Source organism: Muscardinus avellanarius (assembly GCF_963383645.1).
Source record: "Muscardinus avellanarius genome assembly, chromosome: 10".
Classification (NCBI taxonomy): Eukaryota; Metazoa; Chordata; class Mammalia; order Rodentia; family Gliridae; genus Muscardinus; species Muscardinus avellanarius.
In genome coordinates this window covers 49,504,649-49,568,676 of record NC_137796.1, presented here as the reverse complement: position 1 = coordinate 49,568,676, position 64,028 = coordinate 49,504,649, and the positions used below count along the sequence as shown (strand labels likewise).

Sequence of the window (64,028 nt, the reverse complement as noted above, 5' to 3'; positions counted from 1 at the left end):
ATATCTCTCTCTCTCTCTCTCTCTCTCTCTCTCTCTCTCTCTCATCTTCTCTTCTCAAGGTGTATGTGTGTGGTACTGGGGATGGAATCCAGAGGCATTCTACCTCAGAGCTACACCCCAGACCAATTTTACTTTTTTTTTTTTTTTTGGTGTTACTGGGGGTGGAACCCAGAGGCTTTCTAACTCTGGGCTACACTCCCAGACCTATTCTTTATATTTTATTTGGAAACAGAGTCTCATAGGTTGCTGAGAGCCTCACTAAGTAGCTGAGGCTGGCTTCGAACCTGTGTGACCCTCCAGTCTCAGCCTCCCAAGTGCGGGGATTACAAGCGTGCGCCACCACGCCTGGCCCAATTTTACTTCTTATTTGGAAACAGGGTCTCACTAGGTTTCTGAAAGCCTCACTAAATTGCCGACGCTGTCCTCCATCCTCCTGTCTCAGCCTCCCAACTACTAGGATTACAAGTGTGTGCTACTATGCCTGGTTTCTGCCCCCCCCCCCTTTTTTTCTTTTCTTTTTTTTTTTTGTGTGTGTGTGTTACTAAAGATTGAACCTAAAAACACTCTACCTGTGAGCTACACTCCCTCCTAGTCCTATTTTATTTACTTACTTAGTGTGAATGTGGTGTGTGTGTGTGTGTGTGTGTGTGTGTGTGTGTGTGTGTGTTACTGGGGATTGAACCCAGTGTGAATGTGGTGTGTGTGTGTGTGTGTGTGTGTGTGTGTGTGTGTGTGTTACTGGGGATTGAACCCAGAGGCATTCTACCACCAAGTGCTATCCTCAGCCTGATTTTATTTCTTATTAGGATATAGGGTCTCACTAAGTTGCTGAGTTTGGCTTCAAACTTGCAATCCTCCTCCATTATCCTCCCAAGTAATGAGATTACAAACATGGGCCACCACATTCTACTCTTATTATTTATTATTATTATTATTATTATTATTATTATTATTATTATTATTCTAGGGATAGAACCCAGGGGACTTCTACCTCTGGGCTACACACCCAGACCTATTGTTTTTTTTAATTCTTTATTTTGAAGCAGGGTCTCTCTAAGTTGCCGAGTGCCTCACTAAGTAGCTGAGGCTGTCATCGAACCTCCTCTAGTCTCAGCCTCCCAAATGCTGGGATTACAAAGTGTGCCACCAAGCACAGCTCCTCTTTTATATTTTATTTGGAAACAGGGTCACACAAAATTGCTGAGAGTCTTATTGGGTTGCTGAGTCTGGCTTCGAACCTGTTTTGTCTCCCAAGTACTGGGATTCTAAGTGTGTACCCACCATACCCGGCTTATTATTATTGTGTGTGTGTGTGTGTGTGTGTGTGTGTGTGTGTGTGTATGTGTGTGTGTGTGGGGGGGGGCATTGTGATTGAACCCAGGGGCATTCTACCTCTGAGCTACACCCCCAGCTGTATTTTTTTTTTTTTGGTGGTACTGGGGGTGGAACCCAGGGGCTTTCAATCTCTGGGCTATACTCCCAGACCTATTCTATATTTTATTTGGAAACAGGGTCTCACTAAGTTTCTGAGAGCCTCACTAAGTAGCTGAGGCTGGCTTCGAAACTATGCGATCCTCTTGTCTCAGCCTCCCAAGCACGGGGATTACAAAAGGCCTCAGTCCTATTTTTAACTCTTTATTTTGAAACAGGGTCTAAGTTGCGGAGGGCCTCACTAAATAGCTGAGGTTGGCTGTGAACCTATCTCAGCCTCCCGAACACTCGGATTACAAGTGTATGCCATCACACCCGGTTATTATTTTTTAATTTTTTAATTTTTGGTGGTACTGGGGGTTAAATTCTGGGGCATTCATATAACCATAAAGTTATATTGCCATCCATATATATATATAATATATATATAATATATATTATAATATATATAATATATATTATATATATTGTGTGTGGGGGGGTACTGGGGATAGAACCCAGGGAAATTCTATCTCCAAGCTATACCTCCAGCCCTATTTATTATTCTTTCATTTGAAACAGGGTCTCACTGAGTTGCAAAGGGCCTCACTAAGTAGCTGAGGCTGTCTGTGAACTACAATCCTCCTGTCTCAGCCTCCCAAATGCTAGGATTACAAGAGTGTGCCACCATCCCTGGCTCCCAACCTATTTTTTATTCTTTACTTGGAAACAGGGTCTTACTAAGTTGCTGAGAGCCTCACTAAGTAGCTGAGGCTGGCTAGGAACCTGCACAATCCTCCTGTCTCAGCCTCCCAAGAACTAGGTTTACAAGCCCGGCGTGGTGGCGCACGCTTGTAATCTCAGCATTTGGGAGGCTGAGACTGGAGGATTGCAGTTCGTGGACAGCCTCAGCTACTTAGTGAGGCCCTCCGCAACTTAGTGAGACCCTGTTTCACAATAAAGAATAAAAAATAGGGGGTGGTGTAGCTCGGAAGTCAAATGCCTCTGGGTTCCATCCCCAGACCCACAGAAATAAATAAATAAATAAAAACAAAAAATAAATAAACTATGATTTCAAATGTGCGCCACAGTCCGCCTACCCCTATTTTATTTTTTATTTGCAACAAGAGTCTCACTAGGTTGATGAAAATTTCACTACTGGATAAGACTGTCTTCAAACATGTGATCCTCCTGTCTCAGCCTGCCAAGTACTGGGATCACAGGTGTGTACCACTAAAAATAGGACTGGGGGTGTAGCTTGGAGGTATAATGCTCCTGAGTTCCATATCCAGTACTGCGAAATAAATACATAAATAACCCGGGCGTGGTGGCGCACGCTTGTAATCCCAACATTTGGGAGGCTGAAACCGGAGGATCGCGGTTCGTGGACAGCCTCAGCTACTTAGTGAGGCCCTTTGCAACTCAGTGAGACCCTGTTTCAAAATAAAGAATAAAAATAGGGCAGGGGGTGTGGCTCGGAGGTCAAATATCCCTTGGTTCCATCCCCAGACCCGCAAAAAGAAAGAAAGAAAGAAAGAAATACATAAATATATAAATCAGGCAGGTGTGGTGGCGCAGGCCTATAATCTCAGTATTTAGGCTGACACAGGAGGAACACAAGTTTGAGGATAGCCTCAGCAAGTGCTGAAGCTCTCATCAATCTAGAAAGACCCTGTTTCAAGATAAAATAGGACTCAGGGCTGTACTGTGGAGGTAGATTGCCCCTGGGGTTCCATCTCCTGTATGTTTGTTTGTTTTTTCGTGGCACTGGGGGTGGAACCCAGGGGCAGTCTACCTCCAAGCTACATCCCCAGACCTATTTTTTATTCTTTAGTTTGAAACAGGGTCTCACTAAGTTGCTTTCTTTTATACTAGGGATTGAACCCAGGGTTTTAATGCATTTATTGACTGTATTTATGTATTTTTTTGGTGCTGGGCATTAAACCCAGAGGCATTCTACTTCCAAGCTACACCCCCGGCCCGATTTTATTCATTTGGAAACAGAATCTCAACAGGTTGTTGAAACCCTCGTTGCGAGACTGGCTTTGAAGCCGCGATCCTCGGGTCTCAGCCTTCCAAATCCGGGGATTACAGACGTCGGACAAATTCCCCCTTCTTGACCCTCCCACAATGTCGGCTCGACTTTCCGCCTAGGAACTTCCGGCCACTCTCAAGATGGCCGACCGGAAGTGCGCCCCCCGCGCCCGCCCCGGAAATCTCGCGTTAGCCGAAGTCAACGGCGTGTTCTCGCGAGAGAGCCCCGGGGTCGCCCAGCGTCGTGTGAACCGCAGCTGGTACCGGGCGGAGGTGGGAGCCGAGCGGTGAGCCGAGTGCGGGGGCCTGGGCCGGGGGCGGCTGCGGGGAGCGGATCCAAAGCTTGGGGCGTGCTAGCGGCTGGCTGGGGAGACTCCACTCGGGTTCTCGATGGCCGCAACGAGGCTGCCGGAAGTGCGCCGAGGGATTTTCTCCTCCTAGGGAGCTGGCGGGGAAACTGAGGCTCCAGGCGGAGCTCGGGATAGTGGGGTGCGCTGAGGCCAGGGTCTTGCCCTGCAGGAGCAGACGATGTCGGACAGCGAAGACAGCAACTTCTCGGAGGAGGAGGACAGCGAGCGCAGCAGTGACGGCGAGGAGGCCGAGGTGAGTGGCCGGGCGCGGCGGAGCCGTCCTCCGGGGGTAGGACGGCGCAGGGTGCGGGGCGCGGAGGGCGCGGAGCCGGCTGCGGCTGCCCGGGAGTGACAGCAGAGTCGGCGCCAGAGTCAGACAGACCGACAGGTTCATTTAGCAGATGATGTGTCCCAAAGGCCGGGCGCTGAGCCAGCCAGGCGTGGCCACATCATCTTCTAAATGACTGTCCCCGGTGGCCCCCGGCCTCCAGTACTTGGGACCTAGGGACCGGAGGACCGCAGATTCGAGGCCAGTTTCAGTCATTAATGAGGCTCCGAGCAATTCAGTGAGACGCTGTTTCAAAATAAGGGCTGAAGTCCGTGTAGCTTGGAGGTAGGATGTGCCTGAGTTCGATCCCCAGTATTGAAATAAATAAAAGATCTGGTGGGTGTATTTAGTAAGCACTCTTCATGAACTGTTTTTCTTTCAGATGATCTCAGTCATCCCAGAAATGTATCTGCAGTGCCTACTGTGTGCTAGGCACAATTCTTTGCCCTTGAGCCACATCAGTAAACGAAACAATTTAAAATGTAAATAAACATAACTGTATATTCGCCAGTGTAAATAAACTTAACTGGTAAATAACCCATATGCAGGTTGAAGTATCCCTAATCTGAAAAATCTGAACCTCAAAATATTCCAAAATCTGAATCTTTTTGGTACTAGGGATTGAACCCAGGGGCATTCTACCTCTGAGCTAAACTCCGAGCCCTATTTTATTTTTTATTTTGAACCAGGGTCTCACTAGGTTGCTGAGAGTCGCACTATGTTGCTGAAGCTCTTCTTTAACCTGTAATCTTCCTGTCTCAAATTCTCAATTACAGGAATTACAGGTGTGTGCCACCCATGTCTTGGCTCTGTGTGGTGTGTGTATGTGTTGCTAGGGATAGAACTCTGGGTCTCATGAACACTAGGTAGGTGTTCTATCACCTGGCTACATCTCCAGTCCTAACTCTGAAACTTTTTTCTTTTTTGGTACTGGGGGTTGAAGCTAGGGGCATTCATTCTACTGCCAAGCTACACCCCAGCTTCTTTCTTTCTTTCTTTCTTTCTTTCTTTCTTTCTTTCTTTCTTTCTCCTTTTCTTTGAAACAGAGTTTCACTAAGTTGCTGTGGCAGGCCTTGAACCTGATACCTGTCTCATCCTCTTAAGTACTGTGATTACAGCTGTGCACTACCACCCCCAGCTGGGAGGTAGACTGCCCCTGGGTTCCATCTCCAGTACTGCAGGGGGAAAAAAAAAGCCTGGGAGTGTAGCTCAGAGGAAGAATGTCTCGGGGTTCAATCCTCTCTAACACACACAAAAAAAAAACACAGAGCAGGACATGGTGGTGCAATCGTAGCATTCAGGAGGCTGAGATGGGAGGATCACGGTTCGCAGACAGCCTCAGCTACTTAGTGAGGCCCTCCACCACTCAGACCTGGTTTCAAAATAAAGAATAAAAAATAGGGCAGGGAGTGTAGATTGGAGGTCGAATGCCCCTGGGTTCCATCCTCAGACCCGCAAAAATAAATAAATAAATTAAATAAAAATAAAAAAAAGAATAAGCCAGGCGCATATGCATTGGGGAGGCTGAGAAACAAGGATCGCAGTTCGTGGACAGTCTCAGCTACTTAGTGAGGCCCTCCACAACTTAGTGAGACCCTGTTTCAAAATAAAGAATAAAAGATAGGGCAAGGGGTGTACTGTAGCTCAGAGGTTGAATGTCCCTGGGTTCCATCCCTAGACCCACACACAAAAAAAAGAATAAAGCCAGGCGTGGTGGTACACACTTGTTTTCTTTCTTTCTTTCTTTCTTTCTTTCTTTCTTTCTTTCTTTCTTTCTTTCTTTCTTTCATACTGGGGGTGGAACCCAGGGTCTTTTCTACCTCTTGGCTGTACTCCTAGACCTATTTTATACTTTATTTGGAAACTGTCTAAGTTGCTGGGAGCCTCACTCAGTAATTGAGGCTGTCTTTGAATCTGTGCCATCCTCCTGTCTTAGCCTCCCAAATGCTGGGATTACAAATTTGCACCACCACGCCAGGCTATATTCTTTAATGTAAAACAAGGTCTTACTGAGTAGCTGAGGCTGGCCATGAACCTCAATCCTCCTGCCTCAGCTTCCCAAATAATGGGATTATAAGCGTATGCCACCTCATCTGGTTTGTGCTTCTTGTCTTGGAGTGTGACAAGTGATTAATTTTGTTGCCACTGTGTCTGGAAACCTCTCTGAGATTTGGTAGCCTGTTTGTTTATCAAACCTTAGGTTTAAACCTGCAACATGTTAATCTTTTCTGCATGTTTCCAACTTTAGTATGTGTGTTCCAGAGCACCAGTATCTTTTTAGATTTAACATTGTTTTGCTTTTATTTGTCTGGTTACTTTTCTAGTTAAAGGAAACAAACTTAAGAGAAAAGAAACAACGTAATTATGAAACATTTCAAAACAGAAGTTTCCTTTTCTTTTTTTTTTTTTTGGAGTGCTGGGTGTTGAACCTTGCATATGCCCAGTGGATATTCTGCTACTGAGCCATATCCTCTTAAATTAATTAAAAAATTTTTAATAGAAAGCTGGGTGTAGTGGCACACGCTTACAATCCCAGCATTTGGAAGACTGAGCCCCGATGATCGCGGTTCACGTACAGCCTCAGCTACTTCGTGAGGCCCTCCGCAATTCAATGAGACCCTGTTTCAAAAGAAAGAATAAGCCGGGCGTGGTGGCGCACGCTTGAAATCCCAGTATTTGGGAGGCTGAGACAGGAGGATCACAGTTTGCGGACAGCCTCAGCTACTTAGTGAGGCCTTCTGCAACTCAGTGAGACCCGGTATTCAAAATAAAGAATTAAAAAAAAAAAAAGCAGGAGCTGTAGCTCGGAGGTCAAATGCCCCTGAGTTCCATCCCCAGACCCACCAAAAAAAAAAAAAAAAAAAAAAAAAAGAATAAGCCGGGCGTGGTGGTGCATGCTGGTAATCCAAGCACTTAGGAGGCTGAAACAGGAGGATCGCACAGGTTTGAAGCCAGCCTCAGCTAAGACTCTCAGCAATTTAATGTGACCCTGTTTCCAAATAAAGTATAAAATAGGTCTGGGAGTATAGCCTGGATGTAGAAAAGCCCTTGGGGTCCACCCCCAGTACCACACACACACACACACACACACACACACACACACACAGAAAGAATAAAAAATAGGGCTGGGAGTGTAGCTTGGTGGTAGAATGATGTCCTAGGTTCCATCTCTAGTATCACCAAAATATAAATAAATAAAAAATTGGAATGGATTTGAAGGAAATAATAGGTAAAAGGGCTGTAGTGACGTAAACATGGAAAACGTCATAAAGTTGATGAGTTGACGTTTGGGAAACGTCTTGGCATGGATCTGTTCATTTTGTGATGAGCATGGGAACAGGGATTAGTGGCTAGTAGACCCAGAGGAAGCTAGGGCGTGGACCTGGTTTGGGGGTCAGTGTGGGGTATAGCGGTGAGGAAAAGGATGGGTTGGGAGATGATGGTCACAGGCAGAAAGGACCAGGGTCAGGTGCATAGGGGAGCTGGAGGAGGCCAGCATAGGTCTGGGAGAAGGTCAGTGTGGACGTGTTTAGGGAAACATGGAGGAGGCTACTGGAATGTGGGAGGCATCTTTAGTTCTGGAAAAAAGTGGGGAACTAGAGGCAGGTAGCATCTGTGGATACGAGAACTGGGGCCATGGGAGGTAACAGCCCAGGGAGACAGTGCACGGAGGGAGAGGCGGATGCCCTCTGAGCTCTGGCGCTCAAGGCCACCTTCAGGGGCGAGCAGGGTAAGAGAGTCCAAGGAGGAAGCTGGGAGGGCAGGAGTGGGCAGGAGGCAAGGGCAGAGGGGTGCCCTCAGGGGGCGTGGCCTGAGGTAAGGGCCGCAGGAAGTCCACAGAATTAGCAATGGGGGTCGGCCAGTGAGCGTCGTGAGTGGTGTTCAGCAGAGATGAGAAAATGAGTCATTGTCAGAGAGCTGTCCTCCTCAGCTGGCTTGGGGGAATCGTGGGATAGACAGGTGAGGGCTGAGCGAGGGGTGCAGGGAGGGAGGAGTCAGGGCCAGCTCCCAGGTGCTGGTAGGGTGGCTAGAGCAAGGCGGCAGTATCAGAGTTAAGAGGGTAACGAGAGTGGGGACCTGTGTAGCTGTGTGGACAGGGCTGAGTGTGCTGGCGTGGGCTAGGCAGATCTGAGGTCAGGTTTTTTTTGTTGTTGTTTTATTTATTTATTTATTTATTTTTTTTGTGGGTCTGGGATGGAACCCAGGGGCCAGGGGCATTCTACCTCTGAGCTATACCCCCTGCCCTATTTTTTATTCTTTATTTTGAAACCGGGTCTCACTGAGTTGCAGAGGGCCTCACTAAGTACCTGAGGCTGCCCACGAACCGCGGTCCTCCAGGTCTCAGCCTCCCGAATGCTGGGATTACAAGCGTGCACCACCACGCCCGGCCAGGTTTTGGGGAAGGGGGTAGCTTGATTTCTGGATTTGAGGGTAGTAGAACTTTAATGTTCCAGCCATACCTGACCCTCACAGGTAGAGGAAGAGAGGCGGAGTGCTGCAGGTAGCGAGAAAGAAGAAGAGCCTGAGGAAGAGGAGGAGGAGGAAGAGGAAGAGGAATATGATGAAGAAGAGGAAGAGGAAGATGACGATCGGCCCCCCAAGAAGCCCCGCCACGGTGGCTTCATTCTGGATGAAGCTGGTATGTCACAGGGCTAGCTGGGCACTGAGCAGACTTGCAGACTGCACGGGGCATAGGCAAAAGAACATCTTTCAACGCCATTTGAGATTACAAGCATACACTACCACACCTACCTCTCTCAGCCCCATTTTATTTTTATTTGGAAACAGGGTCTAAGTCGCTGACAGCCTCACTGGATTGCTGGGGCTGGCTATGACTGTGATCCTCCTTTCTCAGCCTCTCAAGTAACTGAGATTATAGGTGTGCACCTGAATCCATGGCTTAGTCCTTTTTTCTTTTCTTTTCTTTCTTACTTTATTTCTTTTTTTTTCTTCCTCTTTTTCCTGTTTTTTGGTTTGTGTGAAATACTGGTGATTGAACCCAGGAGTATTCTACTTCCAAGTTACACGCTCAGTCCCGTTTTATTTTTTTGTTTGAAAATGGTCTCTTTAGGTTGTTAAGAGTTTTGCTAAATTGGTCAGGCTGGCCTACCTCAACCTTCCAGGTACTGGAATTACAGGCATGCAGTACTGACCGGATATACACATATACACACACATAAATATATATATACACACGCGCACACACACACACATATATGTGTGTGTATATGTATATATGTATGTATATATTTCCCCCCATGGTACTGGAGATGGAACCCAGAGGCATTGTACCTCTGAGCCACACCCCAACCTAATTTTTTTTTTTTTTTAGTTATTTATTTATTCATTTATTTATTTATTTATTTTCATTTTGGTAGTACTGGGGGTGGAATCCAGGGGCTTTCTATCTCCAGGTTATACTCCAAGACATATATTTTATACTTTATTTGGAAACTGGGTATCACAAAGTTGCTGAGAGCCTCACTAAGTAGCTGAGGCTGGCTTTGAACCTGTGTGATCTTCCTGTCTCCACCTCTCAAGCACTGGGATTATATGCGTGCGCCACCACGCCCAGCGTAGTCTTTTTATTTTTTATTTTTATTTACTTATTTATTTTTTGTGGTACTGGGGGTGGAACCCAGGGGCTTTCTACCTCCGGGCTGTATTCCCAGACCTATTTTTTATTTTATTTGGAAACAGGGTCTCACTAAGTTGCTGAGAGCCTCACTAAGTAGCTGAGGCTGGCTTCAAACCTGTGCGATCCTCCCGTCTCAGCCTCCCAAGCGGAGGGATTACAAGAGTGCACCACCACACTCAGCTTCTCTTTTTATTATTATTATTATATTTACTTATTATTATTATTATTATTATTTTTTTTTTTGCGGGTCTGGAGATGGAACCCAGAGACATTTGACCTCTGAGCTACACACCCTGCCCAATTATTTCTTTTTTTTTTTTTTTTTTGGTGGTGGTACTGGGGGTGGAACCCAGAGGCTTTCTACCTCCGGGCTATACTCCCAGACCTTTTTTTTTTTTTGGTGGTACTGGGGTTCCTGGAAGCCCTTCTACCTTAGGGCTACACTCCCTGACCTATTTTATACTTTTTTATTTGGAAACAGGGTCTCTTAAGCCAGCAAGGCTGGCTTCGAACCTGTGTGATCCTCCTGTCTCCACCTCCTAAGCGCAGGGATTACAAGCGTGCGCCACCACGCCCGGCGACTCCCAGACCTTTTTTATATTTTATTTGGAAGCAGGGTCTCACTAAGTTGCTGAGAGCCTTACTGAGCAGCTGAGGCTAGCTTCAAACCCGTGCAATCCTCCTGTCTCAGCCTCCCGAATGCTGTGATTACAAGTGTGCACCACCATGCCCAGTTTATTCTTTATTTTGAAACAGGGTCTACTGAGTTGCGAGGGCCTCACTAAGTAGCTGAGGTTGTCCTCAAACCACGATCCTCTGGTTTCACCCTCCCAAATGCTGGGATTACAAGCGTGTGCCACCACACCCAGCTTCAATATTTATTTATTTATTTGTGACATACAGGATTGAACCCAAAGGTAGTCTACCTTTGAACTATACCCCTATTTTTTTTTTTTTTTTGTGGTGCTGGGGATTTTTTTTTTTTTTTTTTTTTTTTTTTTTAATGGTAATGGGGATGGAACCCTTCTACCTCTGGGCTACACTCCCAGACCTATTTTTTTATATTTTTATTTGGAAACGGGGTCTCTTAAGCCAGTGCGGCTGGCTTTGAACCTGTGCTATCCTCCTGTCTCTCCCTCCCAAGCGCGGGGATTACAAGCAAGCGCCACCACGCTGGGCTGGGGATTTTGGGTTTTTTTTCGGGTCTGGGGATGGAACCCAGGGGCTTTCGACTTCCAAGCTACACCCCCTGTGCTACTTTTTTTTTATTCTTTATTTTGAAACAGGGTCTTACCAAGTTGCGGAGGGCCTCACTAAGTAGCTGAGGCTGTCCGTTACCTCAATCCTCAGGTCTCAGCCTTCCAAATGCTGGGATTACAAGCTTCTGCCACCATACCTGGCTTGCTGGGGATTATTTTATTTTTTATTTTTTGTGGTACTAGGAATGGGACTCAGGGGCTTTCTACCTCCAGGCTATACTCCCAGACCTTTTTATGTTTTATTTGGAAACAGGGTCTGACTTAAGTTGCTGAGATTATCACTAAATAGGTGAGGCTGGCTTCAAACCTGTATGATCCTCCTGTCTTAGCCTCCCAAGTAGGAGATTACAAGCATCTTCCATCATGCCTGACTATTTATTTTTTGTGGTACTGGGGATTGAACCCAGGGGCATTCTTTTTTTTTTTTTTTTTTTTTTTTTTGGTGGTACTTAGGTTCCTGGAAGCCCTTCTACCTCTGGGCTACACTCCCAGACCTACTTTTTTATATTTTTATTTGGAAACAGGGTCTCTTAAGCCAGCGTGGCTGGCTTCGAACCTACGCGATTCTCCTGTGTCTGCCTCCCAGGCGGGGTGGGGGGGTTGGGGGGTGGGGGGTTACAGGTGTGCGCCACCATGCCCGGCCCCAGGGGCATTCTACCTTTGTTTTTTTGTTTGTTTGTTTGTTTGTTTTGTTTTTGGTGGTACTAGGGTAGAACCCAGAGGCTTTCTACCTCTGGGCTATACTCCCAGACCTTTTCTATATTTTATTTGGAAACAGGGTCTCACTAAGTTGCTGAGAGCCTCACTAAATTGGGTTGGGGGTGTAGCTCAAAGGTAGAATGCCACCCGGGCGTGGTGGCACACGCTTGTAATCCCCGTGCTTGGGAGGCGGAGACAGGAGGATCGCACAGGTTCGAAGCCAGCCATGCTGGCTTAAGAAACCCTGTTTCCAAATAAAAATATAAAAAATAGGTCTGGGAGTGTAGCCCAGAGGTAGAAGGGTTTCCAGGAACCCCGGGACCACCAAAAAAAAAAAAAAAAAAAAAAAAGTGATACATGAGCTAGGTGTGGGCCATGCCTCTAGTCCCAGTATTTGGGAGGCTGAGAGAGGAGGATTGCAGGTTCGAGGACAACCTCAGCAAGTAGTAGGACTCACCAACCTAGTGAGACCCTGTTTCCAAATAAGAAATAAAATCAGAGCCGGACGTGGTAGCTTACACTTGTAATCCCAGCATTTGGCAGGCTGAAACAGAAGAATCATGGTTTACAGACAGCCTCAGCTCAGTGAGACCCTGTTTCAAAACAAAGAATAAAAAATAGGGTGGGGCTTAGCTCAGAGGTAGAATGCCCCTGGGTTCCATCCCCAGTACTGCAAAAAAAAAAAACAAGGAGGGTAGATATGTAGGGTGAATGTTTTTGCGACACCTGACCCCGTTCTAATCAGCTCTGTGGTGGTTGTGGCTGAGGCCCTCGCCTGTCGGAACCTCAGTCGTCCTGGTCCATAGAGTGGGGATTTCTTTCTTTCTTTTTTTCTTTTCTTTTTTCTTTCTTTTTTTTTTTTTCAGGTTTGGGGATGAAACCCAGGGGCATTTGATCTCTGAGCTACACCCCTGCCCTATTTTTTATTCTTTATTTTGAAACAGGGCCTCACTAAGTAGCTGAGGCTGTCTGCAAACCGCGATCCTCCTGTCTCAGCCTCCCAAGTGCTGGGATTACAAGTGTGCGCCACCACGCCCGGCTAGAGTGGGGGTTTCTAGGGCCCAGCTCTCAGAGGAAATACTTGGTTTCCTGGGAGTGGTTGTCATGAGGTTGCCTTTGCCCCAGCTTGTTTCCCTCACCACACGGCCTTCCTGTTTCAGATGTGGACGATGAGTATGAAGACGAGGACCAGTGGGAGGATGGCGCTGAGGACATCCTAGAGAAAGGTGTGTGTGGGTCCTGTTTCCCAAGACCTCTGGGGGGGTGTGCCCAAAGGGGTCTTCTGAGTTTAACCCCCAAACCCCCTTCACCTTGCTTCTTTATGTCCTTGCCAGAGAGACCAGCTCCCTACCCTTTTCCTTTTAGGCCCATGAGTGGGGGGGCGGGGACCATGGAGTGGTGGGTGTTGAGGAGAGAGGACTCTGGGACCCCAGGGCCCCAGTGGATTCCTTCTGTGGGTTTTGGGTGGGGGGTCCCAAGATACCCCCCACTTCCTGGGCCAGTGCCACCCTCCCTGTTATTTTCCGTTGTGTGCGCCTCATACATTTCGGCTTCTCCCCAATCACCTGGTGCCTGGCCTTTACTTTTGATTTTGAACCTTCTTGTGTCCCTCCCTTCCCTGTCCCCCTACCCATTGGTTGATTTTGCTGCTATAATTTGGCTCATACTTTGTCTGCCCTCGCCCACCACCACCACCACCACCACCACCACCACCACCACCACCTCCTCCTCTTGCTCCAAGTAGAAGAGATTGAAGGTAAGAACCTGGACAGTGTGATTCGTGCTCCTCCTCCCATAGCCTGACGTTGCCACCTTCCGGCAGCATCCTGCCCTCAGCCCTGACCCCTGGCTGGCTTTGGGTTTGGACTGGTGTAGGGTCTAGAGTCGGGGCCAGTTCTCCAGTAGTGGTTGAACCTGGGAAAGTGCGTTTGCATTTCTGTCTGTGATTGTGGATGGCAGAGATACAAGGGGTGGAATGGAGTGTGGGGTGTCCTTAGACAGTGGCTTTGAGTTGAGGACTGCTGGGTGCACCCCAGTAGCTGGGCCCTGTCCCTGGGTGTCCGTGATGAGATGCAGGATGTTGAGTAGGACAGAGTAGAGGTGAGGGTTAGAGGGTTTGTGGGTGAGACATCTTCCTGCCCCAGGGCCGACCTCCAGCCCCCTCAGTCCCAGTACTTCCTCCAGGCCCCTGCTTTCCATCCCCTCACCCCACCTGCCAATTTGTTTCCAGCCTCCAACATTGACAATGTGGTTCTGGACGAAGACCGTTCTGGAGCCCGCCGCCTGCAAAACCTCTGGAGGTGAACGAGGAAGGGAATGTGGGCCGGCAGGCTCCCTCGGGAAGTCTGGGGGCAGGTCAGCCCACCCTCCCCTTCTCATCCTTGGATTCATGTTTGCTTTCCCCCTTTCATGCCAGGGACCAGCGAGAAGAAGAACTGGGCGAGTATTACATGAAGAAATATGCCAAGTCATCTGTGGGAGAAACGTAAGGACCAGTGGGGAGCAGGCTGTCATGGCGGGCAGGGGCGGGGTCTGGGAGCTTCACACCTCCTCCTGACTCCATCTCCCTTCAGGGTATATGGAGGATCTGATGAGCTCTCAGATGACATCACCCAGCAGCAGCTGCTCCCAGGAGTCAAGTAAGGGGGCTTGGATGGTCAGGACAGCCAAGGTGGGGATCTTGACTGAGGTGATGGTGCCCACTCGAGTTACTCATTGGAGCGCGTGCCGGGGGTGGGGGTCAGTTGGCGCTCTCTTCTGCTCATGGGGCGCATGGAGGGAGGGTGGCCATGGTGACTGGGAAGGTTTTTGGGGAAGGAAATACTTCCCCTGAAGGGCTTCTTCTCCCTCTGCTATCCAGGGATCCCAATCTGTGGACTGTCAAATGTAAGGTACATGCTCTGACCTCAGGGTTTTGGGGGGGCTACTCATGGGGAGACTGTTCGTCTGTCTGACCTGAGTGTCCTTGGCCTGTCTGTCTTTCTGTCCTGTTTCTGCCTCTCTCTCTTTGCTCTCTACCCTTCTCCCTCCCTTTCCCATTTTCTCCGCTGTCTTTCTTACTGTTCCTTCTCTGTTTCTCTTATTCCTCTTTCTCTCTGCTTTTATCTTTCTGGCCCACTGGTTGCCCCTGCCCCTTTCCTGTGTCCTGCCTTCCATCTTCTCAGCTTTTCCAAATCTCCCTGTCTTCCAGATTGGGGAGGAGCGAGCTACAGCTATCTCCTTGATGCGCAAGTTCATTGCCTACCAGTTCACAGACACAGTAAGTGGGACAGGCGGGCGGCTTGGGAGTGAGGGGTGGGCCAGGCTCGGCAGAAGGGCACTGGGTGCCCTTGTGGATGCAGAGCTGTCCGCTAGCTGTCCGCCAGCTCCACCAGCTAGACAAGACCACTGCCCTGATTAGAGGGCTCTTCTGTGCCTTCATAGAGCTATTGTCCTGGGCTCTGCAGTTTCTTTATTTTTGGTACTGAGAATTGAACCCAGAGGCATTCTACCTCTGAACTATATCTCTAGGTCTGTTTTATTTCTTATTTGGAAACAGGGTCTCGCTAGGTTGATGAGTCTTCTACTTGCTGAGGCTGTCCGTGAACCTGTGATCCTTCTGTACTAGTTTTATAGGCATGTGCCACCACACCCAGCTTGTGCTCTGCATTTCTGTCAAGGTTCCACAGCCCCCGTTGCCTTTCAGAAATCAGTCACCTAGCCTCCTGTGCCTTCCCTGTGTGGGACTGAGTTCTGCCTAGTCATCAGCTCCTTCATGCAGCTGTCAACCTCTGGCAGTTGAGGAAGGAGCCCTAGGAAAGGGTAGCTGGCTAAGTCCATGCGGAACAGTCCTGTCCACAGAATTCAGTGTGTCTGTCAGAGAGTCAGTGTCCGCACCTCCCTTCTCTGACCCTGTCCCTGCACTGGGCGATGCTCTGGTCCATTCCCACCTCTCGTGTTCACTCCAGCACACAAAACAAGAAGTGTCATAGTGTGCAAGGCAGCACATGCTGCTTGAGGAGCCTGGATCTTCTCTAGACTGCAGGGTTTGAGTCCGACCTCTGCCACTGCTCGTTGTGTGGCCGTGATTAAGCCTCTTCCCCTCTCTGGGCCCTTTTGCTTGCCTTTTAGCATCATTAGGATTAAATGACCGTGGCCATGTCTGGCTGTCAGCCAAGACTGATCTGCAGCTTGTGTTCAGTAGATACAGTGTTGTCTAAGGCATATTTGGCGATTTGGAACCAACCCTGTGAAGGCTGCCTTCCAAATCCATGGAACTGCTGACTGCTGGTGTAGCTTTCTCACATAGTAATGCTCCTGTTAGGCTCCATCTGTCGCTTTCACCTGCTGAAGCAGTCAGTGTTATGCAGTGGGACATGATTCGCAAATCTCACTTCTTTTGTTTGGTATTAGGAGTTGAGCCAGAGGCATTTTACCTCTGAGCTACACTCTCAGCTCCCACCCCCTTTTCTGATACTGGGGATTGAACCCAAGAGAGCTCTTCCACTGAGGTACTTCCTCGGCCCTTAATACTTATTTTTATCTGGAAACAGGGTCTTGCTAAGTTGCTGGAGTTTTGTTTTGTTTTGCGGTACTGGGGATGGAACCCAGGGGCATTCTACTTCAAGCTACACCCCCAGCCCTATTTTTTATTCTTCATTGGGAACAGGATCTCACTGAGTTGCAAAGGGCTCACGAAGTAGCTGAGGCTGCCTGCAAACTGCGATCCTCCTCTCTCAGCTTCCCAGATGCTGGGATTACGAGCATGTGCCACCACACCCAGCTGGAGTTTTATTCAATTGCTGAGGTTGGCCTTAAACTTGTAATCCTCCTGTCTCGGCCTCTAAATACTGATATTATAGGAGTGCACCACTGTAACCTGCTTTTTATTTTTTATTTTGAAAAAGGGCCTTGATAGATTGCTGAGCCTGACCTTGAATCTGTAATCCTCATGTCTCAGCCTCCCAATAAATTGTACCCTTTTAATCCCAGTACTTGGGAGGCTCAGACAGGAGGATCGCAGGTTCGGCCAGCCCCAGCAAGTAGTGAGCCTCTCATCAACCTACTGATGCCCTCTTTTTTTTTTTTTGGTGGTCCTGGGGGTGGAACCCAGAGGCTTTCTACCTCCGGGCTATATTCCCAGACCCATTTTATATTTTATTTGGAAACAGGGTCTCACTAAGTTGCTGAGAGCCTCACTAAGTAGCTGAGGCTGGCTTCAAACCTGCGCAATCCTCCTGTCTCAGCCTCCCAATCGCAGGGATTACAAGCGTGTGCCGCCACGCCCGGCTCTGAGGCCCTCTTACAATGTAAAAATACAATAGGGCTGGAGGTATAGCTTGGAGGTAGAATGCTCCTAGGTTCAAACTCCAGTATCACACAGACAAAAAAATTAAATAAACAATTTTTTTTTTTTTTTTTTTTTTTTTTTTTTTGCAGAACTAGGGATGGAACCCAGGGGCTTTTCTACCTCTGGGCTATACTCCCAGACCTTTTTTATACTTTATTTGGAAACAGGATCTCGCTAAGTTGCTGAGAGCCTCACTAAAAATAGCTGGGGCTGGTACAATCCTGTCTCAGCCTCCCAAGTGCTGTGTTACAAGCGTGCGCCACCACGCCCGGCTGTCTTTTAAGTTTTTGAAAAAGGATCTCACCGAGTTGCAAAGGGCCTCACTAAGTAGCTGAGGCTGTCTGCAAACCATGATCCTCCTGTCTCTGCCTCCTGAATGTTGGGATTACAAGTGTGTCCCACCATGCCCGACTCAGTAAACAATTTTAAAAAATAAAAAATACCTCTGCAGGGACTATTCTTGTATTTGTGTCATTGTGCCAACACGTTGCTGTGGGAGAGCTTCCCAGAAGAGAGCCTGCCAAGTGGCAGTCGCTATTGTCCCTAGCAGTTGTGCCTCACCATCTGCCTCCTTCCCGCTCCCCCTGCAGCCTCTGCAGATCAAGTCAGTAGTGGCGCCGGAGCACGTGAAAGGCTATATCTACGTGGAGGCCTATAAACAGACCCACGTGAAGCAGGCCATCGAGGGTGTGGGCAACCTGCGGCTTGGCTACTGGAACCAGCAGATGGTGCCCATCAAGGAGATGACGGACGTGCTCAAAGTGGTGAAGGAGGTGGCCAACCTGAAGCCAAAGTCCTGGGTCCGCCTCAAGCGAGGCATCTACAAGGATGACATCGCTCAGGTGCCGGAGGCGGGGCTGCCACGAGGGCCAGGGCTCCTCTGTCCCCCTCTCCTTTCCTCTTGTCGTTCCCATCTTTTGGAGTGCAGAGAGCAGGGCCCTTTTCAAATTACGGGAAGCAGAGCCTGAGTTTTTTCTGAGCCCACAGGAGGTAGATGGCCATCTCCCGTGTGAGTAAGAGCTGCAAGGCGAGTGATGAGTCATGCAGAGTGCTTGGGGGAGTGTGAGAGGCAGAAGGGGCAGCACGTGAGGTAGGACAGTCCCTGGCCAGAGCAGAGGAAGCGAGGGCAAGTGCACACATGAGCCCAGGGAGGTGACGAGGCCCTTCCGCCATTGTAGGCTTCGGCTTCACTCGAGTAAGACAGGAAGGTTCTAAGGGACACATCTGCCTTGGGTTTAATAGGATTATTGTGGAGGGTATTGAGACTGGACACTGTTCTCAGGCTGGAGTGATGTTGCCCCCAGGAGACATTTAAGCAGTGTCTGGAGACACTTTTGGTCGAGTCACCTGGAGAGGGTTCCATGATTCTAGCTAGCATCCTGTGGGTAGGGGCCAGGGATGCTGGTAACACACCACAGTGCACAGGACAGCCACCCACAATGAAGGGTGACCTGGCACACACAGTCAGGGCTGAGGGTGGGAAGCACTAGAATAGGCTGGAGGGGTCCCAGCAAGAGCAGCGAGCCCGTGAGGAGGCTTCTGCTACAGACCAGGTGGTAGCAGATGATAGGTGATAGGACTGGACTGAGACTGAGGCAGCAGCTGCAGGAAGACGGTGGGATCGTGTGTGTGTGTGTGTGTGTGTGTGTGTGTGTGTGTGTGTGTCTCGCTGGGGATTGAATTGAACCCAGGGTCATTCTACACTCACAGTCCTTTTTGTATTTTTTGTTTTGGCTGAGGGTCTCGCTAGTTGGCTGATTGTCTCGCTGCCTTGCTGGGGCTGTCCTTGAACCTGCAGCCCTCCTGTCTCAGCCTTCCAAGTACTGGGATTACAGATGTGTACCACCTCACCCAGCTTGAAGTTGGGATATTTGAAGGCAGTGCTGGTACGATTTGTTGACAGGTTGGGTATGATGTGTATAAGAAAGAAGACTGGCTGGGCATGGTGGCACATGCTTGTAATCCCCGCGCTTGGGAGGCTGAGACAGGAGGATCACACAGGTTCAAAGCCAGCCTCAGCTACTGAGTGAGGCTCTCAGCAACTTAGTGGGACCCTGTTTCCGAATAAAGTATAAAATAGGTCTGGGAGTATAGCCTGGAGGTAGAAAAGTCCCTGGGTTCCAGAATAATTAAGAGTGACTCTGGGGCCAGGCATGGTGGTACACATCTGTGGTCCCAGCAATCAACTCAGGAGGCTGAGGCAGGAAGATCATAAGTCTTAGGCCAGTTTGGGCAATTTAGTATTCTGAGACCCGGTCTCAGAATAAAAAGGACTGGGGATGTAGCACAGTGGTAGAGTGCTTCTCTGTTCAATTTGCAGTACTCCAAACAAACCAACAAAAAAAGAGTAAAAGGATTGCCTCCAGGTTGTCAGCCTGAGCAGAAGAGTGAGTAGGGATGGCTGGGAGAGAGGCAAGTTGTGGGAAAGTAGCGCTCAGCTGTGGTCATGCTGGGTTTAAGGAATCTGTCAGACATCCAGGTGGAGGTGTCAGGCTGGCAGTGGGTATTCGGTACCAGAGCTGGGGCGACAGGCCAGAGAGTTGGCTTCTGGGAGTTGTCATTAGTCTAGGCTATCCCCTTCCCTCTCCCCCTTCCTGGTAACCGCCCTTCCAGTGTCTGGGTTCAGGGAGGGAGGGCCAGACCCTGCTGACCTCCCGCCTGCCCTGTGTAGGTGGACTACGTGGAGCCCAGCCAGAACACCATCTCCCTAAAGATGATCCCACGCATCGACTACGACCGCATCAAGGCCCGCATGAGCTTGGTACCACAGGGGTGTGCTGCCTGGTGGGGGAAATTCAGCCTCTGTTGGTGGCCAGCCCTCCTCTCTCACCCTTCCCACCCATGGCCCTGTCTTCTGCAGAAAGAGTGGTTTGCCAAAAGGAAGAAGTTCAAGCGGCCTCCGCAGAGGCTTTTTGACGCAGAGAAGATCAGGTGAGAGTGTGAGTGTGCGCTTGGGGTGGGCTGGTGGGGTCCCTGGGGTGCTTGTAGGCTTTTCCACAGGGATGGTTTGTGAGTGGTTGGGTGGATGGTGTAGCCTCAGGCCCTGTGCTCTAGTTCTCTCTGCCACAGACCTTGATGGTAATGATGTAACAAGCTGGGCTTCCTCGGACTGTAGTGAATTGAATTAATATGCATGTGTGCCCAGAATAGCGCACGGCAGGTGTTGAGTGTGGTTGGTGGTGTCATGATGAAATGGCATTTGTGGATCAGCCTTCATTCTCTAAGCCTGATCTTGACCTACCTGCCTGCCTACCTGAGGTGGGCCATGGAGCCCATAGTTTTAGGATGATTCCCAGCCTCCCTAGTGGGGTGACAAACTGGAGCAGCCCGAGTGCCAGCACCGGCGCCTGGCTGGGGATGCAGCAGGGCAGTGATGAGATGTGAGAAGCATCAGGATGCTCTTCCCTCTGGTCCTGTCCTAGAACCAGCCGTATGTGAGTCAGCTAGGAAGGTTTCTTTCTCCTTTCTTTTCCTTGCCTTTTTTCTTCCCTCTTTCTATCTTTCTTTTTTCTTTCTTGTACTGGAAATTGAACCTAGGGGTATTTTACCTCTGAGCTACACCCCCAGCCCCCCCCCCCCTTTTTGGTGGTATGGGGTTCCTGGAAGCCCTTTTACCTCCGGGCTACACTCCCAGACCTATTTTTAATGTTTTTATTTGGAAACAATCTCTTAAGCCAGCGCAGCTGGCTTCGAACCTGCTTGATCCTCCTGTTTCCGCCTCCCAAATGTGGGGATTACAAGCATGTGCCACCATGCCCAGCTCCCACCCCCCTTTTTTTTTTTTTTTTTGGTACTGAGAATTGAACCCAGAGAATTTGTACTTCCAAGCTACACACCCCTACCCCAATTTTATTTCTTATTTTGAAACAAGTTCTCATTAGGTTGCTGAGAGGCTTGCTTAAGTGGCCAAGGCTGGTTTTGAACCTGTGATTCTTCTATCTCAGTCTCCCAAGTACTGGGATTACAAGTGTGTGTCAGCACGCCTGGCTCTTAATTTTAAATTATAATTTTTTTTTTTTTTTTTTTTGGTGGTACTGGGGTTCCTGGAAACCCTTCTATCTCCGGTTTACACTCCCTGACCTATTTTATACTTTTTATTTGGAAACAGGGTCTCTTAAGCCAGCAAGGCTGGCTTCGAACCTGCGTGATCCTCTGTCTCCGCCTCCCAAACACAAGGATTACAAGCGTGCGCCACCACGCCCAGCTTAATTTTAATTTTTGAAACAGGGTCTCCCTAAGTTGCTAAGGCACAAATCTCTGATCCTCATGTGTCACCAGAGATTATAGCTGTGCCCTACCATACTTGGCTTCTTTTTTTGTGTGTGTGGTACTCGGGGTGGAACTCAGGGGCTTTCTACCTCCGGGCTATACTCCCAGACCCATTTTATATTTAATTGGAAACAGGGTCTCACTAAGTTGCTGAGAGCCTCACTAAGTAGCTGAGCCTGGATTTGAACCTGCGTGATCCTCCTGTCTCAGCCTCCCAAGCACGGGGATTACAAGCGTGTGCCACCACGCCCGGCTAGCTTCTTTTTTTTCTTTTTTGATTTTTTGGATGCTGGTGATAGAATCCAGGGCCTTGGGCATGCTGTGGCATACCTTTCCACATGTGTCATTTGGATCCATTTACTCTGCCAATCTCCACTTGACCGGATCTGTCCTTACTGTGTGGCAAAGAGTAACCCCCTCCCAGCAGAAGACCGACAGGTTCCCCAGTCTGCCCATCAGAGCATGTTGCTCTCGCCCAGGCTTGCCCTGGCAGAAGACGGCACCTGACCTGCTCCTCATGTGTGTTTTCCTCTTGGAGAGTGGTCCTAATGTCCTGTTTTGGAAGCCCAGAACAGGAACTAGGTGCCTGTACCCCATGTGCAGGGCAGGGAACAGACCAAGCAGGCATTGTTAGTTAGGATGCAGTCCTGGAGTCCCACCTGTCTAGGTTTGCATCCTGACCCTCAGACCTGCAGCCTGACCATCTTGGGCACATGGTATGACCTCTACGTCATTGCCTTCACCTGGAGGGGAGGAGCACGGTTCCGATAGCACAGGCCCTGTGAGCAAGTGCTCCGGGAGGCTTGACTCGTTGGCTGTTGGCTCCGTTAAGCCCATGTTTCCTGAGCACCTGCTGTGTGCTGGGCTCTGAGGGTGAACGTGAGGAACGGGCAAGGATGGTGCACCCTTGCCCTCCTGGAGCCACGCGCCAGCCTAGGAGGCAGGACTAAGGGCATCTGGCAGATGGTGACGTGCACTCTGGTGCGCAAGGCAAAGGGGCCAGCATTGGGAAGTGGGGCATGGGTGCCCCTCCAGTGGGCTGTTGTTGGGAACTGAGAAGCCTCTCATGCCAGGAGGGTGAGTGCTGGGGGGCTGGGTTGGCCTTCTGCCGTCCCCTTCCTCTTTTGTCTGCAGAGGACAAGTCCAGCGTGAGTCTCCTGCTGACCTCCCTTGCAATTCTCTCCCCCACCAATCTCAGGTCCCTCGGGGGTGATGTTGCCTCTGATGGTGACTTCCTCATCTTTGAGGGGAACCGCTACAGCCGAAAGGGCTTTCTGTTCAAGAGCTTCGCCATGTCTGCTGTGGTAAGGGTCCCAGAGGCGAGGGATGCTTGTGGGGCTACCGGAGTTTTGTCTCCCTATGTGGTCCCGGGGCTGTGGGTAATTTGGGTCTGCCCCCAACAGTGGTGTCACCACTGAGCTGTGGCACTAACCTTGGTCCACTTTCTGCTCCCTCCTTACCCGGGGTCTCAGATCACAGAGGGTGTGAAGCCCACACTCTCTGAGCTCGAGATGTTTGAGGACCAGCCAGAGGGCATTGACCTGGAGGTGGTGACAGAGAGCACAGGTATCTGGTCCTTGCCAGTAGCCCGGGCCAGGGAGGAGGGTGCTGGGGGGCTGCTCGGCCAGCACTGCAGCTGTCCCCACAGGGAAGGAGCGGGAGCACAACTTCCAGCCGGGGGACAACGTGGAGGTGTGTGAGGGCGAGCTGATTAACCTGCAGGGCAAGGTCCTCAGCGTGGACGGCAACAAGATCACCATCATGCCCAAGCACGAGGACCTCAAGGTGGGTGCTGGGGCCGAGGGTGCAGGGTGTGTGGCTGTCCCAGTGGTGGTGTGCCCAGCTGTATCTCTGTCTTCAAGGAGGGTGTGTCTGGGCCTTTCGGTGTTTCCAGGCATGGACAGGGCATGGTTGGCGAGGCGATAACATGTGCCTCTCAGGGTCGGGTAGGGTGTGTGCAGGGCTTGCTCTTGACTTGGGAGAAGAGATGTCTAATTAGGTTTCTGGGGTGTGGGTTCTATCTGTCCCTAGGGGACTCCTGGCATGTGTGTAGCCTTGGTGACTGAGTTGTGGGTCTAAGGGTTCAGATTTCTTTGAATGTAATAGTCACATACAACATGTGTGTGGCTGTTTAAGAAGGAAAAAACAGCTGGGCGTGGTGGTACACACCTGTAATCTCAGTACTTGGGAGGCTGAGACAGGAGGAGCACGGGTTTGAGACCACATCCTCAAGCAGCTTAGTGAGGCTGTCAGCAACTTAGTGAGGCCTTGTTTCAAAATTTAAAAAATAGAGCTGGCGTGGTGGCGCACGCTTGTAATCCCAACATTCGGGAGGTTGAGACTGGAGGATCACGGTTCGTAGACAGCCTCAGCTACTTAGGCCCTCTGCAACTCAGTGAGACCCTGTTTCAAAATAAAGAATAAAAAATTGGGCAGGGGTGTAGCTTGGAGGTCAAATGCCTCTAGGTTCCATCCCCAGACCCGCAAAAATAAATAAATTAATTAATTAACTTAAAAAATAGAGTGGGGGGTGAGGTGAGGTGTAGCTCAGAGGTAGAATACCCCTGGGCTCAATCCTTAGTACCACAAAAATAAATAAATTAGTGCTGGGAGTATAGCTTAGAGATAGAGTGCTCTCTGGATTCAATCACCAGTACAGAAAAAATAAAAATAAAAAAGGGAAAGAAAGAAGAAAAAAATGCATTCCTGAGGTGGTTCTTGATGTGTGGCTGTGTCGTTAAAGGGCTGGCCTTGATGTGTCTGTCAGCAGGAGTGACTTGTGTTTCTTTGTGAGCACATATCTGGGTCTGTATTGGGTTGAGGGTCTGTGAAGCATGGAGCAGCCTGAGGGTGGGTGCCTGGTTTTCATTGCTTACAGGTGCATCTAAGTGTATCTGTTATTTTTTTATTATTATTTTATTTTATTTTATTTTTTTGCAGTACTGGGGATGGAACCCAGGGGCATTCTACCTCTGAGCTACACCCCCAGCCCTACTTATTATTTTTTTTAATTAATTAATTAATTATTATTTTTTTTTTTTTGATGGTACTGGGGGTAGAACCCAGGGGCTTTTCTACCTCCGGTCTACACTCCCAGACCTTTTTTCTATTTTATTTGGAAACAGGGTCTCACAAAGTTGCTGAGAGCCTCACTAAGTAGCTGAGGCTGGCTTCGAACCTGTGTGATCCTTTTGTTTCAGCCTCCCAAGCGCGGGGATTACAAGCGTGTGCCACCACGCCTGGCTTTTATTATTTATTTTGAAACCGGGTCTCACTGAGTTGCGGGGGGCCTCACTAAGTACCTGAGGCTGTCCGCGAACTGCCATCCTCCGGTCTCAGCCTCCCCAGTGCTGGGATTACAAGCGCGCGCCACCACGCCCGGCTGTCTCTCTTGAGAACACGAGTGGATTTGGAAGGCAGCAGGGGCCGGCAGGTTGGGTGGCCTCCCTCACCTGCTTGTCCTCTCACCCGATTCCCAGGACATGCTGGAGTTCCCAGCCCAGGAACTTCGGAAGTACTTCAAGATGGGCGATCACGTGAAGGTGATTGCTGGCAGATTTGAGGGCGACACAGGCCTCATCGTGCGGGTAGAGGAGAACTTTGTCATCCTCTTCTCCGACCTCACCATGCATGAGGTAGGAGTGTGGAAGGGGCACCTGTGCCCTGAGGAGGCCCGTGGGCCAGCCGCTTGGAGCCACCTCACCCTTCCGCCATGTCTTGGCAGCTGAAGGTGCTCCCCCGGGACTTGCAGCTGTGCTCAGAGACAGCCTCTGGTGTGGATGTGGGGGGCCAGCATGAATGGGGTGAGCTGGTGCACTTGGACCCCCGGACGGTCGGCGTCATCGTGCGACTCGAGCGGGAGACCTTCCAGGTGTGTGTTGCCCTCTGGACAGGGCTTATGTTTGGGGGCTTCCTCTCCCATGAGCCCTGGGAGGTGCCGGAGCCTGCTGGGTTGCAGAGCTGGCGCTCTCACTCGAAGCTGGCTGTGTGGGACTAGGCAAGTGGCAGGACATGTTTCTTCTCCATGCCTCAGGGAAGGTGGGGATGATAGTGGCATCTGCTTCCTTGACTGTGAGCGAATCCTGAGGTGAGATGTGTAGCGCAGCCCTTGGAGCTGTGAAGGAGAGGGCGTGGCCCTGTGCCCCTGCCCCGTGGCCACGTGAGTCCCAGAGCATTGTGTTTAGGACCCTGGACTCTGGAGCAGCATCTCAGCTCTACTGCTTCTGTGCCTGCCATGTGGCCCTGGCCCCTTCTGGGCCTCAGATTCTCCCACTGTGAGATGCCGGTCACAAGAAAAGCCATCTCAGAGGCAAGCTTGGAGTCTGTGGAGATATCTCCCATGTGAAGAATTTGGCACAGGCCTGTCACAGAGTCATGGGTAAACAGCAGTCACAGTCTTTGTGTTTGTGGTACTAGGGAGCCCCTTTTTATTTTTTGTGTTTGAAATAGGCTCTCACTAGGTTGCTGAGAGGCTTGCTGCGTTGTTGAGGCTGTGATCCTCCAACCTGTGATCCTCCTGTCCCAGCCTCCCAAGTATTCACGTTCTTATCCCTTCCTGCTGTCTTTTGACCCTGTTACTCTCTAAGGAGGTGAAGTTTCCTCCCAAAAGGTGTTTTGAAATGAGGGGGACGTTATTGACCAACACAGTGCCTAGTGAGCGCTGCTGCCTGTCTGCCCTGCAGCCAAGAAATCTAGATGTCTTGGTGTGGTGGTGCACACCTGTAATCCCAGTTCTTGGAAAGCTGAGATAGGAGAATCACAGGTTCAAGGCCAGCTTCAGCAACTTTCGCGAGACCCTCAGCAATTTAGTAAGACCCTATTTCAAAATAAAAGGGACGGACATACAACTTGGAAGTAGAATGCTCCTGGATTCAATTCTCAGTACCAAAGAAAGAGAAAGAAAGCTAGGTGTCCTGCAGAGCTTGGGGCAGCCGCCTATGAGGAAGTATTGTCTCATCGCAGGGGCAGCCTGGTTCCACTTTAGGTCCTTACCTTCCACTCACCCCTCCGCATCGCCCCCTCCTTCCGTAGGTGCTGAACATGCATGGGAAGGTGGTGACTGTCAGGCACCAGGCTGTGACCCAGAAAAAGGACAACCGCTTTGCTGTAGCCCTGGACTCAGAACAGAACAACATACATGTGAAAGACATCGTCAAGGTCATCGATGGCCCTCACTCTGTAAGCGCACAGCTCCTGCCCGCTGCTGAGTCTCAAGAGTGGACGCGGGGCAGGAATGGCTGGCAGTGACGCTTCTCTCCCCGCCTAGGACCGGGAAGGCGAGATTCGCCATCTCTACCGCAGCTACGCCTTCCTGCACTGCAAGAAGCTGGTGGAGAATGGAGGCATGTTTGTCTGTAAGACCCGCCACCTGGTGCTGGCTGGGGGCTTGAAGGTAAGGGGGCTTGGTGCCCCATCTGTCCAGCCTTCCCTGGCCCAGGACTGGCAGGACTGGGCTTGAGTGGAAGTGTGCCTCCAGGGAAACTGCGCCTGAGACGCAGTAAGGGCAGCCCTGAAGAGGAGTGGCTGGGCGGCTGCTTGAGGTAGAGGAGGAGACTTGTGAGCAGAGACTTGAATGACGGAATGACGGGATGCAGAGCCACGGCAAGAGGTTGGAAACAGCAAGCACAAAGGCCCCGAGGTGGGCTTGTAGGAAAGTTGTCCAGAACCAGGCATCAGAAAGAAAATCTACCCTGTCTGGGAACTGGGGCCAGGAAGTGATCTCAGGGCCCTACAGAGGAGATGATGAGTCCCCGTGGCTTGCAGTTTTGATCACTAGGGACTTACGATTCCTGGCTGGCCGTGTTTCAGTCCCGTCCCTTGGCCAGGGGGAACCTAGGCCGCTTGATCAGTGGCCCACAGTAGCAGAGGGGCGTCAGTTCCCTCACAGGGAAGTGGGACCATTGTCACCAGAAGGAGGGGTGCAGCTGGCCAGGCTCAGGCAGGACAGGAAATGTTCAGAGGCAGGCCAGATGGTGGGGGCCAGAGGCCTATAGTATACTCTTTACTCTTCTTCTAGCCCCGAGATGTGACCAACATCACCGTGGGTGGCTTTGCCCCTATGAGCCCCCGGATCAGCAGTCCCATGCACCCTAGTGCTGGAGGTGAGAGGGGTCAGAAGTCAGCGATGTGTGGGGTGGGGGTTGAATACCTGGAAGGGGGGCCTTGGTTCAGCTGCAGGGCCTCATGGCCCACAGGAGGGGAACCCCAGCCCCACCTTGACGTCCAGGAGTGGGGATGGGAAAGCCCAGTGGTCAGCAGATGGACAGAGGAACCAGCTTGGTGGGAGTTAAGTAGATGAAGAGGGGTTTGTGGATACCTTGGCTGTGGGCACAGCTGAGAGGGGTGGGCATGGTCCTGGGAGATCCATGACATTCTCCTCCTTCCTAGATCAGCATGGAGGCTTTGGTAGCCCAGGTGGCGGTGGAGGTGGCATGAGCAGGGGCCGAGGGCGGAGAGACAATGAGCTCATTGGCCAGACTGTGCGCATCTCCCAAGGACCCTACAAAGGTGAGCTGCAAGGCCCTGTGGAGGCCTGGGAAGGGGAGAGGGGAGGAGAGCTCCTGGCCTGACCTTCTGCCCCCCTGCCAGGCTACATTGGTGTGGTGAAGGATGCCACGGAGTCCACGGCCCGTGTGGAGCTGCACTCGACCTGCCAGACCATCTCTGTGGACCGCCAGCGGCTCACCACGGTGTATGGCTGGGCCAGGGCAGGGCTGGGATGGGGGTGTTGGGTGGCGAGGTGGTCCTGCCTACCCACTTGTTCACTGTGTCCACAGCGGCTCACAGCGTCCGGGTGGCATGACCTCGACCTACGGGCGGACACCCATGTATGGTTCCCAGACACCCATGTATGGCTCTGGCTCTCGCACGCCCATGTACGGCTCCCAGACACCTCTCCAGGATGGTGAGTGCTCCCGGGGATAGGGAGGGTGGAGTAAGGTGGAGGACGGAGGACAGGACAGAACAATGGGCACATTCATTTCCTCTTTCCAGGCAGCCGCACCCCGCATTATGGCTCACAGACACCCCTACATGATGGCAGCCGCACTCCAGCCCAGAGTGGGGCATGGGACCCCAACAACCCCAACACACCATCGCGGTGAGGGCTGGGTTCCGAGGCACGGGGTGTGTGGGGACAGAGGCCGTGGGATGCGCCCAAGCGGGACAAAGCAGGCTCTTCCCCACCCCAAGCACAGCCCTAAGCGTGGAGACAGGGGGCCCGGTGTGTGCCTCAGGCAGGAAGCCCATCCCTCACAGTCTCAGCTGCAGGATGGCCGCAATGTCAGGAACACCTCCTGCTGGGGCTCCCTCAACTTCAGAAATAATTGCCTCCGTTTGGGCAATTAGTGCTGGCAGGTAGTGCTGTTCTAGAAGTATTTGCGACATTGTTATCTTTTCTGTCCTCCACAGGGCTGAGGAAGAATACGAGTATGCTTTCGATGATGAGCCCACCCCATCCCCTCAGGCCTATGGGGGAACCCCGAACCCCCAAACACCTGGCTACCCAGACCCTTCATCCCCCCAGGTCAATCCACAGTATAACCCACAGACGCCAGGGACGCCAGCCATGTGAGTTCACTGGGACTACTTACTACCCATGCCCAAGCCCTGCTCCCTCTTACTGTTCCCTCTGCTCTCCCCCTGCCCCAAATGCCCCTTCTGGCTTTCGTACACAGGTACAACACAGATCAGTTCTCCCCGTATGCTGCTCCGTCCCCACAAGGCTCCTACCAGCCCAGCCCCAGCCCCCAGAGCTACCACCAGGTGGCACCAAGTCCGGCAGGCTACCAAAACACCCATTCTCCAGCCAGCTACCACCCCACACCCTCGCCCATGGCATATCAGGTACTGGTCAGCTTGCATGCCTTTGAGGGTGGCGGGCGAGAGTGGTTTCCACGCCTACAAGGATGGCCAGGTCAGGTGACTGTCCCAGTGACATTGTCCCCCTTTCCCTGCAGGCAAGCCCCAGCCCAAGTCCTGTTGGCTACAGTCCTATGACACCTGGAGCCCCCTCTCCTGGTGGCTACAACCCGCACACACCAGGCTCAGGCATTGAGCAGAACTCCAGCGACTGGGTAACCACTGACATCCAGGTGAAGGTGCGGGACACCTACCTGGATACACAGGTGGTGGGACAGACAGGCGTCATCCGTAGCGTCACGGTACGTGGGCCTAGGGCAGCCGGGCAGGTGTCCTTTCTTTTCCCACATCTCTGCGGGGTTTTCCACTGTCTAACCACATCATCTAGGATCCATCCACAGGTGTGGTGCAGACATAGAAAGGTTTAGGGTGTGACCCTATGGAGTGAGGATTTCTGCCTGCTGTGATTAGCCGGTAAACAGGAGCATAATTGCCTTCTGTTACGGTCCTTTCAACGATCAGCTCGTAACATACACTGTGCTCCTCTGTGTGCCGGGCTTGTGCTTGGCATCAGCTCCCTCTCCTTACTGAATTCAGGGCTTCTGCTTCCATGTCACCTTCGGATTGAGATTTCAGAAAGCCCTGAGTCTAGCCGGGCGTGGTGGCACACACTTGTAATCCTAGTACTTGGGAGGCTGAGACAGGAAGATTGCGGGTTTGCAGCCACCCTCAGCTATTTTGTGAGACCCTGTTTCAAATTAAAGAATAAAAAAATAGGTGTATCTCAGAGGTAGAGTGCTTAAATAAAAATAAGAAAGCCCTGAGTCTGTGTCCCTTGAAGTGGGGTGGGCCTTAGTCCTATGTTGGGAGCCAGATAGGCTGACCAGGCTGCTGCCCCCACCCCCAGGGCGGCATGTGCTCCGTGTACTTGAAGGACAGTGAGAAGGTGGTCAGCATCTCCAGTGAGCACCTGGAGCCCATCACCCCTACCAAGAACAACAAGGTAAGGCAGGGCACAGGGGGAGGGCAAAGGGTGTCAGCTGCTGACGGGGCCCTGACTTGGCGCCTGCCACCCTCAGGTCAAAGTGATCCTGGGTGAGGATCGGGAAGCCACAGGAGTCCTGCTGAGTATCGATGGTGAGGACGGCATTGTCCGCATTGACCTGGACGAGCAGCTCAAGATCCTCAACCTCCGCTTCCTGGGGAAGCTCCTGGAGGCATGAGGCAGGCAGGGGAGGTGGACTTTAGCAGATAACCTTGCAGATGAAGAGTGGCCCTCCTTCCTTCCCTGGCCCTTGGCCTGACATGGAATCCCAGGCCTGGAGCAACAGGGCTAGGCTGATCGTTATTGAGTTTCTTTATTTTCCTTTCTGGTTTTCCATCTTCTTCCTCCTTGATGCTCATAGGAATCAGAGTAAAGTCTGGGGAAGGGTCCCTCCTTCTTATGCCCCCTACCTCTAGCTTGCTTTTGTGTTACCTCTTTCAATAAAAAGCTGTTTGGTCAAAAGCCGTGTGCACGTGTTTTGGGAGTGTTCTTGTTTGTAAGTAGGGTTATCCACTTAATTCCTTGTGTGGTTTGGGGAAATTAACTGGTCCCACCAAAATCTGTTTTCCCGTCTAGAAAATGAGTGCCTACCCCAGAGGACTCTTAGGAAAGATGTGTGGGAAGAGATGATTGGAGCAGACCTGCTGTGTGACTGTGAGGCTACATCTTACTCAGGCATGCATTATACTGAAAGTCACAGTTGGTGTCCTTTAGAAAACCTAAATTCTGAGCTAGTGGGTTGGTGCATGTTTATAATCCCAGCATTTGGGATCTGAGTTCACGGCCGGCCTCAGCTAATTAGTGAGGCCTTCTGCAACTCAGTGAGATCCTGTTTCCATATAAAGAATTAAAAAATTGGTAGCCGGGCATGGTGGCGCACACTTGTAATCCCCGCGCTTGGGAGGCTGAGACAGGAGGATCATGCAGGTTCAAAGCCAGCCTCAGCTACTTAGGCTCTCAGCAACTTAGTGAGACCCTGTTTCCAAATAAAATATAAAATGGGTCTGGGAGTATAGCCCAGAAGTAGAAAGCCTCTGGGTTCCACCTCCAGTACCACCAAAAAAAAAAAAAAAAAAAAAAAATCGGGCTGGGGGTGTAGCTTGGAGATAAGAGTGCCCTTGGGTTCCATCCCTAGTATCGCAAAAAAAAAAAAAAAAAAAAAAAAAAACCTAAATTCCTCCTGTGGTGCAATATGCAGTGCTTGATGGTTCTGGAGTCTTGAGTCCTGAGAGTAGTGACACCAGGAGTAGTGACACCAGAGTTCTGTAGTTTGATAAATTGGGGATAGGAGTGTGAGCCTTTTTAAGAATGAGGTTTAGGCTGGGCGTGATGATGCATGGTTGTAATCCCAGCATTTGGGAGGCTGAGACAGGAGGATCACGGTTTGTGGACAGCCTCAGCCACTTAGGCCTTCTGCAACTTAGTGAGACCTTGTTTCAAAAGGCATGGTGGTGCATGCTTGTAATCCCAGCATTCGGGAGGCTGAGACAGGAGGATCACAGCTCGCAGACAGCCTCAGCTATTTATTTATTTATTTATTTATTTATTTATTTATTTGTGGTACTGGGGAGGGGTATTTACCTCCAATACACCCCCATCTCTCTCTCTCTATATATATATATATATATATATATATATATATATTTTTTTTTTTTTTTTTTTTTTTTTTTGCGGGTCTAGGGATTATTTATTTATTTGTGGTACTGGGGGTGGAACCCAGAGGCTTTCTACCTCCGGGCTATACTCCCAGGCCCATTTTATATTTTATTTGGAAACAGGGTCTCACTAAGTTGCTTAGAGCCTCACTAAGTAGCTGAGGCTGGCTTCGAACCTGCGCGATCCTCCTGTCTCAGCCTCCCAAGCGCAGGGATTACAAGGGTGCGCCACCATGCCCGGCTTTATTCTTTATTTTAAAACTGGGTCTCACTGAGTTGCAGAGGGCCTCACTAAGTAGCTGAGGCTGTCCGCGAACCGCGATCCTCCAGTTTCAGCCTCCCGAATGCTGGGATTACAAGCGTGCACCACCATACCCATCTTCAGCCCTATTTTTTATTCTTTATTTGGAAACCATTGTCAGTGAATTGCTGAGAGCCTCACTAAGTAGGCAAGACTGGCTTCGAACCTACACAATCCTCCTGTCTCACCTCCCAAGTACTGGGATTACAGGTGTGAGCTACCACACCCGGCTCAGCCTCAGCTATTTAGTGATTCCCTTTGCAACTCAGTGAGACCCTGTTTCCAAATAAAGAATAAAGCCGGGTGTGGTGGCGCACGCTTGTAATCCCTGTACTTAGGAGGCTGAGACGAGGATTGCACAGGTTCAAAGCCAGCCTCAGCTGCTTAGTGAGGCTCTCAACAACTTAGTGAGACCGACCCTGTTTCCAAATAAAATATAAAATAGGTCTGGGAGTATAGCCTGGAGGTAGCAAGCCCTGGGTTTCACCCCCAGTACTACCAAAAAAAAAAAAAAAAAGTAGGGCTGGAGGTGGAACGTGGAGGTAGAATACCCAGGGGTTCCATCCCCAGCACTGCAAAAGAAAGGATTTAGCTGGGTGTGGTGGGGTACACACCTGTTGGGAGGTTGACACTGGAGAATCGTAGATTCAAAACCAGTCTCAGCAACTTGGGCTTCCAGCAACTTAGCAAGACTTTCCAAATAAACTTAGGGGTCATAGCTTGGAGGTAGAATTCCTCTGGGTTCAAACCCCATACCCCCCCCCACACACACACGAATGAAGCTCTGAAGCTAGGTGTAACACCTATAATCCCAGTACTTGGGAGGCTGACACAGAAGCATCAAAGGTTAGAGACCAGTTTTTGCAATTTAGCAAGACTTCAGCAACCTAGTGATACCCTGTTTCAAAACAAAAAAAGATCCCAGCACTTGGGAGGCTGAGACAGGAGGATAGGTTTGAGGACAGCTTCAACAATTTAGCAAGCCCTTCATAACGTGGTGAAATCCTGTTTCAAAATAAAAATAGGGCAGGAGGGCATGTGGCTTGAAGGTAGAATGCCTAGGGTTAGGGTTATAGCTCCAAGGTAGAACAGCACCTGGATTCAATCTTCACTACTCTCCCCAACTGAAAAAAGAAAAGGAAAAGAAAAAACAAAAATGAGGCTTTGAGCCAGCTAGGTGAGGTGGCTTAAGCTTGTAATCCCAGTGACTTCTGAGGCAGGAAGATTGCAAGAGTGAAGCCAATCTGTGCAATTGAGGAAAACCTTGACCCAAAAAAGGCTGGGGATGTGGCTCAGTTCCTTGGTACTGCTAATAAATAAATAAATAAATAAATAAGGGATCTTTGTACCTTTGAACCTTTTTTCCTCATTTGATAGGAAAACCTATGTCCCCACCATTCAGTTTAGAAAACAGTATGTACCAAATAGTAACCATAACCCTGACTTCTGTGTGTACAACTGCGCTCAACTGACTTTTACTATATTAGTGGTTGGTTTTTTTTTTTTTTTTTTTTTTTTTTTGGTGGTACTGGGGGTGGAACCCAGAGGCTTTCTACCTCCGGGCTATACTCCCAGACCTTTTTTATATTTTATTTGGAAACAGGGTCTCACTAAGTTGCTGAGAGCCTCACTAAGTTGCTGAGGCTGGCTTCGAACCCGTGCGATCCTCCTGTTTCAGCCTCCCAAGCGCGGGGATTACAAGCGTGCGCCACCACGCCCAGCTATTAGTGGGTTTTGTGTGTCTGTGTGATACTGGGGGTGGAAACCAGGGGCTTTCTACCTCCAGGCTGCACTGCCAAATCTATTTTACATTTTATTTGGAAACAGTCTCACTAAGTTGCTGAGAGCCTAAGTAGCTGAGGCTGGCTTCGAACTTGTCCGATCCTCTTGTGTCCGCCTCTCAAGTGCTGGGATTACAAGCGTGTGCCACCAAACCCGACTATTAGTACTTTTTTTTTTTTTTTTTTCGGGTCTGGGGATGGAACCCAGAGGCATTCAACCTCCGAGCTCCACCCCCCGCCCTACTTTTTATTCTTTATTTTAAAACAAGATCTCACTGAGTTGCGGAGGACCTCACTAAGTAGCGGAGGCTGTCCGCGAACCGCGGTCCTCCGGTCTCAGCCTCCCGAATGCTGGGATGACAAGCGCGCGCCCCACGCCCGGCGGAGGGCTGGCCTTTTAGCGCGCTTTCCGAGCCAGTTTCCACTGCCGACTATCGGGAGGTGAAGGTAAGCCCACCCCGGAGGCGGGGAGGACCAGGCGCCTGACTGGACAAGTCTGACAACCCTTCGGTTTCCTCCCTCCCTCCGGCCCCGCTTGAGCCCTGAGCAGAGGCTGCGATCCCTGCTCCCGCCACGCCCGGTGGTCCAGGGCTGGGTCTGCGTCCCCTCCGCCCGAGGCGGCGCGTTCCAGCTGGCGCTCGCGGGTCACACCCGGAGTCCAGAGCGAGGCGGCCGCGGCCGCGCCGGGTCTTTTGGCTCTCCCCGGCTCCCGTCGCCGGCCCCGCCTCTGCGTCCCCATTGGCCGCGGCCCGGCCGAGCGCGCGCGAGTGGGCGGGGTCGGCGGCGTCACGCAAGATGGCGGCCTCGGCGGCGCTGCTCTCGCGGCTGCGGAGCGGGCTCGGACTGGGCGCGCGGGGCTTGTGCACGAGGCTGGCGACGCCGCCCCCCCGGGCCCCGGACCAGGTGAGCCGGAGCGGGCGGCGCTCGGAGCGCGGGGCCCCCTCCTGAGCTTTCGTGCGTGGTGCCGCCGCCCGGCCGTTCTGACACGCTGCACCTCAGGGTGCTGAATGCAACGCCCCCCGCGTTTGGGGTGCTTCCCCGCCTGCCGGGTGGACCGCGCCCGACCCCCTGGCTGATGCCGGGCCCAGGTGCATCCTTTGGCTCCCACCTCCCACCCACGTGGGCGCCGGGAGGTCACCTCGTTCCCGGTGTCGGCGGCCGCCCAGTGATACGATACTCAAGGGACGGCCCGGGACTGGGGTCCCAGCCTCGCTTTGGGGGTATTTTCACCACGGCAGGAGTGAAGTAGATGTCCAGATTTGGAGTCGGCCTTCTTCCTTGTTGATAGAAACACAGCCGTTCCGACCTCCAAGTCCATCACTTCCGTGCCCTGTTTCTCCAGACCCAGACAGTTCATTGTTCCTCCCTGCCCCATGCTACCTGGAACCTCTGGGATCCGAATTGTGTGGGTGTGGGTGGTGGGGGGTATTGATTGAACTCAGGAGCATTCTGCTCCCAGCCATATATATATGTATGTATGTATGTATATATGTATGTATGTATGTATATGTATATACATACACACACACATATATATACATATATATATATATATATTTTTTTTGAAACAGGTCTCAGTTGTGGAGGGCCTCACTAAGTTGCTGAGGCCTCCCTCGAACCTGTGATCCTTCTGTCTTATTCTCTTAAATACTGGGATTACAAGTGTGCGCCAGCACTATCACCATCCAGATGTCTTAATGCCCTGTGCTGCCCCATGTGTACCCTCTGCTTCAGGCACTTCAGTATTTAGCCATCCTGATCCCTTATTTCTCCTTGCCCTACTTTTATTTTGTGTGTGTGTGGTACTGGGGATGGAACCCAGGGGCATTTTACCTCCAAGATACATACCAGGCCTATTTTTTACTCATTATTATAATTATTATTGTTGTTGTTGTTGTTATTGGTGGTACTGGGGATGGAACCCAGGGGCCTTCTACTTCCGGGCTACACTCCCAGACCTATTTTATATTTTATTTGGAAACAGGGTCTCCTAAGCCAGTGAGGCTGGCTTCGAACCTGCATGATCCTCTTGTCTCTTCCTCCCAAGCACCGGGATTACAAGCTTGTGCCACCACACCCAGCTTTTACTCATTATTTTGAAACAGGGTTTCAATGAGTTGCAAAGCACCTCACTAAGTAGTAGGTGAGGCTGTCTGTGAACCTCCTGTCTCAGCCTCCTGAATGGTGGGATTACAAGCGTGTGCCACCATGCCTGGCTATTCTTGCCCTACTTTTCTGGGCTCCCCTTCAGTACTGGTGCCTCCAGGATCCTGGGCAACCAGGCATATTAATTTTTTAATCCCTGTGTTTACTGTCTGGCACAGTCTAGCTTTTTTTATTATTTTCTTTTGTTACTGGGGATAGAACTCAGCGGTGTTCTAGCTCGGAGCTACATGCCCAGCTCTTTTTAATTTTGAAACAGGGCCTTACTAAATTGCTAAAGCTGGTCCCAAACCTGTGATCCTCCTGCCTCAGCCTCTCAAGTATTTGGATTACAGACTTGTGCCACCACCTCTGACATGGTCTAGTTTTGACCTTCTGAGGAGACCAGTCTCTCAGCTGCCCCTCCAGAGACACACAACGCTGGGGGCTATGTGGGTGTCTGCTTCCCAGCTCTTGATCTTGATTCTACTTGGACCAGAGTAGAGGTCGGAGTATCCTGACCTTTTCTCTCTTCTCTCTTGGCTCACCTCCCCACTCTCCACTGCAGGCTGCAGAGATCAGGAGCCATGGGAGCGCTAAGGCCCAGGGGCCACAGCAGCAGTCAGGCTCAGAAGGTCCCAGCTACGCCAAAAAAGTTGCGCTCTGGCTTGCTGGTTTGCTTGGGGCCGGTGGGACCGTGAGCATCGTCTATATTTTCGGTGAGGGTCATGTCTCTGCTCCCAGTTTTGTCCTGCTGACCTCCCAGATTCCACTGTGGAACATACTCCTTTTCCCCAAGGGGCTTTACTCAGCTTCATTTCCTGGCCCTTGCCTCTGACGGGTCCCCAGGTGGGACATCAGCCTTTAACACTGGAGAAGTCTCTTTTCTCCTGCTTAAGGTTCTACTTAAGATTCTCCTCTGTAGTCAATTCCTGTACTAGTTTACAGGAAGGTACATGGGAGAGGAAAGTGGGAAGGATAGGCCTGGACCATCCTCCAAACTGTTTTCCCTCATCATCCCAAAGTCCAACCCTTTCCCTTGTCTTTTCATCCCATAGAGACCCAGGAATTCCTAACCCTGGCTCCCAGCCCCCTCCTCTCTTGCATTCAGGAGGCCACACCGCTAACCCTCAGTGCCTCCAACCCAGGAGTTCAAGCCCCTTGTCCTGCTCTGCCCTCAAGACCCAGGAGACTTGGCCCCCATTTCTCTCATTCACCCATGTCTCCCTTGCAGGAAACAACCCTGTGGATGAAAACGGTGCCAAGGTGAGGGGAAAGCCCAAGAGGCTTGCCAGGAGACCATCCCTGGGTGTAAGGGTGGCTTCCCTCTGGCCTGTTCAGGCTCATTTCTGGTCTCTAGTAAGCCCTCCCTCCCAAGGACCTTTGCCAGCTTTTCTCAGTGACCTGGGGAGTCTTTCTGGGTGTGATGGGGTCTGCCTCTGCCATCCCAAACCTTCTGTTTTTCTCTCCACCTCCCAGATTCCTGATGAGTTCGACAGTGGTGAGTAAATGATCTGTATCCTGGGGTCCCCTGGCCCTCCCACCTCTGCCGCAGCCCCTTCCCTTGACACTGGAGGGTGTGGGGGAGCCAGCAGCTGAGTGGCTGGGAGGAGGGGCATTACAAAGCCCCAACCCCCTTCCCGGCCCCTCAGCCCAGGAGCAGATGGTCAGGGACAGATGGGGGAAGGGAGCCTGGGTGGGGAGGGCTAGGGGAGACAGGGCAACTTATCCCCCAGACACATGGCTTCCTGTGCCTTGGATCTGAGCATCTGCAGCCCCTAACCCCCTCCTCTTTATGACAGCCCCTTTTTTTTTTTTTTTTTTTTTTTTTTTTACCCTAAAGCCCCTACCCTTCCGCCTTCTCATTTCCAAAACAATACCTCTTTCCTCCTCCTCCCTCTGGTTTACTAGCTTTTGATGGGGAACTTCTGACAAATTGGACAAGTAGAGAGTAGTTGTCAATTCTATCACACCTGGCCCTTCCCAGGAGAAAAGTAACATTGGTGGGTCCAGAAAGCCACCTGTTTGTGCTGGGGAAGTTTGCAGCAGGCATGATTATTTTATACTGGGCAGGTATGGTAAGTATGCTGTTCTTAACTAAGCAGATGTAAAATCATAGTGGCTTAAACACATCAATATACTGATTGATGTGTGTATGTGTGTGTGTGTGTGGGGGGGGGAGACTGGGGACTGAAACCAGGGGAATTCTACCTTCCGGCTACACCCCAGCCCTCTTTTTATTTTTATTTGGAAACAGGGTCTTGCTAGGTTGATGAGAGTCTCATTACCTGCTAAGTCTGTCATCCAACCTGTGATTCTCCTGTCTCATCCTCTCAAGTGCTGGGATTACAAGAGTACACCACCATCCCCTGCTTAATATACTGATTTAATTGGGGCAGGTTTAAAGTGTATGTGTTTACTACTTTAATTGGTTTTGATACTGTGTATTTTAAGAGGCAGACTTATAACAAACTGAAATGAAAATACTGTATAGAAGTAGGCACTCTTGTAATCTCAGCATTTGGGAGGCTGAGACAGGAGGATCATGGTTCACAGACAGCCTCAGCTACTTAGGCTTTTCCTCTTTATTTTTGAAACAGGGTCTCACTGAGTTGTGAAGGGCCTCCCGAATGCTGGGATTACAAGCGTACATACCATGCCTGGCTAAGTAGGCTGATTTATAGGTATTTTATTTTATACTTGGTATGGTGTGTGTAAATAAGTATTCTGGTTAAAACTGGGTCAAAGCCGGGCATGGTGGCGCAAGCTTGTAATTCCAGCGCTTGGGAGGCTGAGACAGGAGGAATGCACAGGTTTGAAGCCAGCCGCAGCTACTAAGTGAGGCTCTCAGCAACTTAATGGGACCCTGTTTCCAAATAAAATAAAATAGGTCTGGGAGTATAGCCCGGAGATAAAAAACCCCTGGGTTCCACCCCCAGTACCACACACACACACACACACACACACACACACACACACACACACAAAACTGGGCCAAAGGCAGACATGGTAGTACATGTCGGTAATCCCAGTATGTGGGAGGCTGAGACAGGAGGATTGCAGGTTCCAGGTCAGCCTCAATAACAGTGAGGCCATTAGCAACTTAATGAGACCCTATTTCCAAAAAAGAAATAGCCAGGTGTGGTGGAGCACACTTGTAATTCTAGTACTTGGGAGGCTGAGACAGGAGGATCATGCAGGCTCAAAGGCAGCCTAAGCTATTTAGTGAGGCTCTCAGGAACTTAGACCCTGTTTCCAAATAAAATATAAACAATAGGTCTGGAAGTGTAGCCCAGAGGTAGAAAGCCCCTGGGTTCCATCCCCAGTAACACACACACACACACACACACACACACACACACACACACACACACGATAGGGCTAGGATTGTATCTTGGAGGTTGAATGCCTGGGTTCAATCCCCAGTACAAAAAAAAAAAAAAAACTGGGCTGGGAGTGTAGCTTAGAGGGAAATGCCCTTAGTACCACAAAATCCCCAGTACCACAAAAAAGAAAAAAGGAGGGAGGGAGGGAGGGAAGGGAAGTTAAAAAAAAAATAGAAAAGGTAGGACGGGAGGTAATAAATAAATTCTGAGCAAGATAATAAATATGTTGTTTTTACCTGGTATATCATTGCCTTCTACATTTGGACCTAGAAATAGGCCTGCCTGGGAGGTGGGTATGTAGACTTGTTGGTATCTGGTAGGTCATAGCCCTTGGTTTGTCTGCGGTTGAACAGCGACTTACCTTGGAATTCCTTTGTGTCTGATGCTCTTCTAGATCCAATTCTGGTGCAGCAGTTGCGTAGGACTTACAAATATTTCAAAGATTATAGACAGGTAGGCAGGATTTGGACCCAGTCCCCGTCCCTCCATTCCCCAGCCTCCGCTCTTGCTCAGCACCCCATCCCGTCTCTTTCCCACAGATGATCATCGAGCCCACCAGCCCCTGTCTTCTTCCAGACCCTCTGCGGGAGCCATACTACCAGCCACCCTACACACTGGTCTTGGAGCTCACGGGTGTCCTCTTGCACCCTGAGTGGTCGGTGTGTCCCGGGGAAGGCAGTGGGTTGTGAGGCTGTGGGGGCTGGCCGCCTCTGCGGCGTGACTTTGGGAGGCGCGCCCTGCTCACAGTCTTGCCTTCTTCACTGCCCACCAAGAGCTGTCTTGGGTGTGCCTGGGCACCCAGGAAATGCACCGAAGGAGCCAGCTCTTACTCCATACCCTCATTCTTACCGTTTGCTCCTGAGCCCCCACAACCAGAGAGAGCCTGGTTCTGGGAAGCCCTCAGGTGGGTCTTGGGCCTCTGGGAGCCTCTTGGCACTGCTGTCCCATTGTCCTCCTTGTCTCCCCAGCTGGCCACTGGCTGGAGGTTTAAGAAGCGCCCAGGCATTGAGACCTTGTTCCAGCAGCTTGCCCCTTTGTATGAAATCGTCATTTTTACGTCAGAAACTGGCATGGTGAGGTTCCAGGCAGAGGAGGCACTGTCGGCGGGGCGGGAGACACCTGAAGAGCCAGACTGGGCTAACCTTTTCTTGCTCTCCGCCAGACTGCATTTCCGCTCATCGATAGCGTGGACCCCCACGGCTTCATCTCCTACCGCCTGTTCCGGGATGCCACAAGATACATGGATGGGCACCATGTAAAGGTGCCTTCTGGGGTCACGGCGGGCCTGTGGGATGTACTTTGGGATGCTGGCACTGCCTGAGAAAAAGAGGGCTCATCTCTAGTCCTACCTTCACTCTGCTTTTGCTTCTGCCCAGATCTGACTCTTCCTGGCAGGACATGAGCCTGTCTCCAGCTTGGTGGGGCCATTAGTCTCTTCTTCCTCCAGAATCTCTGGGAGAGGAGAAAAATGGGGTCTCCCTAAAGAAGACAGTTGGGGGTGAGGGGTAGGGACATGGTGTCTTGCCTCTCTGTGTCTGTAACTGGGTGTTTAGGGGACTGTAATTATAGTAGCTTCCTGGGTTTGGGCTTGGTCCGCTCCTGGCTCCAAGTATCCACATATCCAGGTGTCTGTTGGGTTTTTGTCTGGGTCTTGGCCGGGTATGGGTATCTGCTGGGCTGTGACTAAGGATCTGTGTGACTCCCCATGAGTTGCCGCTCCATCTGTACCCCTCTCTGGGCAAGAGGTTTCCTACACCTGCAGCATATCAGTCACTTGGGGTGGTAGATGAACCTGCTGGTACCCACTGCCTCTCCCGGAACCCCTGAGTCCACTGCTGGCGTAGGCGTCTGTGTGCCTAGCTCCCCGGCTCCCTTGGAAGACAGCCCACTGGGTCTCGGGAGCCACGCCCTGGTGATCCCAGTGTGCATGATGCTCTGTACATGTATGTCCCTGGTAGGGAGGGGAGGAGCACAGGCGGTAACCTGACTTCCACTTCCAGGACATTTCCTGTCTGAATCGGGACCCGGCTCGAGTAGTTGTCGTGGACTGCAAGAAGGAAGCCTTCCGTCTGCAGCCCTACAATGGGGTCGCCTTGCGGCCCTGGGATGGCAACTCTGATGACCGGGTCTTGTTGGACCTATCTGCCTTCCTTAAGAGTAAGGTTCATCTTTGACCTCCTGGCCTCTTACCCCAGAGCCCTTGACCCTCAGGGCTATGACAGCTGCTTGGTCCCGGCTTGCCTCGTGGGAATGGGCAGTCGAGGTACAGAAGGTCCTGAGCCTCTTAGAGTCTTCAGTAGCCTCCTGGAGCATCTGAGAGCTCCTCCGGAATATTTGGGGTCTACTGGAGTGTTCAGGGGCACATTGAGATGCCTTCTGGGGACTGCCGATCCCTGGATCTGACGTTTACCCTGTGGGTGGGCCCTGCCTTCCTCTGGCTCAGCAGCCACGCTGATGATAACTCTCTGTTGTGCCCGCAGCCATCGCACTGAACCAAGTGGAGGATGTCCGAACGGTGCTGGAGCACTATGCCCTGGAGGATGACCCGCTGCAGGCGTTCAAACAGCGGCAGAGCCAGCTTGAGCAGGTCAGGGCTCAGACCCTGCACTCGTGGGTCACTTCTGAGGCTTTTAAGGGACCCTAGAGCAGCCTGTCTTTGTGCCATCCTGGCTGGCTGTGTGGCCTTGAGCAAATGCTTCCCTCTGCCCCTGTCAAGCAGCCTGCTGCCTGGTGCTGTTGTAAGGACAAGGAGTTGCTTTTGCAGCTTGCACTCAGAGCAGGAAGCAGAAACAGCAAGTGTGTGAGGGGAGTTCTGGTGCACCTTGTACAGGTGGGCCAGGGTCTCAGTTGGATTCCTAGGGATAGGGCTGGAGCCCCTGAATGCCCAGAGGAGGAGTCCCTGGAAATTTGGACACCCCCCCCCCCCCCGCGCCATAATCCAGAAATGGGTCCTGGAACTCAGGACTGCGCTGGAGGCTCAGGGAGCAAGATGAGGTTTGGGGCCTAGTGTCTCCCCACCATCTGGTTTGGAGTCTAGGGCCCTGGGCATAAGGAAGGGGGTTAGGAGAGTTGAGGGCCTGGGAAGCTGCTTAGGGTCAGCTCTGGAAACCCTGAGGGCCTGGGGTTTGGGTCTGCTCTCTCCACCCTTGAGCTTGGGCTCTCGGCTCAGTGCTGGCGCTGGCCATTGTCTGGGCTGGGGCTCGGGGTCCTTCCTGTGGTGTAATGTTCTGTTGGTTTGAAGAGGCGAGTGGGATGGGCCGAGATCTAAAGGCTGGGTGGCCCCTGGGCTGTGGGCAGGGCCTGGCAGTCTAGAGGAAGCTCTGCTCATTCCAGTCTGACCCTCCTTTTCCTGCCCCCACCCCAGGAAGAACAGCAGCGCCTGGCTGAGCTCTCCAAGTCCAACAAGCAGAACCTCTTCTTCAGCTCTCTCACCAGCCGCCTGTGGCCTCGCTCCAAACAGCCCTAACCTGGGGCCTCCTCAAACTCTGCCTGGGTCCTGTGGCCCCAGTGCTCCCAGAACAAGGCTTCGGCAGCCACATCCAATAAAGTGCATCCCAGACGCCACAGCCTGTGTCCAGAGAGTCTCCAGATGGGCGTTGGGGCGAGGCTGGGACTGGGTCACTGTCCGTGTCTGGTCCACGCCGAGCACAGACCGAGTGCTCTGTTGGATCCCGGCTAGTTCTTAACCCTGGCCTGGACGTCTGAAAACCTGGGTCTCTGCTCAGATGTGTCTTCCCGTGTGCTGTGTGTTCTGCAGAAGGTGCATCTCCCTCTCCAAACTCCTTGTGTGTGGAGAAGAGGGTGGGAATTTTAGGCCGCCGTGGAAATGAATGGAGGTGGCCCGTGGGAGAAGCTGCTGCACGGCTCCAGCGGCTGGGGCCTGTGGGCAGTGGGTCTGAGCTGTGTGATCTGAGTGTTCAGTATAAGCTAGAAATGGGGATTTCATAGCTGGGCACAGTGGCACATGTGCCTGTAGTCTCGGTATTTGGGAGGCTGAGACGGGAGGATCTTAGGTTTGAGGACGGCTTCAGCAATGTAGCAAGACCTTGTTTCAAAATAAAAAGGGCCAGGGGGTGTAGCTCAAAAGTAGAATGCCCCTGGGTTCAATCCACAGAACCTCAAAAATAAAAAGGGCTGGGAGTATAGCCCAGAGGTAGAATGCTCTTGAGTGAAATCCCTGTACCAAGAAATAAAAAATAAAATACAAAAAAGGATGACTTTGTTTTTTTGGCTTTATTTTATTCCCAAATGGTGGGGATTACCGGTGTGTACGACCATACTCAGTGCTTTTTTTTTTTTTTTTTGTACTGAGGATTGAACCCTTCTACCACAGAGCTACACCTTTGGACTGATCAGATACACACACACACACACACACACACACACACACACACACACACACACACACACACACACACACACATGGAAACAGCATCTAGTAGCTTGGTGAGAGCCTCACTAAATTGCCTATCCTATCTCAGCTTCCCAAGTACTGGTATTACAGGCATGTGCTGCCATGCCAGGCTTGAGACTGTCCCTGAGTTACCTGACCTCAAACTTGTGATTCTCCTGCCTCAGACTCCCAAGTAGCTGGGATTACAGGCATGTGCCACCTTACTCTAAAGGCTAGCTGTTTTTAATGGTCTCTAAAGTTTTTTTTTTTTTTGATACCTCAGACCCAGCTACCCTCTCAAGTTGTCCAGGGCAAGACTTTACCTCTTCCCACAGCTGATTCTAATAGTTGTCTAAATTCTGGTCTACTCTAATGGGAAGCTCACTCTTCTGCCTAACCCCATACAAGGCCTAACTTACCTCCAAATAGTTTGGGGGTTTGGCTCTGCCCCTTGGGGAAGCGCAGAACTTGGATAGGGAATGTGGAAGGAATGTCAACCTTAGAAGCTCACATTGCATTTTGTAGCCACTGGAGTGCCGCAGGAGGGTCTATGCAGGGGGAGGACATGGTCAGGTTTATTCTTAGATCCTCTAATGCCAGGTGTATTGGATTTATTCTTAGATTTCCTAAAGCTGGGCATGGTGGCACACGCTTGTAATCCCCGCGCTTGGGAGGCAGACAGGAGGATCGCGCAGGTTTCGTCGAAGCCAGCCACGCACGCTGGCTTAGGAGACCCAGTTTCCAAATAAAAATGTAAAAATAGGTCTGGGAGTGTAGCCCGGAGGTAGAAGGGCTTCCAGGAACCCCAGTACCACCAAAAAAAAAGAAAGATTCCCTAAAGCCAGGCGTGTTGGTGCACACTTGTAATCCCAGTACGAGGGAGGCTGAGACAATCGAGGATTGCAGGTTCAAAGTCACCCTCAGCAATTTAGGCCATTTCAGGAAAAAACAAACAAACAAAAAAAAAAACAGCTGGGGGTGTAGCTTGGAGGTAGAATGCCCCTGGGTTTAATCTCTGGTGCCAACAAAAATTAAAAATAAGTATCTCCTAAGCTGGAGTGGTCAGGGTAGAAGGCAGGCAGAGGGGTGGGGCCAGCACACAGGAGTACCAGGGGTGGGGGCCTCAGAGGAGATGCCCAATCCCCCTGGAGGGGCTTCCCTGGAGGAGGGGCATGTGTGGATGGGAAGGGGGTGAAAAAGTCTAACAAATAGACTGAAAGGGAACCTGGGGTGTTCTGCACGAGCTGACCCCATAGCCTTCCCTTGTTTAGGACCTTTCTCTGACTCCAGTGTCTCCTGGATTCGAAGAAAACTACGCCCACATTCTTCTATTCATTGCAAAATTATAGTAGGCCTGGCTTCTGTCGGCCTCTAGAAGATAATATATTTTTTCTTTTTTTAACCTGTATGTTTTCTCTAAGATCATTGGCCTTTAAATATATATACGCGCGCGCGCGCGCGCGCGCGCGTGTGTGTGTGTGTGTGTGTGTGTGTGTAGATATAGAATCTATATATTTTTTAAACTGAAAAAGCTGAGTTTCCTCCGTGTAAAGGGCTTTTTTGCACAGAGCCGGGCATTGAGCGATTATGACCAGGGCCCATCTGCTCCTAGCCGCTTTATTTGCTGTGGTCCTGGAATACTAAGGGCTCCGGGGGCCGGTCTCCCGTTCGCGCTACTGAAGACCTATTTCCTTTCCATTTGGTCCTCACACCTTCCAGAGGCCAAACGGGCCGCCCAGCTGCCTCCGAGGGGCGGGGCGGGGCGTCCGCCCGGCAGATGGCGACATTTACATACAGCTGGGAGTTCCCTCGGCGGGGCTCCGAGCTCTGGCGTCTGGTGCGCCTGGGGTTTGAGATGGTGGCTTTGTTTTAGGGAAGGGAAGGGGAACACACACGGGAGGATTCATGCACGCACAGAGGTCCACACAAAGAACCCCGGATCTTCATCGTATTCACTCATAGCTACACCCATGGACCTCCCAAACCCAGTCTAAACACACACACACACACACACACACACACACACACACGGACACACACAGAGCCTTCAGTCATTCACAACTTTGCATAGTCCCTACCACACAAGCACAGCACACAGCCAGCTAGCGGCATCCACACAGATCAGTCTCAGCTTCATACTACTATCACAGTTGTCCAAGAGCTCACACACGGCCACACAACCGCAAGAACGGCGCACAACCATGGAGTCATGTACCCCTCTGTTCGCCCACTCAGGAGGGTGCTCACATGCACTGAATCTTAGAATTATTTACAAGCTTTTGCTTTGTGTGGTGGCACACGCCTATAATCCCAGTAATTGGGAGGCTGGAATAGGAGGGTCAGAGGTTGGAGGCCAGCCTCAGCAATTTAGCGGGACCCTCAGCAATTTAGTGAGACTCTCTTTCAACTTAGAAAATAAAAAGGGGGCTGAGGGTGTCACTAGGAGGTAGAACACCTCTGGGTTCAGTCCTGAATACCACTCTCCTCCAAACAATATTACCTCACAGCTGTTTGAATCTTCCACAAGTCCAGCAACACTTTGAACCACACAATCCCACCTAGACACACCCAATCGCCACCATGTAGACACTCCTTGCTCATACACACAACCTCACAGAACCTTAAAAATCACGTGCAAAGCCGGGCATGGTAGCGCACGCTTGTAATCCCCGTGCTTGGGAGGCTGAGACAGAGGGATGAAGGTTTGAGGACAGCCTCAGCTACTAAGTGAGGCCCTCTACAACTCAGTGAGACCCTGTTTCAAAATAAAGAATAAAAAAAAAATTCTGGCTTTTGCCTGGGATAGTGGTGCAGCTTGTAATCTCTGCGCTTGGGTGGCTGAGACAGGAGGGTCGCAGGGGTTCGAAGCCAGCCTCAGCTACTTAGTGAGGCTCTCAGCAACTTAGTGAGAGCCTGTTTCCAAATAAAAAAAAATATAAAAAGCCCCTGGGTTTCACCCCCAGTACCACCAAAAAAAAAAAAAAAAAAAATCGGGCTTGGGTGTAGCTTAGAGGTGGAATGTCCCTGGGTTCCATCCCCAGTACTACTACTACTACTACTACTACTACTACACACACACACACACACACACACACAATCTCATGCCCCCCAGCCACAGAGCAGGCCCACAGCGGCACACCGCGGGGGCATCACTGTGCAGCCCCAGCACTCCCACGTGCAGAAGCTGGGTGGCCCCCTCCCCTGGCCGGCGGCTGGCGCTGCGGGAGGGGCGGGGACGTTCCCGCGGATATAAAGCTCGGCGCAGCTGCGCCTCCCCAGACCCCGAAGGCCATGAGCCCCTTGCGGAGGCCTCGCGTCCTGCCCCAGACGGCGATCCTGACGCTCTTGCTGCTTCCCCAGGTCAGCACGGCGAGGGGTGCACCAGCGAGGGATACATGGGGCTGGGGTGCGACCTGGAGGCTGGGGACGGGGCGCGGGACAGACAGACAGACAGACGGCCCGCTCACCCCGTGTGCTTTCCCCAGGCGCGGCTGGCGGGCGTCTTCGAGGTGCAGATCCACTCTTTCGGGCCTGGGCCGGGTCCCGGGGCCCCGCGGTCCCCCTGCAGCGCGCAGGGCCCCTGCCGCCTCTTCTTCAGGGTCTGCCTGAGGCCGGGAGGCCCCGAGGCCGCCGAGGCCCCGTGCGCCCTGGGCGCGCTCAGTGCGCGCGGACCCGTCTACACCGAGCCGCCCGCGTCCGACCTGCCGCCGCCCGAGGGGCTCCTGCGCGTGCCGTTCCGGGACGCCTGGCCGGTGAGCGCGGGGCAGCCCAGCCGGGACCTAACCCCGCCCCCAATCTGCACTCCCTCCGTCCTCCAGCTCCCGAGACCTCACCCCAGGCTCACCCAGGGGCGAGGGTCCAGATCTGTAACGCGCAATCCAGACCTCTCCAGCATACCCACTGGGGCTCCAGAATTCTGACCTCACTTGCCTTCTGCAGACCTCAAAGGTTTTGACCCCAGCTCCGCATGCTGGGGACCCCAAGTTTTCAGAACTCCAAACCCACTCTCTGAAACCCTAAATTCACAGAAACCTACCTCTGCTCCTTTGGGATGCTGAGAAAATGGAGTCCTCGGTGCGCTGGTACGTTACTGAGGAATTGACCCACCGGCAGTCTGTCTCTGCATTATGCCTGGGAATTGAACCCAGGGGCATTCTGCCTCTGAGCTACACACCCAACCCTATTTTTATTTGGCAACAGGGTCTTGCTAAGTTACCAAGAGCCTCACTAAGTTGCTGAGGTTGAGCTGTGAACCTGTGAACCTCCTGTCTCAGCATCTCAAGTTCTAGGATCATAGGTGAGTGCCCCCATGCCTTGTGCTATTTTTATTCCGAAACAGGGCCTCGGGAGGCTGCTGCGGCTGGCGGCCAACCTGTCATCCTCCTGCCTCAGCCTCCCAAGTGATAGGGTTACGGACATGAGCCACCATGCCTAGCGTGTGGTCCTAAGTGTTATCCTCACATTTCTCTGTACTTAGGACCCTTCCACACACTATCTCTCATCTTTTCTGTCACCATGCCTTCTTTTTATTTTATTTACTTATTGCAGTACTGAGGTTGGAACCCAGGGGCATTCTACCTCCGAGCTACATCCCCCAGCCTAATTTCTTTTCCTTTTCTTCTTTCTTTCTTTCTTTCTTTCTTTCTTTCTTTCTTTCTTTCTTTCTTTCTTTCTCAATACTGGGGTGCAACCGAGGGGCACTGTACCTCTAAGCTCTACCCTAGCTCTATTTTTTAGTCATTTTTAAAATTTATTTATTTATTTATTTATTTATTTATTTATTGTGGTACTGGGGGTGGAACCCAGAGGCTTTCTACCTCCGGGTTATACTCCCAGACCTATTTCTGGAAACAGGGTCTCACTAAGTTGCTGAGAGCCTCACTAAGTACCTGAGGCTGGCTTCGAACCTGTGTGATCCTCCTGTCTCAGCCTCCCAAGTGCGGGGATTACAAGCGTGCGCCACCACGCCCGACTTAGTCATTTTATTTTTTTGAAACAGGGTCTCACTGAGTAGCGAAGGGCCTCGCTAAAGAGCTGAGGCTGTCCGCGAAACGTGATCCTCCAGCCTCTCCCTCCCGAATGCTGGGATCACAAGCCTGTGCCAGCATGCCTGGCTTATTCTTTTTCTTTTTTTGTAGCTCTGACCTCTGAGCTACACCCCCTTCCCTATTTTGTATTTTTATTTTGAAACAGTATCTCACTAAGTTGCAGAGGGCCTCACTAAGTAACCGAGGCTGTCCTCAAACCTGATGCTATGGTCTCAGCCTCCTGAATGCTGGGATTACAAGCATGAGCCACGACGCCTGGCTCCAGCTTTTTTTCTTTTTTCTTTTTTTCTTTTTTTTTTTTTTTGCGGGTCTGGGATGGAACCCAGGGGCATTTGACATCCGAGCTACATCCCCTGCCCTATTTTTTTAATTCTTTATTTTGAAACAGGGTCTCACTAAGTTGTGGAGGGCCTCACTAAGTAGCTGAGGCTGTCCGTGAACCGCGATCCTCTGGTCTCAGCCTCCCAAATGCTGGGGTTAGAAGTGTGAGTCACCACGCCCGGCTTTCCAGCTTATTCTTTATTTTGAAACAAGGTTCTACTGAGTTGCAAAGGGCCTCACTAAGTAGCTGAGGCTGTCCACTAACCCGGATTCTCCTGTTTCGGTCTCCCAAGTACTGAGATTACAAGTGTGTGCCACCATGCCTGGTATCCTCATTACTTCTTCTTCTTTTTTTTTTTTTTTTGGTGGTACTGGGGATGGAAACCAGAGGCCTTCTACCTCTGGCGATTATCCTCAGTACTTCTAATTGGAGCCTTTAATCATTACTCTTTTGCCTCCAAAATCCTATCTCCCATCTCCACAATCCCAAAAGTACAGAGGTCAACAGATCAGCGTTTAAACTCTAGAACCCGTCCTTTGTGGCCAGTGACTTTCCTTTTTCCAAACCCAGTCTCCTCAGCTAAATAGGTACTTCACAAGAGAACTCCTTCCCGGGGACTCAACGAGGTATCTTTTTTTTTTTTTTTTTTTTTTTTTTTTGCGGGTCTGGGGATGGAACCCACGGGCATTTTACCTCCGAGCTACACCCCCTGCCCTATTTTTTATTCTTTATTTTGAAACCGGGTCTCACTGAGTTGCAGAGGGCTCACTAAGTAGCTGAGGCTATCCGCGAACCTTGATCCTCCAGGTTTCAGCCTCCCGAATGCTGGGATTACAAGCGTGAGCCACCACGCCCGGCTTTCTTTTTTTTTTTTTTTTTTTTTTTATGGTACTGAGGGAGGAACATGGGGGCTTTCTACCTCTGGCCTACACTCCCAGACCTTTTAAAAAATATTTTAAGCCGGACGTGGCGGCACATGCTTGTAATCCGAGCATTCGGGAGGCTGAGACTGGAGGATTGCGGTTTGGGGACAGCCTCAGCTAATTAGTGAGGCCCTCCGCAACTTAGTTAGACCCTGTTTTAAAATAAAGAATAAAAAATAGGGCAGGGGATGTAGCCAGGAAGTCGAATGCCCCTCAAGTAGCTGAGGCTGGCTTTGAACCTGTGCGATCCTCCTGTCTCAGCCTCCCAAGTGCTGGGATTACAAGCGTGCGCCACCATGCCCGGTTTCAGCTAGGTATCTTGAATGAAGTGCTTACCACACAAGTGTTCAATAAGAAAGCCAGGGCGGCCATTCCTTCTCTGGGCTGGTTCTGGAAACTGTCCCTTGCCTGCTCAGTCCCCAGAACTGGCTGCCACTATCTCTGTCTGGTTTTTTGTTTGTTTTTGTTTTGGTTTGGTTTTGGTAGTACTGGGTATTGAACCCAGGGGCATTCTACCTCTGAGCTACACCCCAGCCCTATTTTATTCTTTTATTTGGAAACAGGGTCTCACTAAATTGTTGAGGGCCTCACTAAGTAGCTGAGGCTGGCCGTGAACCTGTGGTCCTCCTGTCTCAGCCTCCCGAGTCCTAGGATCACAGGTGTCCAGCGTGTCTGGCCTTCACTGAGCACCTTCTGCCCCTGGCCACTGTCTTATTCTTTTTTCTCCCCCTTCCCCACCAACCAGGGCATCTTTTCCCTCACCATCGAAACCTGGAGAGAGGAGCTGCCAGAGCAGGTGGAGGGTGAGTATCTTTGGTCTTGGGACTGTGTTGGGTTGGGGCCCAGCATGGGGTCCAGGACTGTGGCAGGAGGCTGGCTGGAGGTGGAGTGCTCCTGCTGACCTATGCTCTCCTCAGCTCCGGGGACATGGTGCCTTGTGTTAAGGGCTCTAGGGTTCCAAGCCTCGCAGGCATAGAAACGCCCTGGCTGAGCATCCTTCCTACTACAAAAATAAAAAGTCTAAATGCTCAAGAGACAGGTGTGGTGGTGCACACTTGTAATCCCAATTGGGGAGGCTGAGACTGGAGGATCGCAGTTCGTGGACAGCCTCAGCTACTTAGTGAAGCTCTCTGCAACTTAGTGAGACCCTGTTTCAAAATAAAGAATAAAAAATAGGGGGCCGGGCGTGGTGGCGCACGCTTGTAATCCCCGCGCCTGGGAGGTAGAGATAGGAGGATCGCGTAGGTTCGAAGCCAGCCGCGTACGCTGGCTTAAGAGACCTTGTTTCCAAATAAAAAAGTATAAAAGTAGGTCTGGGAGTGTAGCCCGGAGGTAGGAGGGTTTCCAGGAATCCCAGTACCAAAAAAAAAAAAAAAAAAAAAGGGCAGGGAGTGTTGCTTGGAGGTAGAATGCCCCAGGGTTCCATCCCCAGTACCACAAAAAAAAAAAAGAAAAGAAAAGAATAAAGAAAAGGGTTAGGGGTATAGTATAGCTTGAAGGTAGAATGCCTTTGAGTTCAATCCCCAGTACCACAAAAAAAAGTAAATAAAAATTAAAGTAAAGCCGGGCATGGTGGCGCACGCTTGTAATCCCAGCATTTGAGAGGCTGAGATTGGAGGATCATGGTTCACAGACAGCCTCAGCTACTTAGTGAGGTCCCTTGCAATTCAGTGAGACCCTGTTTCAAAATAAAAAAATAAAAAAGTAGGGCTGCAGGGGTGTAGCTCGGAGGTAGAATGCCCCTGAGTTCCATCCCAGTACCTTAAAAGAACAAAAAAAATTATATATATATATATATGAATTAAAATATCGGGCTATGGATTATGGATGTAGCTCAGGGGTAGAATATCCCTGGGTTCCATCCCCAGTACTGAAAAAAAAAATTAAAATGAAAAAATAAATCTGGGGCATGGTGGCACAAGCCTATAATTCTAGTACTTGGGCCGCTGAGACAGGAGGATCTCAGTTTCAAGGACAGCCTCCATATGTAGTGAGACTCTCATCAACCTAGTAAGACCCTATTTCAAAATAAAGATAGCGGGGTGTGGTGGCGCACGCTTGTGATCCCAGCATTCAGGAGGCTGAGACCGAATGATCACGGTTCGCGGACAGCCTCAGCTACTTAGTGAGGCCCCCTGCAACTCAGTGAGACCCGGTTTCAAAATAAATAATAAAAAATAGGGCAGGGGGTGTAGCTTGGAGGTCAAATGCCCCTGGGTTCCACTCCAGACCCGCAAAAAAAAAAAAAAAAAAAAAAAAAAAAAAAAAGCCGGGCGCACACTTGTAATCCCCGCGCTTGGGAGACAGAGACAGGAGGATCGTACAGGTTCAAAGCCAGCCTCGCTGGCTTAAGAGACCCTATTTCCAAATAAAAATATAAAAATAGGTCTGGGAGTGTAGCCCGGAGGTAGAAGGCTTTCCAGGAACCCCAGTACCACAAATACATACATACATACATACATACATACATACATATGGATGGTGTTGTTGCTTGGAGATAGAATGCTTCTGGTTCAATCCCCAGTACCACAGAGAGGAGCAAGAGAAAGAAAGAGAGAGAGCGAGCCGGGCGTGGTGGCGCACGCTTGTAATCCCTGTGCTTGGGAGGCAGAGACAGGAGGATCGCGCAGGTTTCGTCGAAGCCAGCCACGCGCGCTGGCTTAGGAGACCCTGTTTTCAAATAAAAATATAAAATAAATAGGTCTGGGAGTGTAGCCCGGAGGTAGAAGGGTTTCCAGGAACCCCAGTACTACAAAAAAAAAAAAAAAATTTTTTTTTGTTTTGCTATCCCAGAATTTGGGAGGCTGAGACTGGAGGGTCACGGTCTGCAGACAACCACAGCTACTTAACAAGTTCCTTTGTAACTTAGTGAGACCGTGTTTCAAAAAATAATAAAAAGGCCTGGCATGGTGGTGCACGCTTGTAATCCACGTGCTTGGGAGGCGGAGACAGGAGGATCACGCAGGTTCAAAGCCAGCCTCAATGGTTTAAGAGACCCTATTTCCAAATAAAAGATATAAAATAGATCTGGGAGTATAGCCCGGAGGTAGAAGGGTTCCATCCCCAGTACCACCCAAAAATAAATAAATAAATAAATAAATAAATAAATAAATAAATAAATAAAAAGACTAAGATTAAAAAATAGGGCTGGGGGCCTGGGCATGGTGGCACATGCTTTTAATTCCAGCACTTGGGAGGCTGAGACAGGAGGATCGCATAGGTTCGAAGCAGCCTCAGCTACTGAGTGAGGCTCTCAGCAACTTAGTGAGACCCTTTTCCAAATAAAGTATAAAATAGGTCTGGGAGGATAGCCAGGAGGTAGAAAAGCCTCTGGGTTCCACCCCTAATCCCACCAAAAAAAAAAAAAAAAAAAAATAGTGCTGGGGGTGTAGCTCAGAGGTGAATGCCTCTGGGTTCCATATATTTTTTTTATTTTGAAACAGGGTCTGAGTTGCAAAGGGCCTCATTAAGTAGTAGCTGAGGCTGTCCTCGAACTACGAACCTCCTGTCTCAGCCTCCCGAATGCTGGTAATCCTTCGTGGGCTGCCTCAGCTACTACTTAGTGAGGCCCTCTGCAATTCGGTGAGACCCTGTTTCAAACTAAAGACTAAAAACTAGGGCTGGGGGTGTAGCTCGGAGGTAGAATGCCTCTGGATTTCATCCCCAGTACTGAAAAAAATAAAAAAGAATTGAAATAAAATAAAAATAAAAATAAATAAGAGTGAGCCACCACTCCCAGCTTGGTACGGGGGCATTCTACCTCTGAGCTACACCTCCAGACCTTTTTTTCACTTCTTAGTTTGAAGCAGGGTTTCACTAATTTGTGTGTGTGGGGCTCACTAAGTAGCTGAGGCTGTTCTTGAACCTGTGATCCTCTTGTCTCAGCCTCCTAAATACTGGGATTACAGGTGTGAGCCACCACGTCCGTCTGTCTGTCTATCTATCTATCTATCTATCTATCTATCTATCTATCTATCTATCTATGGTATTGGGGATTGAAGCCAGAGGCATTCTCCTTTCAAGCTACACCCCAGTCCAATTATTTATTTGTTTGTTTATTTTCAGTACTGGGGATGGAACTCAGGGGCATTCTATCTCCGAGCTACACCCCCAGCCCTAGTTTTAATCTTTATTTTGAAACAGGATCTGGCAAGTTTGGTGAGAGTCTCACTACTTGCTAAGGCTGTCCTTGAACCCGCAATCTTCCTGTTTCAGCCTCCCAAATACTAAGATTACAGGTGTGTGCCACTGCAACCGGCTTCCTCACCATTTTGATACCAAAAGCTCTGGTGGCACAGTGTTGGAGTGTGACACTGTGCTCTGGGGAAACTGTCATTCTCCCCGTATCTTAAGGTCTCAGGCAATATGTAACTTATGGTCATTTTTTTTCTTTTCTTTTTTCTCTTCTCTTTTCTTTTGTTTTCTTTTTTGTGGTACTAGGGATGGAACCCAGAAGCATTCTACATCCGAGCTGCACCCCTAGCCCTAGTTTTTAGCCTTTACTTTGAAACAGGGTCTTACTAAGTTGCAAAGGGCCTCACTAAGTAGCTGACGCTGTTGGAGGACCGTGATCCTCCTGTCTCAGCCTCCCAAATGCTGGGATTAGAAGCGTGCGCCACCACGCCTGGCTGTTCGGCCCTTCCTTCCTTCCTTCCTTCCTTCCTTCCTTCCTTCCTTCCTTCCTTCCTCTTTCCTTCCTTCGTTTCTCTTTCTTTCTTTCTTTCTTTCTTTCTTTTTCTTTCTTTCTTTCTTTTCTTTCTCTCTGTGGCACTGGGGGTGGAACTCAGGGGCATTCTACCTCTGACCTACACCCCCAGCCCTACTCTCCTACTCTTTATTCTTTATTTTGAAACCAGGTCTCACTGAGTTGCAGAGGGCCTCACTAAGTAGCTGAGGCTGTCGGCAACCAGGATCCTTCCTGTCTCAGCCTCCCAAATGCCAGGATTACAAGCCTGCACCATCATGCCCGGCTTCACCACTATAATATACAAAGATCTGGGGGCAAATATGAGAATACTGAGGTTTCTCTAAGTGACTGTTAACATCAGATGGCCCTCTGCTACTAGCTGGGATGGCGACGTGGAAGGTGTTGGGTGCGGTGGGGGTTCACGGCCTTGCCAAGCAGGGACCCGCAGGCTGAGCCCGCCGCGCCCAGCCCCGCTCTCCTCCGCAGGGCCGGCCTGGAGCCTGCTGGCGCGCGTGGCGGGACGGCGCCGCCTGGCGGCCGGAGGCCCGTGGGCCCGGGACGTGCAGCGCGCCGGCGCCTGGGAGCTGCGCTTCTCCTACCGCGCGCGCTGCGAGCCGCCGGCCGTCGGGGCCGCGTGCGCGCGCCTGTGCCGAGCGCGCAGCGCCCCCTCGCGGTGCGGCCCGGGACTGCGCCCCTGCCAGCCGTCGGAGGACCAGTGCGAAGCTCCGCGTGAGTGTCCGTCGCATCCCGCCCGCCCGCCCCTCCGCGCTCTACTCCGAGCCCCCAGCCCTCCACCAGCTAGCTCCAGGGGCCTGGAGTCCCGGGCTCCTGCATGGCTATTCCCAGTCCTCAGACCCCTCGCCATCCACCTACCACCTTTGGGAAAACCGAGGACCTACCTTTCTTTCTTTTTTAATTTGTAGTACTGGGGATTGAACCCAAGGGCTACCTCTGGGCCATACCCCCAGTGCTATTTCATTTTTTTTAAATTTGGAAACAGGGTCTTACGAAGTTGCAGGGGGCTTCAGTACGTTTGCTGAGGCTGGTCTTGAACCTGTGATTTTCCTATCTCAACCTCCCAAGTACTGGGGTTACAGGCTTGTGCCACCACGCCTGGCTGACCCTAGACTTCTTTCCAGCCCTGCCTGCGTACTCCAGCCCCCTTTCCTCTTCCCAGAGCCCTTGTTGCCTCAAACAGAAACACTCCATCCATTTCCCATGTCAGTATCCCCATTTCTACCCACACCCCTTTCCTGAGGCTAGGACCCCAAATTGCTTCTAACTCTGGGGGCTTCTGAACTTCCACTCAGGAGCTTTAGGAATTTATCCCCATTACCCCTCCCCCTAATATCCCCCTTTTTATTCCAAGAGATCTTCCTTTATCCCTCCCTAATATTGCAGGCAAAATTACCATTGCTTTTTTAATTATTATTTTTTGCAGCATTCTACCTCTAAGCTACACCCCTAGCCCTATTTTTTTTTTTTTTTGAGGTACTGGGGATGGAACCCAGGTGTATTCTACCTCCAAGCTACACCCTTAGCCCAATTTTTTTATTCTTTAAAAAAAAATTTATTTTTGGTGGTACTGGGGGTGGAACCCAGAGGCTTTCTACCTCTGGGCCATACTCCCACACATATTTTGTACTTTATTTGGAAACAGGGTCCCACTAAGTTGCTGAAGCCTCAGTAAGTAGCTGAGGCTGGCTTCGAACCTGTGCGATCCTCTTGTCTCAGCCTCCCAAGTGCGGGGATTACAAGAGTGTCCCACCATGCCCAGCTTTTTTTTTTTTTTTATTCTTTATTTTGAAACAGGGTCTCATTGAGTTGCAAAGGGACTAAGTAGCTGAGGCTGTCCACGAAGCTAAATCTTTCTGTCTCAGCCTCTCAAATGCTGGCATTACAAGTGTGGGCCACTATACCCCGCCCCAACCCTATTTTTTATTCTTTATTTTGAAACAGATTTTCACTAAATTGTGGAGGGCCTCACTAAGTGTCTGAGGCTGGCCGAGAACTTGTGATCCTCCTGTCTCAGCCTCCCAAGTACTGGGATTACAGACATGTACCACAACACCCAACTTCCTATGGCTTTTTTCCCCCCAGTACTGGGGATTGAACCCAGAGGAATTCTACCTCCAAGCCACACCCCTCCCCCGCCTGAATTTATTTTTTATTTGTACACAGGGTCTCATTAGGTTGCCTCGAGCCTTGCCAAATTACCGAGGCTGGCTTTGAACCTTCAGTCCTCCTGCCTCAGCCTCCCACATAGTGGGATTACAAGAGTGGGCCACCATGCCCGCCCCATTGCTTTTTAAAGCTTGAGATCCTGCAAGCTGGGTGGGGTGGTGCACCCTGTTTCAAAATTAAAAATAGGGCTGGGGGTGTAGCTCAGAGGCAGAATACCCCAGGGTTCAATCCCCAGAGCCACATTAAAAAAAAACAAGTTTGAGATCTTAAACTTCCATCCTGGATTTATCAGACCCCTCCCAAATTTCAGAGCATTCTTGAGGACTCTAGGACTCCTGGCTCATCCGGGTCTCCCCAAATCTAAGACACTCCCAGCTTCTCTGGAGGTCAGGATCCCTCCCCAATCCCAGACCCCCTCCTTTTCTGTCCAGGATCAGTCCTGGATCTCTGACCCTCCCCTGCTGACTCAAGGCCAGCAGCCTGGCCTCAAGGCCTTGCTCTTTCATTTCCTAACGATGGCGATGGCCTGAGCTCCCCTTGCCTCTCTGGGCCTGAGTTTCCTTGTTTGCAGTCAGGGGAATGGGGTGGGGGCGATACCATCTAGTCCAGAGGGTTGTCTGTCATCACAGGATGAGACAAGGCGGTTCCTGAAAGCACCAGAAACCTGTTTGCGTCCCCCCATCTCTGGCCTTCTCTGACCCTGCTATTCTTCTCCCTGCCTCTGCGTCCCCCACAGCAGTGTGTCGAGCAGGCTGTAGCGCTGAGCATGGCTTCTGTGAGCAGCCGGGTGAATGCCGATGCCTGGAGGGCTGGACTGGGCCCCTCTGCACCATCCCTGTCTCCACCAGCAGCTGCCTCGGACCCAGGGGCACATCCTCTGCCACCGCCGGATGCCTCGTCCCTGGGCCCGGGCCCTGTGATGGGAACCCGTGTGCCAATGGGGGCAGCTGTAGTGTTAGTATCGCCTCCCTTCATCCTGCTTAGAACTGTGCTTTCGCCCTGGAGATGAGACACTCATCTGGGTGGGGGTGGGGGGGGGCGTCTGGGAGCAGCTAGCAAAGAGGGCTTCCTGGAGGTGTCAGCCTGCATCTGCACCTTGAACTAGAATTAGGTGACAGGGATGGACTAGCTCCAGAGGTGTGAGTGGCATGATGAGGAATCCCCTGCACCATGCGAGTTGAGGACTTGGGGTCCTGGGGCACTGACGTGAGGACATGGAGAAGGCTTCCTGGGCCGGGGCTTGTGCAGTGGGGCTTGGCTCAGGGGAGCCCAGGTGAGTGGCTTGGAGGGAGCAAGGTGCAGAATTGGCATGATCTAGCCGGGTGTAATCTCAGCATTCGGGGGGCTAAGACCGGAGGATCGCGGTTCGCGGACAGCCTCAGCTACTTAGTGAGGCCCTCTGCAACTTAGTGAGACCCTGTTTCAAATTAAAGAATTAAAAAAAGGGCAGGGGAGGGGGTGTAGCTCGGAGGTTGAATGTCCCTGGGTTTCTTCCTCAGACCCGCAAAAAAAAAAAAAAAAAAAAAAAAAAAAAGAATTGGAATAACCTCAGTGTGTCTACTGGGGCAGAGTGGAGCCCAGCATGAGCCACATGGACACTGCCACCACCGGAGAGTGACAGATACTCAGGGTTCGAGCAAGGGCCAGGGCCTGGGAATGGTGGGAATGGTGCAGGGCCCGCACACTGGGACACCATTCCCAGAAGCCTTTATGGCTGGGCATGGTGGTGCACACCTGTAATCCCAGTTCTTAGGAGGCTGAGACAGGAGGATCACAGGTTTGAAGATAGCCTGGGCAATTTAGTGAGACCCTGTTTCAAAATAAGGGGCTAGGTACGTAGCACAGAGGTAGAACACTTCTCAGTTCCATCCCCAGTATCACAGAAATAAAACAATGCTGGGTGTGGTGCGGTACACCATACCTGTAATCCCAGTACTTGGGAGGGGGAAGAGAGGAGGGTCAAGGCCAGACTCAGCAGCTTAGTAAGATCCTCAGTAACTCAGCAAAATCCTGTTTCAAAATAAAAAATAGTAGTGAGACCCTGCTTCAAAGTAAAGAATTAAAAAAAAAAGGACTGGAGAGCCGGGCGTGGTAGTGCACGCCTGTAATCCCCGCGCTTGGGAGGCGGAGACAGGAGGATGGCATAGGTTTGAAGCCAGCCTCAGCTAATTAGGCTCTCAGCAACTTAGTGAGACCCTGTTTCCAATTAAAATATATTCTTAAAAAAAAAAAAAGGTCTGGGAGTATAGCTCGAAGGTAGAAAGCCTCTGGGTTCCACCCCCAGTACCACCAAAAAAAAAAAAAAAAAATAGGGTTGAGGGTGTAACTCAGATGCAGAACTCCCCTGGGTCCAATCCATACACACAGAGAAGAAAGAAAAAAAAAAAGCAAGAAAAAGACAAAAAAAAAAAAAAAAAAAAAAAAAAAGAAGCAGCCTTGCAGTGTTTATGGAGGAGCTGGCCTTGAGCTAGGACTTCCGAGGAGGATGTCTATCAGATGGACTTGGGACAGCAAGGATGCGGCGGCAGGAATGGGCTCCTTGAGGGCTCCAGAGCCAGGGGTGTCAGGGGGGACTCCCATGCAGGGCCGCACGCTGTGACTTGGGGCTGCACAAGCCAACCTCCCATGGCTGAGTCTGAGGAGGGGGGTGAGATTTCACTCCAAGGAACATCCTGTCCAAAGCCCTCTTTCCTTTGCCCAGGAGACCCTGGGGGCCTTCGAGTGCGCCTGCCCCCGTGGGTTCTATGGTTTACGGTGTGAAGTGAGCGGGGTGACCTGCGCAGATGGACCCTGCTTCAATGGCGGCTTGTGTGTTGGGGGCGCAGACCCCAACTCTGCTTATGTCTGCCACTGCCCACCTGGTTTCCAAGGCTCCAACTGTGAGAAGAGGGTGGACCGGTGCAGCCCGCGGCCGTGCCAGAATGGTGAGGCGGGGGCCAGAAGGGCGAGGGATGCGGAAGGGGGGTGGGCCCCTGCCTGGCTCAGAGTCCTGGGTGGGCGTTCTGCCTTCACATCCTATAGTTCTAGGACCTGGGCACGTGACCCTCCTCCCTCTGTCCATTGTAAAATGGGCAAGGGGATATTCCCCATCTCAACTATTTACTAAGAATTTACTGTCAGGCCTTAATCGAGGCACTGCTGTCTTGGAGCTGGCCTGGTAGGGGTGCCCTAATGTGAGCCGGGGAGAGTGGTGAGCGATGAGGTCGGGCCAGTGATGGGGCAGATCCTGCGGGACCTTCTAGGCCATGGGCAGGACTTTCTTCCTGAGAGAGGGAGCCCTAGGGAGGGTCTGAGAAGGGCGGAGACCTGATGTAAGTATTGAACGGTGAAGTGAGGTCATGAGTGTCAAGTATCTGGCTCGTGCTTGCAGGCGCTCAGGATGACTCTCCGAAACACTGAGCGTTCGCGCTGGGCTGACCAGGGGCACAGCAGTGGCCAGGCCACCTCTGGGTCCTGCTCTCTTGGGGATATCAGTGTGTGTCTCAGCCCCACAAGTTCAACCTGTGCCTATCCTCAGACACAGTGCAAGGCTGTGATGAGGGAGCGCGGGGTGCGGAGATCAGGGCTAGGATGGAGAAAGAGTGGTGGAGGGCTTCCTGGAGGAAAGGCAGAGACCTAAAGGCAGAAGGCAAGGGCCAAGGCCAGGTGGTTCAAAGACATAGCTCTGGGAACTGTTAATTATTTAAGAATGATACAAGGTGAGAGGAAAACAGTGAGGCCCTCCGCAACTTAGACCCTCTTTCAAAAAAAAAAAAAAAAAAAAGGGCCGGGCGTGGTGGCGCACGCTTGTAATACCCACGCATGGGAGGCGGAGACAAGAGGATCGCGCAGGTTCGAAGCCAGCCTCAGCTACTTAGTGAGGCTCTCAGCAACTTAGTGAGACCCTGTTTCCAAATAAAATATAAAAAATGGGCCTGGGAGTATAGCCCAGAGGTAGAAAGTCTCTGGGTTCCACCCCCAGTGCCACCAAAAATCTGTATATAAATAAAAAAATAAATAAAATAGGTCTGGGAGTGTAGCCTGGAGGTAGAAGGGTTTCCAGGAACCCCAATACCACCACCAAAAAAAACCAAAAAATAGCGATGGGGGTGTAGCTCGTATCCAGAACGCCACCAGGTTCAATCTCTAGCAACACACACACACACACACACACACACACACACACACGAAAAAGAAGAAAAGGAGCAGCTGGGTTTCCAGGCAGAGAGCAGGGGCCCCAGGGCGGGGTCGCGGAGGGGGCGGGGCCGGGCCGCGCGGAGCCCCGCCCCCGGCGCAGCCCCGCCCTGACGCCCTCCCCTCCCCCGCAGGCGGGCTGTGCCTGGACCTGGGCCGCGCGCTGCGCTGCCGCTGCCGCGCCGGCTTCGCGGGGCCGCGCTGCGAGCACGACCTGGACGACTGCGCCGGCCGCGCCTGCGCCAACGGCGGCACGTGCGTGGCGGGCGGCGGCGCGCGGCGCTGCTCCTGCGCGCTGGGCTTCGGCGGCCGCGACTGCCGCGAGCGCGCCGACCCCTGCGCCGCCCGGCCCTGCGCGCACGGCGGCCGCTGCTACGCCCACTTCTCCGGCCTCGTGTGCGCCTGCGCGCCCGGCTACATGGGCGCGCGCTGCGAGTTCGCGGTCGGCCCCGCGCGCGCGCCCGCGCCCCGCCCCGCGCGCGCGCCCGCGCTGCGCGCGCTCCTGCCGCCGGCGCTGGGGCTGCTGCTGGCCGCCGGCCTGGCGGGCGCCGCGCTCCTGCTGGTCCGCCTGCGCCGCCGCCGCCCCGGCCCCGGCCGCCGTGCGGGGCCCCGCCTGCTGGCCGCCACCCCCGAGCTCCCCGAGGCGCTCAACAACCTGAGGACGCCCGACGAGCCCGGGGCCGCCGCCAGGTGAGGCCCGAGCTGCCCGCCGGCCGCCTGGCCGCGCGCCGATGCCGGACGCTTCTTCCCGCGGCCCCACCCGAGCTCCGGCCCCTGCTAATGGAGTCATCCCCAGATTCTCCCGGTTGGCTGGGGTTCCCCTCCGTGGTGGGTGGGAGAATCAAGGCCTGAGAACCTAGGCTTGACCTTTGCCTCTTTCCCTCCTCCTGCAGCTCGCCAGTAGATTGGAACCGCTCCGAAGATGGAGACTCTCGATCGATTTATGTCATATCTGCTCCTTCAGGATATGCTCGGGAGGTAGCTGCCCCCCTGTAGCATCCGCTCTGCACACGTCGGGCACGCAGGGCGGAGGCAACCTGGATTTTTCCTCTAGCCCTCTTTGATTCTACATATGAAACAAGGAGAATAGTCGTGTGTGTTTGTGTGTGTGTGTGTGTGTGTGTGTGCGTGTGTGTGAGAGAGAGAGAGAGAGAGAGAGAGAGAGAGAGAGAGAGAGAGAGAGGAGAGAGAGAGAGGGAGGAGAGTCTGTCTGTATGTGTGTGTGTTCGCATGCTATGGGGGTGTGGTCTACCTCCAAGCTATACCAGCTTGCTTGCTTATTGCTACTGGAGATTGAACCCAGGGGATATTCTACCTTCTAACTACACCTTCAGCCCTTTTTTTCCTTTTCTTTTCTTTTGCGGAACTGGGGTGAACACGGGCATTCTACCTCTGAGCTACACACTCAGCCCTATTTTTATTTTTTGTTTTGAAACAAGGTTTCACTAAATTTCAGAGGGCTGCACTAAGTAGCTGAGGCTGGATAAGAACCTGAGATCCCCGTTTCAACCTCACACATAATGGGATTACAAGCATGGGCCAGCATGCCCAGCTTATTTTTTATTTCGAAAAAGGATCTCGATAAATTGTCGAGGCTGGCCTCAGACCTGAGATCTTCCTGTCTCAGCCTCCCAAATACTGGGATTACAGGCATGTGTCACCATGCCCCACTTATTTTTGTTTTGAAACAGTGTCTTGCTAGGTTCTTTTTTTTTTTTTTTTTGCGGCCTGGGGGTGGAACCCAGGGGCTTTCTACCTCTGAGCTACACTCCCAGAGCTACACTCCCAGACCTATTTTTAAAACATATTTTATTTGGAAACAGGGTCTCACTAAGTTGCTAAGAGCCTAACTAAGTAACTTGGGGCTGGTTTGAACCAGCACGGTCCTCCTGTTTTAGCCTTCCAAGCGCTGGGATTACAAGCCTGCGCCACCATGCCTGGCCTCTTGCCAGGTTCTTATTAAGTCTTGCTAAATTGCAGAGGCTAAAGCCCGGCGTGCTGGCGCAAGTTTGTAATCCCAGCATTTGGGAGGCTGAGACCAGAGGGTCATGGTTTGCCTCAGCTACTTAGTGAGGCTCTCTGCAACTTAGTGAGACCCTGTTTCAATATAAAGAATAAAAAACAGGACAGAGGGTGTAGCTTGGAGGTAAAATGCCCCTGGGTTCCATCCCCAGACATTCCCCCCCCAAAAAAAATTGCAGAGGCTAGTCTTCAACTTGGGATCCTCCTGTCTCAGCCTTCTGGAAACTAGGATTACAAACAGGTGTGCACCACAAGGCTGTGTTAGGATAATCTTTGCCAGGTCTTTAGGCCCACTTTTTTTTTTTTTTTTTTTTTTTGTGGTACTGGGGTTCCAGGAAACCCTTCTAACTTCCGGGCTACACTCCCAGACCTGTTTTTATATTTTTATTTGGAAACAGGGTCTCTTAAGCCAGCGCGGCTGGCTTCGAACCAGCGCGATCCAAGAGGTCCCAGTGGGGACCAGAGTGTCTCCTGGGGAGGAGAGGGAGGGAGGAGGAGGGCAGCCTTTCTGATGTATCTCTCTCACTCCATTTTCTAGGCCTGATCCGTATCTTCTGCCTGGGCACTGGAGACAGCCGGGATGTTTTTATTTGTTGAGTGGTGTGCAGATGCCTGGTGCACACTCTGGGTGCTGGGAGAGCTCTGCTGTTGGCCGATGTACATAAGGGCTATTTATATCCTATTGTTTCTCTCCCCTCTTTTCAGAGACAGCTATAAAGGCTTGTATTTTTATCATATATGTCGGGCTGAGTACTTTGTATTTGTTGTTAGGACTGAGGGGAAGAGATTT

General features: G+C 51.4%; 3 protein-coding genes across 5 annotated transcripts; all 3 read left to right on the top strand.

The window, feature by feature from the left end:
* Window positions 1–3,972: 3,972 nt before the first annotated feature.
* Window positions 3,973–30,399, top strand: SUPT5H (SPT5 homolog, DSIF elongation factor subunit; the record flags this gene model as incomplete). Of its 3 annotated transcripts, XM_080702346.1 has the most annotated exons (29): window positions 3,973–4,047; window positions 8,596–8,761; window positions 12,879–12,944; window positions 13,463–13,474; window positions 13,949–14,018; window positions 14,135–14,203; window positions 14,292–14,357; window positions 14,579–14,609; window positions 14,909–14,977; window positions 17,638–17,889; window positions 19,719–19,808; window positions 19,908–19,978; window positions 22,515–22,620; window positions 22,789–22,882; window positions 22,965–23,101; window positions 24,796–24,951; window positions 25,041–25,187; window positions 26,348–26,494; window positions 26,583–26,708; window positions 27,333–27,417; window positions 27,704–27,823; window positions 27,905–28,007; window positions 28,093–28,224; window positions 28,314–28,415; window positions 28,727–28,885; window positions 28,993–29,161; window positions 29,275–29,478; window positions 30,084–30,179; window positions 30,256–30,399. In XM_080702346.1, the coding sequence occupies 29 exons, from the start codon at window positions 3,973–3,975 to the stop codon at window positions 30,397–30,399; spliced, it is 3,264 nt and encodes a 1,087-aa protein (XP_080558472.1). The 3 variants fall into 3 exon arrangements, with proteins under 3 accessions (XP_080558472.1, XP_080558471.1, XP_080558473.1); XM_080702345.1 differs by lacking the exon at window positions 13,463–13,474; XM_080702347.1 differs by lacking the exons at window positions 13,463–13,474; window positions 28,727–28,885.
* A 4,354-nt stretch (window positions 30,400–34,753) lies between these two features.
* On the top strand, window positions 34,754–42,952 carry TIMM50 (translocase of inner mitochondrial membrane 50; the record flags this gene model as incomplete). The annotated part of the gene is made up of 11 exons (XM_080704061.1): window positions 34,754–34,861; window positions 36,669–36,819; window positions 37,335–37,366; window positions 37,580–37,601; window positions 39,881–39,939; window positions 40,026–40,145; window positions 40,455–40,559; window positions 40,649–40,747; window positions 41,487–41,643; window positions 41,967–42,073; window positions 42,851–42,952. The coding sequence occupies 11 exons, from the start codon at window positions 34,754–34,756 to the stop codon at window positions 42,950–42,952; spliced, it is 1,062 nt and encodes a 353-aa protein (XP_080560187.1).
* Window positions 42,953–47,170: 4,218 nt separating this feature from the next.
* On the top strand, window positions 47,171–62,212 carry DLL3 (delta like canonical Notch ligand 3; the record flags this gene model as incomplete). The annotated part of the gene is made up of 8 exons (XM_080703576.1): window positions 47,171–47,239; window positions 47,365–47,631; window positions 50,918–50,975; window positions 55,346–55,588; window positions 57,780–57,997; window positions 59,745–59,967; window positions 61,351–61,906; window positions 62,110–62,212. 8 exons carry the CDS (start codon window positions 47,171–47,173, stop codon window positions 62,210–62,212), a joined length of 1,737 nt encoding a protein of 578 aa, XP_080559702.1.
* Between the last annotated feature and the right edge of the window lie 1,816 nt (window positions 62,213–64,028).